Genomic DNA, 72089 nt, shown 5'->3' on the forward strand with positions numbered 1-72089 from the left:
CCAACATGGCAAAACCTGGTCTCTACTAAAAATACAAAAATTAGCCAGGCGTGGTGGTGGCGCACCTGTAATCCCAGCTACTCGGGAGGCTGAGGCAAGAGAATGGCTTAAACCCGGGAGGGGGTTTCAGTGAGCTGAGATCATGCCACTGCACTCCAGCCTGGGTGACAGAGTGAGACCCTGGCTCACTGCAATAATCATGGAAGTGCGGATATCTCTTTGATACACTGATTTCCTTTCTTTTGGGTGTATACCTGTGAATAGGATTGCTGGATCATATGGTAGCTCTATTTTTAGTTTTTTTGAGGGACCTCCAAACTGTTCTTCATAGTGATTGTACTAATTTTCATTCCCACCAACAGTGTATGAGGGTTCCTTTTTCTCCACATCCTTGCCAGCAATTGTTATTGCCTGTCTTTTGGATAAAAGCCATTTTACCTGGGATGAGATAATATTTTATTGTAGTTTTGATTTGTATTTCTCTGATGATCAATGATGTTGAGCACCTTTTCATGTGTCTGTTTACCATTTGTATGCCTTCTTTTGAGAAATGTCTATTCAAATCTTTTGCCCATTTTAAAATCAGATTATTTGTTTTTTTCCTGTAGAGTTGTTTGAACTGCATATATTGTGGTTACACTTGTCAGATGGGTAGTTCACAAATATTTTCTCCAGTTCTGTGGGTTGTCTTTTTACTTCGTTGTTTGCTATGCAGAAGCTTTTTAACTTGGTGTGATCCCATTTGTCCATATTTACTTTGATTGCTTGTGTTTGTGGGGTATTACTCAAGAAATCTTTGCCCAGACCTATTTTTATTTATCTATTTATTTTTAGAGACAGGGTCTCACTTTGTTGCCCAGGCTGGAGTATAGTGGTGCAATCATGGCTCACTGAAGCGTTAAACTCCTGGGCTCGAGTGATCTTCCCACCTTAGCCTCCCAAATAGCTGGGACCACAGGTACACACCACTGTGGCTGGCTAATTTTTTTTTTAAAGTTTTTTTTTAGAGATCTATCTTACTGTGTTACCTAGGCTGGGTCTTGAACTCTGTGCCTCAAGCAATCCTTCTGCCTTGGCATCCCACAGTGCTAGGATTACAGGGCTGGGCCACCATGTCTGGCCTCCAATTTATTATGGTAGTAAAAAGAAGGCTGTTTTAGATATGTGGAGTGCATTTCCATCCCACTAGAAGTATATGAGTTTTGTGCCTGACCCAGACTTCTCAGGTAACAGTGAGCAGCACCAGCCATCATAGGCAGCCAGGCAAGGCCTGAGCTAAAGTCTTATCCCAGCTCGATCTTAGCATCAAGTTACTTTCTTTCTTCTGAATCAAAACATTCATATTCCCACATATTTTCTCTGTGAGCATTTTCGATGAATATTTATTGGCCTGGGTTATATTGCCTTCTTCCCCAGTATATATTTACTGGGGCTAGCACTTTTAAATTTTCAGAAACTACCACAAGTATTGACATTTATTTTATAGGCTCCAAGAAAATATTATCTATGCTGTTTGGAAAGACATTATTTGGTGTCTGGTTAGTTAAGAAATGGAGACATTGAAATCTGATCTTAATTTGGGCTCCTAAAACTCCTTTTTGAGAGTATAATTTTTATTTGTGTATAAGAATATTTTAAAAATAAAAGTATATTTAGGCTTTACATAGTACATTATAAACATGAATTTATTCTTTCTTATATTTTGAGTAGAGTCAGTAAAACCCTTAAAAGGGTAAATAAAGCACAAATAAATTATTCAGTGGTCAAACCAGGAATTAAACCTTCGTCTCCAGATTCCCCAACCAGGGCACTCTAGCAGGCAGTGGTGGACTGGCTGACATCCAGGGAGGTCTGATGGAAAGAGCACAGACTTTGGAGTCATGGGTTCAAATCTCTGCCCTACCCCTTACCAGCCGCATACATTTGGACAAGTTACTTGATGTCTCTGAGCCTTATTCACCTCACTGGTCAAACATACACCCATCAAGGGTTTTTTTGTGAGCACTCAATGAGTTAACTATAGGTGTCTGGCACAGAACACACATACAATGTCTGTGCCCTTTTTCTCTTGCCTCTGGTTAATAATCCTATGCATGCTTCTCTCACAGAGGATGAATGTTTCTCGTTTTGGATCACTCAGGAAAAACCCTGCTCTGAAGATAAGGAAAAATGTCCACTGATTTTTTTGCAAATTATCTTGGACTCTATTAATAATACATTGTTTGGTATTATTTATGAAATAACTTTGTATAACATGTATTTGAGCAGTATTTTCCACTAAACACTAATGCACTTAAAGAAAACACTTTTTACCTATTACAATCCCCCATTTCTATCCTTGATAACAAAAGTTACAATATAGATTCTTTTTTTTCTTCCTTCCTCCTACTCTTCACTTCTGGGGCACAGGAAAGAATTTACTTGGTTTTCTCTTTGGTTCATTGTTAAATTTGGGATGAAGTGTTTCTACACTGATAAATAGAATATTAAAAGTTTCCCCAACCATACAGGATGATGCTCAGGAGCCACACTTTTAGCCACACTAAAAAGTAGAGTAGGGTGTAAAGAAAATCTAGACAGGAGGTCCCTTCTGGTGGATCTGAATGAATCTGTATGTGCCCTGTCACTTCAGACATATCTAATCAGGAAAACTATCAAAATAAAACAATTACAATTAAAATTTATTTAATAATAATATCTACCATTTATTAAGTATTTATTAAGTACAGGAAATGTGATAAGCATTTTATATGCTTTAACTTATTTAAAGGCAAGGCTACTATTATTCTCAAGTTACAGGTGAGGAAAATAAGATTTATTCAAGCTTGCACAGCTTGTAGTAAGTGGCACAGCTAGGCTCTGAATCACCAAGCATATCATCTGTCTTCCAGTAATAATAACTATCATTCTTGGAGACCTGATGATGTGTCAGGCATCATGCTAATTTCTATTCATACATTATCATAACATTCCCATGATGTAGGCATTAGTATCTTCATTTTAGAGTTAAAAAAACTGAGGCATTCTAATTATATTAATGACTTATTAACTTTTGCTTCAATCATGTGTCTGCACATTGATAAATGACATTCGTAATTTGAAGTATTGTTAAATCTTTAAAAGTATTTAAAACAAAAATAGTTAAATGAAAGTAATTGATATACCTGCTTAAAAACAAAGTAGAACAAGGAGCTTGTAATAAAAAGTCATAGTCCCTAGCTCCACTGATCTCTACTCCACATTCATTCTCCAGAAGCAATCAGTTTTGACAATTTTCCTGTGTTCTTTGGGATATCTATCCATAAATCTAGAAGATGTATTTACAGAATTAGTTCTTAATTTATCCAATTTAGACATTTTCTGTTGATAATTTAGCTCACTCATAGTCTTACCTCATCCATCCTTATTCTCCTCTAGATAGAGTTGTATCTCTATATTCAATTTCAAAAACAAATTGAAACCTTCATTTCTTTTTTATTCCTTTTTTGGGCTGGAGGATATCTTCTTGTAACTTCTTAAGAAAAAGTGACTCTTTTCCTTGATATATTTTTGGATGTCAAAGTAAGGCTTTTATTTTCTCTTTTCTGATTGATTATTTGACTAGGTATAAAATTCTAGGTTGAAAATATTTTTTTCTCTAAAATTGGAAGGCTTTGAGGTAATACAAGCAAGATAGGAATAGGAGTTTTCAGCCCTCATGCTCCCCATAGAAACACTGATTTTGACAATCACCCATGGATGAGAGTACTCAGGAGTCCAGTAGAAAAGTCCAGTGGAGAAATCCCAGTGCCTATTGGAACAAACAAAAAATCCAAGAATAGATGTATTGAAGAGGCTAAGAAAAGCAGTTTTGAACACTTTATCCACATCATCTATCCAATGTGGCACACCTTGGTGCCAAGAGAAACTCCTTCAGCCTGCAATTTCTCCAACAAGGGAATGTAAGAAAATAGTGAGAACTGGCTTCCCCAACCATGCAGGATGATGCTCAGGAGCCACACTTCTGTCTTGTTCCACTCAGATCACTGGGAATATCAGCACAGCTGAATAATCAGGGGATAGCTAGGAGCAGAGGAAAAAGGTGGGGGCTCACAGCAAGTGGGGAGTGGAATTCAACAAAGGGCCATGGTTTCTACTAACTGCCTCATGAACTTCACTAAGAGGACTGCCCACAAACCTCATAGGACACATCACCTGCAGCTCCCCTAACTGGCCAACATGCATCCCCAGCGCTCCAAGGCCCTGACTCCTGTAGCTGGCATCTCATGCATGCCCTTACAGATGGTGCATGTGAGTCTCCACAAATTATGCACAAACACATGCAGACAGCCAGATCAACTCTGCAGGATTGGCAGAAGGTGTAAAGGTGTTTGATCTTAAACACTTCAGGGAACTGCCCCAGGGAAAATAAATGGGAGGCTCACTGCACCTGGGCTGCCTTTGTGGGACCAAAAGAAGTCATACAATTCTAAGACCCACCCCCACCCCACCAACCAAATAGGGGCAAGAGAAGTGAAGCAGGTACATCCATGAAAAAGGTCTGAGTGACCCCAGAATTCCTAGCTGGGCTGACTGGTGCAGGTCCTTCTATCCTGAAGTCAGCCAGCAAAGACTGAAGGATGTCACTGCTTCTTCAAATGTAAAGAGAGCAATGTAAGACTTCAAGAAACACAAAAACAAAAAATCAAGGAAGCACGACATCACCAAACAGCACAGTAATTTTTCAGTAACAAACCCCAAATAAATGGAGATCTAGGCATTACCTGATGAATAATTCAAAATACTTGTTTTAAGGAAGCTCAGCAAACTACAAAATAACACAGAAAACTCAGTAAATTCAGGAAAACAATACATGAACAAAGCTAGAAGATGAGCAAAGAGAAATGTAAAAAAAAAAAAAAAAAAAAAAAAAAATTAAATTCTGGAGCTGAACAATACAATGAGTGAAGTGAAAAGAGCAGTAGAGAGCTTCAACAGCAGACTTGATCAAACAGAAGAAAGAATTTGTGAACTTCAAGATAGGCCATTTGAAATTATCCAGTCAGAAGGGGGGAAAAAAAGAAATGAAAAAGAGCAAAGAAATTCTGCAAATTTATGGGACACCATCAAGTGAACCAATATATACAATTAGGAAGTCCCAGAAAAAAGAAGCAGGAAAGAGGCATAAAGAAATGAAGGCTAAAACTTTCCAAATTTTAGGAGCGATATGAACACCCAGGTTCATGAAGCTCCGATGTCCCCAGTAGAATCAACACAAAGAAGATTACACCAAGACACATTATAATAAAGTTGTCAAAAGTTAAAGACAAAAAGAGAATCTTGAAAGCAGAAAGAGAAAAAACAACTTGTAACATATGAGGAAACCTCCCTCCATAAGGCTATAAGCAAATTTATTGGCAGAAACCTTGCAGGCCAAGTAAGAGTGGGATGATATATTCAAAGTGCTGAAAGAAAAAAATTGCCAACCAAGAACACTATACCTGGCACAGCTGTCCTTCAGAAATAAAGGAGAGATATTTTCCCAGACAAACAGACACTGAGGGAATTCATCACTACTAGACCTGCCTTATGAGGAATGATAAAGGAAGTTCTTTAAGTTGAAATGAAAGAATGCTAATTAGTAATATAAAAATATATTAAAGCATAAAACTCACTGGTAAAGGTAGGCATATAGTAAACTTCAGAATACTAAAATACTATAATGGTGGTGTGTAAATAACTTTCAATTCTAGAACAAAAATTGACAAAAGTATTAAAAATAACTACAGCTAAAATAATTTGTTAATGGATACACAATATAAGAAGGTGTAAATTGTGACATCAATAACATAAAATGCATGTATGTAGAAGTAAAAGTGTATAGTTTTCTGTGCAATTGAAATTGTTATTAACTTAGAGTAGACCATTATAATTATATGGTGTCTTAAGCAAGCCTTATGGTAACCATAAAGAAAAAACCTCTAGTAGAGACACAAAAGATAGCAAGAAAGGAATCAAAGGATACTACCACAAAAATAAAGAAACAAACCATAAAGCAAGACCGCAAGAGAGGAAAAAAGGAACAATGAAACAGTCATAAAACAATGACCAAAATGGTAATAGCCTTACCTATCAATAATTATTTGAAATGTAGATGAATTATTCTCTAATAAAAGAGCTGGAGTGGCTGAATGGATAAAAAACAAGATTGAACAATATACTATCTACAAGAGATACATTTTAGCTTTAAGGATACAGATAGGATTAAAATGAAGGGATGGAAAAGACATTCCATGCAAATGATAACCAAAAGAAAGCATGAATGACCATACTTACATCAGACAAAATAGACTTTAAATCAAAAACTGACACAAGGCCAGGTGCCGTGGCTCACGCTTGTAATCCCACCACTTTGGGAGGCCGAGGCGGGCGGATCATGAGGTCAGGAGATCGAGACCACGGTGAAACCCCATCTCTACTAAAAATACAAAAAAAATTAGCCGGGCGTGGTGGTGGGTGCCTGTAGTCCCAGCTACTCGGAGAGGCTGAGGCAGGAGAATGGCGTGAACCCCGGGAGGCGGAGCTTGCAGTGAGCCGAGATTGCGCCACTGCACTCCAGCCTGGGCAACAGAGCGAGACTCCGTCTCAAAAAAAAAAAAAAAAAAAAACCAAAAAAAAAACTGACACAAGATGCAAAGGAGGTAATTATATAATGGCAAAGGGATAAATTCATTAAGAGGTTGTAGCAATTATAAAATATATACACCTAACATTGGAGCACATAAACATATAAAGCACATGTTAACAGATTTGAAGGGAGAAACAGAGAGTAATAGTAGGGAACTTCAGTACCCCCATTTCAACAGTTAATAGATAATCTAGACAGAAAATCAATGAGAAAACAGTGGACTTAAATCATACTATAGACCAAATGGCCCTAACAGACATATACTGAACATTCCATCCAACAGCAGCAAAATACTCATTCTTGTTAAGAGCACACACAGTTTTCTCCAGGACAGATCATATGTTTGGACCACAAAACAAGTCTAAATACATTTGAGAAGACTGGAATTATATCAAGCATATTTTCTAATCACAATGATATAAAACTAGACATCAATAACAAAAGGAAAATTAGAAAATTCATGAATATGTGTCCATTAAACAACACATTCCTGAACAACCAATGGATCAATGAAGAAATCAAAAGGGAAATCAAAAAATACCTTGAGTTAAAAATGGAATATACCAAAACATATGAGATACAGCAAAAGCAGTTCTAAGAGGGAAGTTTATCATGACAAAAGTCTACATTAAAAATGAAGAAAGATCTTAAATAAACCACCTAACTTTACACCTCAAGGAACTAGAAAAAGAAGAACAAACTAAGTCCAAAGTTAGCAGAAAGGGCTGGGCATGGTGGTTCATGTCTGTAATCCCAGCACTTTGGGAGGCCGAGGCAGGCAGATCACTTGAGGCCAGGAGTTCAAGACCAGCCTGGCCAACATGATGAAACCCCATCTCTGCTAAAAACACAAAAATTAGCCAGGTATGGTGGCACATATAATCCCAGCTACCCAGGAGGCTGAAGCAGGAGAATCGCTTCAACCTGGGAGGTGGTTTCAGTGAGCTGAGATCGTGCCACTGCACTCCAGCCTGGGTTGACAGAGTGAGACTCCGTCTTTAAAAAAAAAAAAAAAAAAAAAAAAGGTTAGCAGAAAGAAGGAAATAATAATGATTAGAGAAGAAAAACATGAAATATAGACTAGAAAAACAATAGAAAACATCAATGAAACAGAGTTGGTTTTTTGAAAAGATAAACAAAATTGACAAATCTTTATTTAGGCCAACCAAATAAAAGAGAGAAGATTCAAATAAATAAAACAATGAAACAGGAGACATTATAACTGATAACACAGAAATAGAAAAGAGCATGAGACTACTATAAACAATTATATCCCAATTAATAGGATAACCTAGAAGAAGTAAGTAAAATCAAAATCCTAGAAATATGTATCAGGGGACCTGCCCCGAAAATCACGTAGGTTCTTTTCTAATTTCCCTAAGCATCGGCTGGCTTGAGAAATAAAGGGACAGAGTACAAAAGAGAGAAATTTTAAAGCTGGCTGTCCGGGGGTGACATCACACATTGGTAGGATCCGTGATGCCCCACAAGCCACAAAAACCAGCAAGTTTTTATTAGGGATTTTCAAAAGGGGAGGGAGTGTGTGAATAGGTGTGAGTGACAGACATCAAGTACTTAACAGGGTAATAGAATATCACAAGGCAAGTGGAGGCAGGGCGAGATCACAGGACCACAGGACTGAGGTGAAATTAAAATTGCTAATGAAGTTTTGGGCACCATTGTCATTGATAACATCTTATCAGGAGACAGGGTTTTGAGATCAACCGGTCTGACCGAAATTTATCAGGCGAGAATTTCCTCTTCCTAATAAGCCTGGGAGCCCTATGGGAGACTGCATATCTGAGAGACTGAGAGAGAGTCTATCTCACCTCTGCAATCTCTACCGTAAGAGACAGGTACGCCCCGGGGGGGCCAGTTCAGAGACCTACCCCTAGGTGCGCATTCTCTTTCTCAGGGACCTTCCATGCTGAGAAAAAGAATTCAGTGATACTTCTCCCATTTGCTTTTGAAAGAAGAGAAATATGCCTCTGTTCCGCCCGGCTCACCGGCGGTCAGAGTTTAAGGTTATCTCTCTTATTCCCTGAACAATTGCTGTTATCCTGTTCTTTTTTCAAGGTGCTCAGATTTCATATTGCACAAACACACATGCTGTACAATTTGTGCAGTTAATGCAATTATCACATAGTCCTGAGGCGACATACATCCTCCTCGGCTGACAGGATTAAGAGATTAAAAACAGGCATAGGAAATCACAAGGGTATTGATTGGGGAAGTGATAAGTGTCCATGAAATCTTTACAATTTATGTTTAGAGATTGCAGTAAAGATAGGCATAAGAAATTACAAAAGTATTAATTTGGGGAACTAATAAATGTCCATAAAATCTTCACAATCCACGTTCTTCTGTCATGGCTTCAGCCGGTCCCTCCATTTGGGGTCGCTGACTTCATGCAACACATGTGATCTACTAAGACTGAACTATGAAGAAATGGAAAATCTGAACAGACTAATAATGAGTAAAGAGATGGAATCAGTAGTCAAAAAACTCCCAAGAAAGAAAAGCCCAAGATTAGATGGTTACCCTGGTAAATTCTACCAAATATTTAAAAAGGGAATTAATACCAATCCTTCTCAAACCTTTCCAAAAAACTGAAAAGGAGAGAACACTTCCAAACTGATTTTACAAGGCCAGAATTATCCTGATAACGAAACCAGATAAGGAAACACAAGAAAAAATTTCAGGTCAATGTCCCTGATGAACTTAGATGCAGAAGTCCTCAACGAAATACTAGCAAGCTGAATTCAACGCACATTAAGAGGATCATACATCATGATCAAGTGGGATTTATCTCTGGGATGCAAGGATGATTCAACATACTCAAATCAATAAATGCAATACACCACATCAACGGAATAATGAAAACAAATCACATAATCATTTCTCTAGAAAAAATATTTGACAAGATTCAACATACTTTCATGATGAAAACTCTTAACAAATTAGGTATAGAAGGAATTTACCTCAACATAATAAAGGCCATATAAGACAAACCTGCAGCTAACGTCATACTCAACTGTGAAAAGCTGAAAGCTTTTCCTCTAAGATCAGGAACAAGACAAGGGTGCCCACTCACATCACTTTTATTTAACACAGTGCTGGAAGTCCTAGTCAGAGCAATTAGGCAAGAAAATAAATAAAAGTCATCCAAATTGGAAAGGAAGAAGTGAAATTGTTTTTGTTTGCAGATAACGTAATCTGTCCTAGTTTGTTTTCTATTGCTTATAACAGAATACCTGCAACTGAGTAATTTATAAAGAAAAGTAATTTATTTCTTATAGTTATGGAGGCTGAGAAGTCCAAGGCTGAGGGGCTGCATCTAGTGAGGGTCTTCTTGCTAGTGGGGAGTCTTAAGTGTTGAGGTGGCTCAGGGTATCACATGGTGAGGAGCTGAGTGGGCTAGCTCAGGTCTCTCTTCCTCTTCTTATAAACCCACCAGTCCCACTCCCGTGATAATTCATTAATCCACAAATGGATTAATCCATTCATGAGGGCAGTGCCTCAATGAATACATTTATTCCAACCTCACAGCTCCAAAGTCTTAACTCAGTGCAGCATCAAATCTAAAGTCCCAAGTCCAGAGTCTCACCTGTGAGCCTGTGAAATCAAAACAGCTTATCTACTTCTAAGATACAGTAATGGTGCAGACATAAAACAGACATTCCCATTCTAAAAGGGAGAAATAGGCAAAAGAAAGGAGTAAGAGACTCCAGGCAAGTCTGAAACCTAGCAGGGCAGACATTACATTTTAAAGCTGGAAAATAATCTCTTTTGACTCCATATGCCACCTCCTGGACACACCGGGGTGGGGGTTGGGCCCCCAAGGCCTCAGGCAGCCACCTCCACCCCCTGCATGGCTTTGCTGATCTCTTCAATAAATGGTGCTGGAAAATGCACCATTTATTGAAGAGATCAGCAGAAGAATGAATTTAGACCCTTATCTCACACAGTATACAAAAATCAACTCAAAATGGATTAAAGACTTGAACATAAGACCTGAAATGGTAAACCTACTAGAAGAAAACAGAGAAAAGGCCCCATGACATTGCTTTGGGCAATGATTTTTTCTTTTTTCTTTTTTTTTTTTTGCTATGAACCCAAACGCACAGGCAATAAAAGTAAAAATAAACAAGTGGAATTGAGGCGGAATTGGTAGTCAAGGAAGTGACCAAGTTCTTGGGATGTGGCAATTGTGGTGACCCTGCAGGCAACACATAAGCCTCAGCGTCAGCATTCACATTGTAACTGAGTTCATTCGGGCAAAGCTATCTTCAGTAGGGACTTCCCCTCTAGAGAGCATGTGCATTTTGATTTTACCTGTCCTCAAACTTTCCCTTTGCTCATTATAATAGTAAAAAACACACCCCTGGGTGGAGATTTAAGATGCTAGTAAGACATGTGATGTATGAACAAGTATGTACAGCTACTGCACATGTGCACCCAGAGGACCACCCAGAACATGCTTACTAGTAACCCTCTTTCCACCTCCTTATAAATAATCATGTAAGACCCCCACAAAGGGAGTCTCCCTAGAGCCAGTCTTTGCTATGTCATTCTTACAAGCAGTCCACCCTGAAATTCTCTCTCTCTCAGGGTGTACTGCCTATTCTGCACCTAACTTTCAAAATATTCTTTTTCCTTTGCAATACAATTACTCTGTGCTGCGTCTCCTTTGCTGTATGTCTCTTGTTTAAAAACATTTAAACTAAGAAGACAAGAATCGAGATATCACATCAGCCATCAACTTAATTGCATCAAACTAAAAAGCTTCTATATAGGGAAGAAAAGTATCAATAGAGTGAAGAGACAACCTATGGATTTGGATATTCATCTGATAAGGGGTTAGTATTCAAAGTACATAAGAAACTCAAGCAACTCAATAGCAAAATCCAAATGACCCAATTGAAAAATGGGTAAAGGACCTAAATAGATGTTTCTCAGAAGACACACAAATAGCCAACAGGTATATGAATGGGTGCTCAACATCATTAATCATCAGAGAAATGTACATCAAAACTGAATGAAATATCACTTCACACCTGTTAGAATGACTACTACAAAAAAGACAAAAGATTGGCGAGGATGTAGATAACAGGAGAACCCTTGTATACTCTTGGTGGGAATGTAAATTGTTACAGCTATTATGGAAAGGAATATGGAAGTTCCTTAAAAATTTAGAAATAAAACTACCATGTGATCTAGTAATCCCACTTCTGGATATATATCCAAAGGAAATGAAATCAGTTTCTTGATGAGGTGTCTGCATTCTGATGTTCGTTGCAACATTGTTCAATAGAGCCAAGATATGGAAACAACGTAAGTGGCCGTTGATGGATGAATGGATAAAGAAAACATTATATATATAATAGATTACATAATTATATATAGATTATATATTTATATATTTTATATATAACATAATTATATATTAATCAACATAATATATTTTATATATATTTATAGAAATTATTAATTTATATAAGTATAAATTTATATAACTAATTATAAGTATATTAATATACTTATTACTTACATAATATAAATATATTATGATTATATATAATTATATAAATATATAATTATTATGTATTTTATAAATATATAAATACATATAATCTACTATATATAATGTTTTCTTCATTCATCAAGAGACAGGCTGTTTCTATATGTTGGCGATATTGACCAATGCTTCAATGAATATGATAATGCAGATATTTCATCAAGAAACTGATTTCATTTCCATAAAAATATAACATAATATATTTAATTATATATAATTATAATATATTTAGATACTTATATAATTATATAAATGTAATTCAATATTTATATATATTTAACATATATTTATATAATTATATATTATATATAATTTTTGTATATGTAAAATATTATTCAGTCTTAAAAAGAAGACAATCTTGCCATTTGTGACAACATGAATAAATCTGAAGGACGTTGTTAAGTGATATAAGCCAGATACAGAATGACAAATACTGCATGATCTCATATATGGAGTCTAAAAAATTTGAACTCATAAAAGCAGAGCATAGAATGATGGTTACTAGGGGCTTAGGGTGGAGAAAGTGGGACACATTGTTTAAAGGGCACATCGTTTCAGTTATTCAGAATAAATACATTCTGGAGACTAATGTACAGCGTGGTATTATAGCTAATAATATTGTATTGTATACTTGAAATTTGCTAAGAGAATAGATCTTAGCATTTAAACAGTAAACGTTCTCACCACAAAAAATCAAAATGGTGACTACGTGTGGTGATGGATATGTTAATCAGCTTCACTGTGGTCATTTCACAATGTATACGAATATTAAACATCATGTTTTACACCTTAAATGTATACAATTCTTATTTGTCAATTATACCTTAATAAAGCTGGTTAAAAGAATCTATATGTACTGACTTTTAGATAATTTACATTTGCTACCTTATCATCACATTGGTTTTCTTTACTAATATTTTTAATCATTTAACTCCTAAGGTTGACAAATCGAATGATTGTTAAACTAAATTAACCCCGAATAAGTTTAATAAGTTTTTATTTAAGGAGAACAACAAAAAAGAAATTTGAAGGCTTTGTTGTATTGTTTTCTAGTATCCAGTGTTGCTGATGAGAAATCTGATGCTGATTTGATTCCCATTCCTTTATAGATGAACTGCTTTTTCCTCTTTAAATATTTTTTATCTTTATTGCTTTAAGACTTTATGTGCATACATCTAGTTGGCAGTCTTTAAATTTATCCTACTCAGAACATGCTAGTCCTTTCATTCTGAAGACTCGCATCTTTCTTGACTTATAGGTGGTTCTCTTCAATTAGTTATTTAATGGTTATCTCCCATTTGTATTCTCTGTTTTTGTCCCTGAAGCTTGTATTAGTTTGTATTAGAATATATTGGCTTGATCGTCTTCATATTTCCTATTTTCGTATGAGTGTGTGTGTGTGTCCACATGCATATTTGTATACCTTTTGAGAGTTTTCTTCAACTTCACCTCCCAACTCTTCCATTAAACTTTTTACAATGACAATTATATTTTTAGCTTTGGATTCTACTGCTTCCCTGATTATACTTTTTTTTCCTGTTTTTTTTTTCGTTAAACCAGCATCTTGTTTTTGTTTTAAAGACAATCTTCTCAAATCTACAATCTGTCAACATTTTAAAAAGGATCTTTTCCTCTTCCCCTCCTCTTCCTCCTTCTGCTCCTCCCTCCTCTTTCTCTTCTTTTTTTCTCTTTCTCACTCTCTAGCTCTCCGTCTTAATATTTCACTTTCATGTTGCAGGTTTTCTCACACATGTGGACAGACGGGTTGTTTAGGAGCTTCTTTTATATTAGTATGGCTTCTTGACAGGCATGCTTTGCTTTGGTTTGAGTCCCTAGAGAGCTAAGCCAACACAGGAGAGGAGGGTAGATGCTAGATTTGGGAAGACTTCTTTCTGGAGCACTAATACTTGTCTCAGTCACCTTACTTTTCTGACATTATGTTCAATTTCCTTGAACAAGAACCTTCTGAGTTTTTCCTAGATTAAATGCCTGCTCTATAGGCAGTTTTTTTGTGAAGGGGTAGGAGAAGAGCGAGATGTACTTGTTCTATATCTAGATCTTTGGTTATAGCCCACTTTCACTGACACTTCTCACTTTCATCTCCCTGACACCTGCCATCTTTGATTTCAGAGTCTCATTGGAATTCCTCTAGATAGATGGATCCCATCCCTGGAGAAGTGTACATTGTAAGCTTTTTTCTCATTTACCCATTACCAGACTTTCATGTATTTTTCATCTTCCACAAATTTGCTGAACTCTCTTGAGTACTCATGATCCCAGAAGCGTTCTTTAGTTATTGTGAGTTTACATCATTTGAATGCTTTTCTCCCCCTATCATTTTAATAGAGCCCAGGAGGGAGAGGAAATAAATATTCTCAGCCTATCAGATTGAACTGGAAACTCCTTCACTCCCTTTGGGAATTTATTAATTCACCAATACTTATTGAAGTATTGGCAGAAAAGATACAAAATTGAATCAGACATAGAATTTCAAAATCTAGAGGGAGACATGTTTAACAAATAATTATGTTGCAATGTTAGAAGTGATGTAATAAAAGCTCATATAAGACACTAAATATCACAGAAGAAAGAACAATTTATTCTATTGGCAGTGGAAAGGGAGTTAGAAAATAACCAACTGTCTCCAGTAACATTCAAGAAGTTTCTACATCTCTCAGGCCATATCTGTCTGAAGATAAAGTAGTGTTATATTAACAGGAACAACCCCCCTTCCGCCACCAATATCTCCAGAGACAATCTAGGATACAGACAAGGGTGCAGGTAGTTTTGGGGAGACCATTCCAGGAAGCAGCGAGAGAGTAGGGAGGATGAGACAGGGAAGGGAGAAAATCCAATAAAGTTGCATTATTTAGCTGGTTGTTGCAGTGAAAAAACGGGGCTCCGTCCCACTGGGGATATTTTGAAGAATGTTGGAAAAGGCATCTCAGAATTATTCTTCCAATGACAGAAAGCTGGGGCACTTATCTATGGACTCTTGTACTCTGTTGGTTGATGGTAGCCTCTGGGGGTATTAATTCTCTTTCTTTTCCAGGGTGTGGCTATATGCCATCTCAGTGGCCTTCCCTGGTTTTGGAAACAGTCCCTGAGCAGAAAAGCTGGAGAGTCTTTGGTAGCAGCTTGAGTCTGGGAATCTGGCACTGCACTGAGAAGTAGAACTGCCCACCATAGCAGAGCTGAAATCAGGTGGGCTGATGGGAGTGGGAAGAAGGGGATCAAAAATAATTTGCCGCAACACCTCAATCTTCACCTCAGTGATTTCTGATAATGTGCAGGGGGACCTTGTGCGTGATTGCAAACATGTGGCTGGAGCTGTGTGCAGCAATGTCAGGTGCTAAAGCCTCTGGGTGCCCCCACACCCTGCAAAGCTTTTCACCACTGTTGTCCCATTGGACTAGGGTGGCTCCTTGGTCTGATGCCCGCATCTCTGCCACTCCTACTGATGCATATCACAGCCACATTGTGCCAACATCAAACCACTGACGTGGGGAGAATCCCCTTCTCTTAACCTTTGATCCCACAAGCATTAAGGCATTGAGAGTCTGGGAAACTTCTGTAAAGTTCCAAATGTCACCTGGAAGAGGAACACCTTGATCCATTGTGACTTCTCACTGCATTATCTTAGATCAGTTGATATGTTTTGTGCCAGAGAGCAGAGAATTGAGAACATGAAAGGAAACAGGTAGATTTTATTGTGGGAATCAGGGGTCTAGACCTATCTGGAATAAATTGGGTGTTTTTTTTTCCTTTTGAGGTCTAGGCAGGAAAGCAAAACAGTCAGGAGAAGGGAACGAGCGTGCTAAGGGGCCACTACATGTCAGATATTTTATAACATGCATCTCAAGTAATCTTCATTACACTTACTTCACGTTACTATGAAGTCAATGTTATTATTTCCAAAGAAATCAAAGCAACAAAAATTTAGAGTGAATAAATAATTTTTCCAAGGTCACAGAATTAGTAAGAGGCAGAGGTGGGAGTTGAACTCAGATCTACCTAGTTCTGAAGTCTGATCAATCATATAGCAGCTGAATGGGGGCAAGAAGGGAGAAAAATCATGAGTTAAATTAATTAAACTGAGTGAGAGCATTTGAAGCGTAGGTTGAACCACAGATTTTGATTTCATTTTGCATTCTAAACTGTCTAAACGGCCCCCCACCCTGCGCTAATTAATTCCACAGGTATAAGCAACCATTCATGTGAAAAAAGCCAGGGGATTTAGCTGGCCACAAGTTCAGTGAGCCATCAGGCAGCTGGTGCTGCTAAGAAGGGAAGGCCTCCTTAGTTTGCATTAATAGAATTATGGAGAGATCATAGGAGGTAATAGACCTGCTGTGCTTTGTCCTGTTTAGAATTTTTCTTGGGGAATGTGAAACCTCCATCCGCTGCTGGTGCAAGTGTGAGCTGGTGCAGCCATTCTGGTGAGCAATCTCGCATTTCTTAGTGAAATGGGAAATAATGCACATTCCATCTGACCCACGATCTCTTTCCTAGCCATTGGCCCCAGAGACACTCCAGAATGCAGCTATAACGTACCACATAGGAGAGTACTTTTTGGTATATCATTTGTGGTGGCAGAGGTTGGAAGGAACTTGTTCATCACCAAGAGGACAGATAAGTAAACGATGGTGGATATCTAGTATGGAGTTCCATATAGCAGTCACAATTCAATGAACTATTAGATTGGTGCAAAAGTCATTGCAGTTTTTGCCATTACTTTTGAGGCAAAAACAATTTAATGGCAAAAACTGCAATTACTTTTGCACCAACCTAATAAGTGTACCCACAAGTTAACACAGATTGATCTTAACATAGTGAAAACAGCAAGAAATTGAATGCAAGCAGTTATATGCAAATCACTTATGTAAAATACAAACACAGAAAAACATTGTTTATCTTTCTGTATTACATACAGTTGGGAGGACATATATTGTAAACATTAAAATGGGCAGAAAACAAAAGTGGGAATTTGAAGAATGTGAAGGGAGAGAAGAAGCATGCTACCTTGTACAGATAGTGTGCCAACTTCTATACCTCCAAGCATGACCTGTGAACTGGAAAAGCTTACAAATTCTTTTTAAACAGCAGAAAAAAAAATTTGTGCAGATGGGTGTGGTGTCTCATGTCTGTGATTCCAGCACTTTGGGAGGCTAAGGTGGGTGGATTGCTTGAGTCCAGGAGTTCAAGGCCAGCTTGGGCTACATGGTGAAATCTTGTCTCTACAAAAAGTACAAAAAATTAGTCAGGTATGGTGGTGTGCACCTGTAGTCCCAGCTACTCAGGGGACCTGAGTCTAGGATGTCCAGGCTGCAGTAGCAGCCTGGTGACAGAGTGAGACCCTGTCTCAAAAAAAAATTGTGCTTTTTAAATAAACCTAAATAAAATCATAACTTAGTGTGTTGGTCTTCTTGCCAATTTATCTTTTAAAATTGCATATTCATCGCACATTTTTATTAAGCACCTGCTATATCTAGCTAGATCTATATCTAGATCTAGGGCTCTAGGCACTGGGAATACAGCTGTGAATTACATGATAAATACCTAGAAGAATTGCTGGGTCAGAGGGTAAGGACTTCAAATAATTTTAATATATATTGTCAAATTGTCCTCCAAAAATTCTGTAACTAATTGGTATGTTTTGGTTAGTTGTTTCTTGAGTCTCTTTTAGAGCAGTTTTAGGCTCATAGCACAATTAAATGGGAGGTACAGAGATGTCCCATATGTTCCTTGCCCTTGAACATGCATAGCCTCCCTCATAATCAACATGCCCATCAGAGTGGTGCATTTTTTACAATAGGTTAACCTACACTGGCACATCATAACCATCCAAAGTTCGTAGTTTACATTAGGATTCATCCTTGATGCTGTGCATTCTGTGGGTTTGGACAAATGTGTAATGACATGTACCTGCCCTTACAGTATCATGCAGAGTATTTTCACTGCCCTAAAAATCCTCTGTGCTCTGCCTACTTCTCTCTTCTCTGTCCCCACACTCTATCAATGACTGTCTCCATAGTTTTGTCTTTTCCAGAATGTCTTGTAGTTGATATCACATGGGCTTCCTTCACTTAGGACTGTAATTGGCATTTAAAGCTCCTCCATGACTTTTTATGGCTGGATAGCTCATTTCTTTTTAACACTGAATACTATCTCATTGTCTAGATGTACCAAAGTTTATGTATTCACTCATCTACTGAAGGACATCTTGGCTGCTTCTGAGTTTTGGCAATTACGAATAAAGCTGCTGGAAATATCTGGGTTTGGGAGAATTGCTGGGTCAGAGTAAAAGCACATTTAAAATTTTAATAAATATTGTCAAATTGTTCTCCAAAATCTGTATCAATTGGTATTTTTTATTAAGTGGGATATTTTCGATGTGGTGTTAACAGGGTTAATGTGGTGTTAATAATCACTTCCCAATGATTTGTTTTTCTGAATGTGGATAAAAGGATTGGAAGAAAGGGAGACTGGAAAAATACTAAGGAAAGATGGGGTTAGACTCATGCATTTTGCATGAGCTGAGACAGCTCTGAGCTGGATGGATGGGAGCTCAGTGTAAATTCTGATTTGTATCAGAGGCACATGCTCTCTAGGCCTGCTTATCCCAGTCTAGCTTGCTCTGACCTGGGCATTTTTCCCCTCTGGGGGAAAATTGGGGTCACTTGGCAGTGGGCTCTGCTATCAAGCACCTGTCCACAGCAGGGAGAGAGGAAAACCCATCTCACGATGATGACTTACCCATTGTTCCTCTTTAGCAGGGATGCAGCAGCTGTGCCTAGGGTGCAGCATCCCTGCTAGGCTTCCAATGAGCTTCCCATCCAACTGCCACAGCCCTAGACGGCAGGCTCTGGGGCTCCACCCAGGACCCTTGGCGGAAACAGGATGTAATGTTTCCAAGTGGGTCGAGCAGTGACTGCTTATCTGCAGTGGTCAGTAAGGCAGACAGAAACATTCTCAGTGACCTTCCTTCCTTGGCATGTTTGAAAATCATGACCCTACTCCCCTTTATGGCAGAGTGAACTGAGGAGTTTTAACTAAGTGGGGGATAAACATGAAATGTTGGTATTTTTTCCAATTATTGATTTCTATGATGTTCAGTTGAATGCTTGTTTCCCGCCTTTTGGCACCTTTGGCAGATTCCCTAACTTTCTGCTCTTTTTCAGTTATAAACATTTCAGTCCATTTTGGTTTATAGCATCAATCTCAGACGCAATGTAAGTCTAATCTCTTCCATCTTCCTGATGGTTTGACTTGAGGCCTGGGGGATCTAAGGTGGGAGGCTTTTCACTCTTCCTCCAATCTAGCGCCTTGGAATCAAGAGGGTGGTGACGGGCAGGAGTTGGGTGTGGGTGGGGATGGGAGGATGGAGGAGAAATAGTCTGCCCTGAGATATACACCTCCTCCCTCTCCTGGGTCTACCAGTGGTTTTTTTTGGTGGAGTGTGGGTGTGCTATTTTCGTTTTGGTTGGGACAAAGCTTAGGGTGGAACTGATCTGCACATTTCAGAATATTTAATATTGCCCCCCTCCTCCCCCAACACAAATTCTCGTAGTACCCTCAGTCTTTTGTTTTTTTTTTGAGATGGAGTCTTGTTCTGCTGCCTAGACTGGCATGCAGTGACACAATCTCAGCTCACTGCAACCTCCGCCTCCCGGGTTCAAGCAATTCTCCTGTCTCAGCCTCCCAAGCAGCTGGGACTACAGGCACCCACCACCACACCTGGCTAATTTTTGTATTTTTAGTAGAGACTGGGTTTCATCATGTTGGCCAGGCTGGTCTCGAACTCCTGACCTCAGGTGATTTGCCTGCCTCGGCCTCCCAAAGTGTTGGGATTACAGATGTGAGCCACCGTGCCCAGCCTCCTCCAGTCTTTATGACAACCACCCTTTTGCCCGACTATCCCAAACACCTCTTAAGGGGGCTGTGCTGTTCTGATTGGGAACTACTAGAACCTTTCTGGGCTGCAGCCAGGAAAAAAGATGCAGGAGCAAGATCTCCTTAGATTTCTGGTCTGAGTCAGTTGTGGGAAGGAATCCCTGGTTGTCCTTGGGTTGGGTCTGCTGTTACCTGGATCTTTCTGCTGCTGTATGGGGGTCTCTGTACAGTTGATGTGGTGGGAATTCTAGAGATGTTGTTGGCCTACCTCTGTGTGTCTCTAATACTGAGGGCTTCCTTAGAGAGGGGAGCTGTGTTTTCCTTTGTTCCCACCAGTGATCCATGCCTCCAGCACTTTCTCTGGGGAAGGGGTATCCTCCATATAAATGGGGGATTCACCCCCGAGGCTGGATAAGAAGCCTTGCAGTTTCTGCTTGGGTTTCACGGAATACTCACTCTCAGCGTGCTTCTTCCTCAGCACGCTTCTTCTCAGAACCCAGATGCCATACTCTGAGGAGCCTTATTCACATTGTCTGGCGGCTGTGTGAGTGCACCATCTTGGACACCCCGCCCAGCCCAGTCAAACCCTGGAAAAGGTTTGGCCCAGCCATCATCTGACTTTAGCCACATGAGAGACTACAAGAACTGCCTCACTGATCTCACTCAACCCACAGAACCACGAGAGGGAAGAGCAAATGACAGCTTTAAGCCACAGAGTTGTGGGGTGGTTTGTTACCAACAACAGATAACAGGAAAAATTCCTCTGGGACAAGAAGCCAAACTCCTAGGCTAGAGTTGACCAGTAAGGCTTTGGAATTAGAGTCTCTAACTTACTCGTTTCTTGACCCTGTGAAAATTCCTCCACCTCAGTGTATCTCAGTGTCCTCATCTGTAAGACGGGGATAATAATAGTACATTCCTCATAGGATTTTTGTGAGAATTAAATATGATGATCTGTGGGCTTAGTATGGTGCCTGGCATTTACTAAGCACTGATTAAATGTCAACTATGATAATAATTATCGAAAGTAGTGGTTTTATGGAACCAAGCAAAATTTCCCTTAAAACACAATAATTTATTCATATTTTTCTTTATTTTTATTTTAGTCTCCTTTCCACCAATCCTAACCTTCCAGGACAAAACTGCCTTGTTCTATTCTGCTACAGGTTTCCACTTTAGGGCAGATTTTCTAAGTAGACTTGGTTATTTTTTTTTGGGCTAAGGGACTATGAACCTTCTATTCATCCATTTTTATCTCTTCTTCAAATGCCCTATCAGTTTTTCTTTTCCTTTAGTCTTCTCCAGGGAATTGCTTTTCTTTACTTGAAGGGTAGAGGGAACTGAGTGGGAAATTGATGTCTTAATAAAGATGACAAGAACAAGGGTCATGGGGATGAAAATGAAAACTGACACTTAAATTGTCCTCTTAATGTTTCTTAATGACTTGTTGTGGCTCAGAGCATTATACTGTTTCTCATAACAGGGAATCAGACCAAACTGGGGTTTGCTGAAATGCCAGAATGAATGAAGCTTTTCAGAATAGCAAACATTTTTCTATGGCTTTACGACTCCTGTGATTATGTTAATGCTGGACAGAGTGAACTAGGACATAGGGTATCCCAAGACCACTCTGAATCCTATCTCCTCCCCCCATACTCATATTTTAGATTCCAAACCTCAATAACAAAATTGCATTAAAACCTTAGCCCTCTGATCAGTGTACTGCACATCTAACCCCTTTCTCAATATTTGCTCTCTTCTTTTCAGCCGGGACATGTTTTAGAAGAGATGTTAAGGATGTATGTTTGGAAGTTTTATGCACACTAGGAACCAATATGTGTGGGTGAGGTGGAAAGGGAGAAATTTTGCTACATTTCATTTTGCTTTTTTTCTTTTCGGACTTGATACAAAAATACCTGGTTTAGGTCTTTGATTGGTACTAGAAAGAAATTTAAACCATAGAAATACCCCTTTTTAATTTTTAATTTTATTTTTTTGTGGGTACATGGTAGTTGTATATATTTATGGAGTACCCAAGAAGTTTTGACACAGGCAGGCAATGTGCAATCGTCACATCATGAAGAGTGGGATATCTATCCCTCATGCACTTATTCTTTGTGTTACAAACAATCCAATTAAACTCTTTTAATTATTTTAAAATGCAAAATTGAATTATTATTGACTATAATCACCCTGTTGTGCTATTGAATAGTAGGTCTTATTCATTCTTTCCATTTTTTTTTGTACCCACTACCCTTCCCAGCCTCTGGTAACCATCTTTCTAACTCTCTGTATCAATGAGCATAATTGTTACAATTTTTAGACACATCAGATAAATAATGAAGTAAATTTTAGTATCTGAGACATTAGGGGAAGACGATTTATTTTCTGAGTGACTTTACAGCAGAAGAATCCTATTTTCTTACAGGGGCCTGAGTTATTAAGAATCAAACCTGAAATTCACACCACATTGGTTGCTTGTAGGGTGGTTTTTTTTTGGGTTGCCTGAACCTGGAGTATGATTACACCTGCCCAGCCCAGATGAGCTTGGCATATAGTAGGCACACACAAATGCTTCATAATGGAATGAAAGAATGATATACATCTGCTAATTGCTCAAACCATTTGTGGCTTCTTCTGGCTATGAAGTGGACTTCTACTGAGAGTTTTGCCTGTCTGCATTTTTGAAAATTGTATCGACCTCTATGGTTTTGGCATCTCCTTTCCTTTCTACTTCGGGGAGACCAAGTCCACTCTTTTTATCTTGTGAGTTGCCTTTCTATCTGTGAGAAAGGGCCAGGTAAACTGAATTTCAGGGATTGTGGCCTGAAATGAAAGCCGAGTCCTGACTCTTAGTTGTGAAACATTATTTATGCTTGGTATTTTTTTTTTGTTTTTGAGACGGGATTTCTTTTTGTCACCGAGGCTGGAGTGTAGTGGGGGGATCATAGTTCACTGCAGCCTTAAACTCCCAGGCTTAAGCAATACTCTCACCTCAGCCTCCTGATCAGCTAGGACTACAAGCACATGCCACCATGCCTAGCTAATTAAAACAAAATTTTTTGTAGAGTTGGGACCTCACTGTGTTGCCCAGATTGGACTTGAACTCCTGGGCTCAAGCGATCCTCCTGCCTCAGCCTCCAAAATTGCTGGGATTATAGGCATAAACCACCCGCGCCTGGCCTCTGCTTGGTATTAATGTGATTCAGTTGCGTCTTTGTCAAGGGGGATCAATATTTTTGAATTCTTGGTGATCTGTGATGGTAGAAAATTAGGAATTTGAATACAATTTTTGCAGGTAGAGATTCAGAGTAGTAGATTCTTGGATTACTAACTAATTTAATAAAAGACATGTTTATATTGCTGTAATTAAGCCTTATTGATTAGTGTAAAAAATTATTTCACTCTGAGGATGGCTACTTACTGGCTCTACAAGAAAAGACCTCATTCATGGTCTTAGTACACTTCTCATCAAATTGATTTTCTCAGAGAAACAAGCATCGTTTGAGTGACAATTTTACCCCAGCGCTTAAAGACTGAACATAATGAGATTTTCCTTTGCTTTTTTTTTTTTTTTTTTTTTTTGAGACGGAGTCTTGCTCTGTCTCCCAGGCTGGAGTGCAGTGGCGCAATCTCGGCTCACTGCAAGCTCCGCCTCCCGGGTTCCCGCCATTCTCCTGCCTCAGCCTCTCCGAGTAGCTGGGACTACAGGCACCCGCCACCACGCCCGGCTAATTTTGTTTGTATTTTTAGTAGAAACGGGGTTTCACCGTGGTCTCGATCTGCTGACCTCGTGATCCACCCACCTCGGCCTCCCAAAGTGCTGGGATTACAAGCGTGAGCCACCGCGCCCGGCCTTTCCTTTGCTTTTTCAAGTTTGAAAGGAAGGTTTCCCGCCTCAAGTCCAGAGACCAGCCAAATTTGGTCTACCCTTGTGAAGTCTGGAACTGTTAATCCGTGAAATGTATGGAATAAAAGCTTGGCTTTTCTATGACTGCCTTTCATATTTCTTTTTTTTTTTTTTTTTTTTTTTTTTGAGACGGAGTCTCGCTCTGTCGCCCAGGCTGGAGTGCAGTGGCGCGATCTCGGCTCACTGCAAGCTCCGCCTCCCGGGTTCACGCCATTCTCCTGCCTCAGCCTCTCGAGTAGCTGGGACTACAGGCGCCCGCCAACACGCCCGGCTAATTTTTTGTATTTTTAGTAGAGACAGGGTTTCACCGTGTTAGCCAGGATGGTCTCGATCTCCTTACCTTGTGATCCGCCCGCCTCGGCCTCCCAAAGTGCTGGGATTACAGGCTTGAGCCACCCCGCCCGGCCTGCCTTTCATATTTCTATACTCAGTGGCAAGGTGAAAGTCTGTAGTTTTGCCTTTGGAAGCTTCCACTGCTATCTCCTGCTCTATTTCCATCCCACTTTCAAGTTACTGTATAATATACTGGCTCGCTATTTTCTATGTATTTCAACAGTTTTTCTTTATCTTAAACCATTTCTCCCCCACAGCCCATCAATATTCCCCAATTCTTAACTCTATGAAGTTTTTTTTTTTTTTTTTCTTTTGCGACAGAGTTTCACTCTTGTTGCCCAGGCTGGAGTGCAATAGGCAATCTCGGCTAACCACAACCTCCAACCCCCGGGTTCAATGATTCTCTTGCCTCAGTCTCCTGAGTAGCTGGAATTACAGGCATGTGCCACCAGGCCTGGCTAATTTTATATATTTAGTAGAGATGGGGTTTCTCCATGTTGGTCAGACTGGTCTCGAACTCCTGACCTCAGGTGATCTGCCCGTCTCGGCCTCCCAAAGTGCTGGTATTACAGGCATGAGCCACTGTGCCTGGCCTAACTCCATGAAGTTTTAAGACATAAACAGGCAGGAGTAAAATTAGAGGATGAACAGAAGGAAAAAATAAATCCATTTCACATTTAAAATGTCAACCTGAAGCTCCAAAATGAAGAAAAATACCTAAAAGAAATGGAGGCTTTCAGGTAAAAAATACATCATTGTTATTATTATTTTTAATGATGATAAAAATAATTCATCAGTAACAAATGTCAAAATATGTACAGAAAAATCCAAGCATGTATTTCTTTCAGAGGAATAAATGTGGAAACTGATGATCAATAATAAAAAGTGCTTGTGAATCTAAGTCTAGTTGTTATCGGACGTACTGGGATGTGATCATCCTTGGTAAGTAGAGGATGCACACTTACTACAAAGGAGATTTCAAGTTGGACACAATAACAATTGAAATATTATCAGTTCCTATGAGATTAAGATTGTAATATAATGTGCAATAAACGTAGTTTCCAGGAATATCAACATTAAAATGAACTAGTGTTCATAAAGCAAGGAATCCTGATTGATGACATTTGCCAAGGACTTATTTTGTGTCGAGTACTGGGATGAATGCTCTGATTGCATAATTTCATCTAATTGTTTTAGTAACTCAGTGCCATGGGGGATAAGATTACTCTGTTTTATAGATGAGAAAACTGAGGCTTATAAGAGGTTACATAACTTGTCCAGGTAGAGTAAAGTAATGTTGACAAGCTAGATGGGCAGTACCTGTTAGGATTGTGATTTTCCATTTTAAAAACAAATATTTATTGAGTATTTTCTATGTGCCAGGGATTTTCTCATATGTTATTTGATGTAATCTTCAAAACAATCCTCTAGGGGTAAGGCATGGATATTCCTGCTTTACAGATAAGGAAACTGAGATTTAGTGAGGTCAGGTATCTTGCTCCAGACGATGTAGGTGGAAAGTGACAAAGCTATGATTTGAATCCAAATCTTCTGACTCTAAATCAGAAAGGAATCTCAGAATTGTTAAAGTGGTAACATACCTGGAAATCATGGTCTTCTTTGTAGATTGCAATTGGGAATACTAAGCTCTTTCTGGAACATGGGGAAAGAATGGTATATTTAATTCCAACATAGGACCAAGAGCAATGTTAGTAGCAAAAAATAAATCTCCATGTATGAAATTTAAAAATCAACCTGTGGCAATGATGCAGATACGCTGCTCAGATCTCCCTTCAAGAGAAGATGTGCATTATAGAAGGGAGTAAGTTGTCTGTTACCCACTAGGTGTTGCACCTTTGGAGTTCTGCCTTGGCATTCACACTCAGGCCTTTTCCCCAGACTGCTCCCAGTCAGTGACTGGCCATGACAAAGTGCTGCAGCTGGGCCACTTCTATCCAACGTGAAACTTTTCAGCAGGCCGTCTTTACTCTGAGGCTGCCCATTAGCCTGGCTAAGACTTCTGCACAGCTCAGTGCAGTCTGAGGCTCTTGCTTCTGTCTTTGTCCTTCCCTGTCTCCTTTCACAGGTGTCAGACCAGAAACGCGGGTTGAAGGCTCTCTATGTCAGCTCCTGCTCCCTTTCCCCATCTCTACAAAAAGTACAAAAAGTAGCCAGGTGTGGTGGTATGCGCCTGTAGTTCTAGCTACTCAGAAGGCTGAGGTGGGAGGATGGCTTGAGCCTGGGAGGTGGAGGTTGCAGTGAGCCAGGATCACGCAATCCCACTCCAGCCTGGGCAATAGAGCCAGACCTTGTCTCAAATACATACATACATACAAACAGGGACCAGTTGACTAGAATCAGGGCTTGTGTACCCTGAACTGTGCTGATAACACATTAACAGATCCTTCTCCAGTATTCCATTTGCTTCTTAAATTTTTATTTTTTTCTTTTTTGTAAAAATAATACGTAACACTACAAAAAATGAGAAAATATCAAAAAGTCAGCAGCAAAACAAAATAAGACAATAAAAAAATTACTTGGAATCCTGCTACTCCGAGATTATTCCTGCTATTTTCGTGTATATTTTTCCAGTGTTATTTACTAAGCATGCATAAAAATACTTTAAGTACAGCATACTGTCCCTGCTCTTTTATATTTTGCCTTTTTCACTCAGAAATATAACTTGAACATTTTTCCATTACATTAAATATTATTCTGTTACACAGCTTCTTAATTCTCTTTGGGTTATGACACATTGTATCAAAATTATGGTCTCTCTCCTTAGAAAAATGAATGTGCATACATAATGTTCCATAGGAATTTTAGGAGTTTCACTGCCTGAAAATTGTCCATATATTTCCTGTCTCTGCTTGTACCATTATGGACAGCTGCACAGTATTCCATCCAATATTTAAATTAATACTATCATCTATTTACTCAGATTCCTGTAGACATTTTTTCCCTATCATGAACAGTGTGATTGAGATCTTCTATGTTTATCATTATACAATTCCTTCAATTTCAATTGGTTGAAATTGCCAATAGTACAACTTCTTGGGTACAACCTAGCTCTAAGGATGAACCATAAACAGACAGTGCTTACACATCTAGAAGAGTGTAGACAGCTTTTTGAAGATTTTACCTTTGGGAATGTTACACTAAATTCAGTGATGCTAGTATTTGGAAAAGTTTTTGAAATAATTCCTTTGCAATGGTTTTTAGTGACACATGCTTTTAAAGATTCTCAAAGGTAGTACCTTTTCAACTTTGAAAGTGAACTTGACTTTTACAAATAGCCCCAAAGTCTTTGGAACAAAGTTACTTCAGTGACATGATTCAATAAACCAAATACTATCATTTTGGCTAGTTTTAAAAAGTCACAATAAGTGAAGAGATTTACTTTTTTGCTTTGTGACTAGCTCTGTGGCTGATATGAAAAGAGACATTGCAAAACGGAACAAAGAATGCATCAATAGAATAAGTGTGTACCTTCCCAAGGTGAATACTTGGCATTAGAAAATTCACTCGTACAGGCTAGGTGTGGTAACTTATGCCTGTAATCCCAGCACTTTGGGAGGCCTATGTGGCTGATTGCTTCAGCCTAGGAGTTCAAGACCAGTCTGGGCAACGCAGCAAGACCTCGTCTCTGCAACACGTAAAAAAATTAGTCAGATGTGATGGCACGTACCTGTGGTCCCAGCTGCTTGGGAGGCTGAGGCAAGAGGATTGCTTGAATGCAGGAGTTCAAGACTTCAGTGAGCTGTGATTGAGCCACTGCACTCTAGCCCTGGGTGACAGTCAGACCCTGTTTCTGAAAAAAGAAAAAAATAATGAGAAAAAAGAAAATTCACATATACAAACACAGATGTTTGTTTAAAAGAAAATCTTTATTATTACTGTAATAATAATCATTACTGTAATGCTTAGTTTTACATGTCACCTTGGCTGGGATATGGTTTTTTTTCCCTAAAATTATGCCATGTTTATATATATCACACCATATAAATAGTCCATATATCATTCCAATAATATGCATATTTTTGCCTTCAGCAACACTTAACACTTTCCCCATCAACATACTCTCACAGGAACTCTAACAAGAATGTCTTAGGAAAGATTTGGGCTATTTTTCTATAATCAAAACCAAGCCTTGGTCCTCATGATTCGCCATGGCCCTGAAGTGAGTGAGGAGGACATTTGGAAGCAACTTCCTGTCATAACAGCTAGCACCAAGTAGATATCTAGGACATATTTACTGGATGTTTGAATGATTGTCTTGTTCTTCAGAATCTGCAAATATTTTCAGAATGTTTTTATGTTTCTTTTAGTCCTACTGCAGTCAATTCCTCAGTTTCTGTGTATATGCAATTTTCATGGCTGGAAAATCCCTTGGTTTTATTGTTGCAAAACTGAATGCTTGGTCATTGTTATTTTGAAAGGTTTCTCAGGTCGGCTCCCTAGGGCAAGCTGCTGTGATAGTGAAAAACCCAGGCCCAGAGAGTTTAAAGGGTAACTTCAGGTTACACACTGACTGGAAAATAGGAAAGCTAGCTGTGGAAGCTGAACATTTTAAATCTTATACCATCTCACTGCTTGGTGCACAAATGGACTTTTATTATACCAACAAAGATTTCCAGAGAAAATCATGTCAAACTCTAACGTCATGAGTTAACAATGCAACTACTAGATTAAGAGCTCCTTGAAAGCAAGGGCCACATGTGTCAATCCTCGTATTCCCAGCAAATACACACACACACACACACGTGCAAACACACATTTGCACAAACATACATAGTGAAGAAACGCACATCTCAAAGAAATAATTTTTTGTCAGTTCTTTTAGAGTTCCAAAAATCCATCTATTCCTCTATAATTGAATTATATACACACAGTAAATACGTCTAAATATAGCTTACTGTGAACGCCCAAGTTTGCAAATATTTTATTATGTTAGAAGTCTGGCAAATCAGTAAACACAACAAAGATGTATGAGAATACACTTTGATTTTGATTGCAAGTGGGGCTTTTGGGAAAAGAAATATTTTTTCTAATTATTTCTGAACTAAAATGAGAAACTAACTGGATTTCTTAAAAATAATTATTGTTTGCATCTTTCTCTTTGGAGACCCTGACTTGTTTCTCTTTGTCTTTTGATATCGTCACACTGGTTTCCCTAGAGGACATTGACGTTGACAGAGAAAGGCCAAAGGAACCTTTGCGACTTCATCCAAATGTCATAACAAAAGTAAGGCTTAGCATGCTTCTGAAGGATTGACTTTCAAGCAGGAACTGGGTTGTTTTGGAAACTTAGTTAATGACATTGTTATTATTTCTCATGAGTGATTAGATTGATAGATCAATCCCACTTGCATTTAGCATAATCCCTGCAGGTGTGAGTGGGAAGCCCATCAGTGCAGAAGCTGCGTGGCTCTGAAGCTTGGCTGAAGCTATCTTCTCTGCAAGAAAAATGTCACATGATGCTGAAATTTCAATATTTGGCTATGAACCTCCCTCCACACCTTCCCCCCTGCCCCCCCCCCCCCCCACCGCCGACCCGCAATAATGTTTTCTCAACAAGAATGCCTAAAGATTTTGAACTATCTCTCATTCTGGGACCATTAATATATTTTGAAAAATTTAAAGGATAAATTCACAAAGAACAACTGACATTTGTAAAACTTTAGGCAAGACACAAATGTTACACGTATTAGAGTTACCTAACCAGTACCTTTCATTTGTGGCCTGTGCACAGTGGGAGTTCAATAAATATTTTCTGAATGTTGAATGGGTGAAGTGCATTTGGAAATAAGCAGAGAGCTATTGGGACATGTAAATCATGGCAGAAGTATGTTTTTACAGATATCATTGGGGCACAATCAAATCTTCTTGACCTTCTTATGCCTTTATTGATGTGTTTTGGCTAATACTAAGAAGATACTAGTTTGGATGGTGATGTCTGTAATTTAAAAACATGATTTTTGCCATCTCTTAACACTTTACAAAGGTTAAGAGGGTAGATAAACAACTTCCTACAGCTGCTGCTACATCTGGCACACGCCTGCCGCAGAAAGTGTGCACTGAAAAGATAAACACATCAGGTTGTATCTACTTGCACGCTTGTGCTTTTTGCATCTGAACTTGACCCGGAGCAATTAATATTAAAACCAGGCCTGACATTAATGAATAAAAATTCAAAAGAAGTTGTGCTGAATTGAAATTACCACCACTTCCGAGAGGATAGATTTCTCTGAAGGTTTTGAGGTTAACTTTGATTCTGTAATCCTGGCTCAATGTCTTATCTTTGTTGTTTCCTTCAGGGAACCATCTCATCTTGATTCCTGCACAGTTTCAAGTCTCTCATGAGTCCCTACTTGACTAATGCTGAACATTAATTGTTCTGTCTCAGTTGATTTATGTATATATGGATGTTTTCCAAATTTTACTTCACGTGGTGACCCCTTGAGGATGCTTCCAGCTCTGAGATTCTGTGACACACTGAATACATTTAAAATTAGCAGGTGATTCTTTTAAAAAGTCATCAGACAGAACTCTTTACTAGCCTTCAAGTGAAAAGATCTGTTGGTGGATTATCTTTTTTTTTTTTTTTTTTGAGACGGGGTCTTGCTCTTTCGCCCAGCCCGGAGTGCAGTGGCGCAATCTCGGCTCACTGCAAGCTCCGCCTCCTGGGTTCACGCCATTCTCCTGCCTCAGTCCCCCGAGTAGCTGGGACTACAGGCGCCCGTCACTGCACCCAGCTAATTTTTTGTATTTTTAGTAGAGACGGGGTTTCACCGTGTTAACCAGGATGGTCTCGATCTCCTGACCTCATGATCCGCCTCGGCCTCCCAAAGTGCTGGGATTACAGGCGTGAGCCACCGCGCCCGACCTATCTTTTATACTTCTTATAAATACTGCTGATGATTCAGAGCCTTTAAAAGAGGTGGATACTGGATCTCTTCACTGACAACTTGAAAAAAGTAACATGTAGGGGGAGGGTATGACTTTATCTTATTCACTCATTGTATTTGTGGTGATGCTAATAAGGCCCTCAACAAATACTTACTGAATCAAACAATGACATCTGAAGTACAAATTGATTCTTCTACACACTAAATTACAGCAATTTTCTAAAAAGACTGTCAAACATAGTATTGGTGATTGCCTTATTTGCTAAACAAGAACCCAGATACCATTACTCACGTTGCTTGGAAACTTTTATATATTTCTATCTCAAATATTTTCCATAGAACCAGGTTTTGTCTCTGCATATTAGCCTTAAGTCTGTGAGCTTTATAATCTTAATTGTCTCTTCTTTTTTTGTGTGTGCCACAAATAGCCATTGGTGTAAGCATATTAGCCTTATTTTTTTCTCTTTTTAATTATACTTTAAGTTCTGGGATACATGTGCAGAACGTGCAGGTTTGTTACATAGGTATACACGTGCCATGGTGGTTTGCTGCACCCATCAACTCGTCATCTACATTAGGTATTTCTCCTAATGCTATCCCTTGCTTCCCACACCCCGACAGGCCCTGGTGTGTGACGTTCCCCTCCCTGTGTCCATGTGTTCTCATTGTTCAACTCCCACTTATGAGTGAGAACATGCGGTGTTTGGTTTTCTGTTTTTGTGTTAGTTTGCTGAGAATGATGGTTTCCAGCTTCATCCATGTCCCTGCAAAGGACATGAACTCATCCTTTTTTATGGTGTATTAGCCTTATTATTATTATTTTAAATACATCTGAGATTTCTAGAAAAGTGTTTGAATATTCAGTTTCTCTTTGCAATGGCAGACACAGCCTCGGTGGTGGTCATTTCTGAACTGAACCTTGACCAACAAAGACATGTACCCAGGCATGATGTTCACATTCTGCTTTTACCAAATTGCTGGGTGAGCACTTTACAAGATCACAGAGTGTCCTCTATCTCCTTCTTAGCATTTAGAGAACCTTGGCAACCGAGATGGAGCCACAGGAGGGAAGCAGGCTGCTATTTAAGTGGAGGAAAGTCACTCCATGGCAGATAAGCAGGAGCAGTGATAAATCACAAACAGCCCTCAGCCTTAGGAATTCGTAGTGCAGCTCTATCACGAACCCCGTCAGCATCTGATGAACTTTTACTTTTCACAGCATCATCTGAGGGCAGTGATAGAGGGGAAAGAAACATCTGCACATGGTCTGCATTGGATACCTGTCAGTTGGTTTACAGATAATCTACAGACCACAGAGTATTTTGCTGATGTACTTAAGACCAGAAACAGAGCAGCAGGAAATGTTAAGTTCAGAAGGCTTCTAGGAATAGCAGTCACCAGCCTACAGTGTGATATTTCTGTTTTAAGAAAGGCTGAAATATTATTTCATAAGCACTCTAGGTTTTAGAACTGTAGGAAGCCCTATGCATGCATGCACGTTGTTGTTGTTTTTTAAATGTAGTAACATCACACCTGCTAATAAGATAAAGTACCAGTAGAACTCCAGGGATGAGCTGCCGAGTCCCTTCATTGGTGAGGGGAAGCATGGTTTGGGAGAAAAAGTGTTGATGAGCCAAGTCAGTTTCTAGTTATGCTCCATTGGTACCCATTTGTGTGCATGAGGACCTTCAGTTGTGATGGTGGCACAGAGCATCCCTGACAACCAGCATATCGTAGTTATTCAAGAAATATTTGTGAATAAATAAAAGGCTAGAAATACGCTTTATTGAGTCACATGCCTGGCTGGTCTGTTTTGGGTTAGCTTGCTATGATTGATCGATAAGTACCTCGAACAATTATAAAGTCATGATATAGTTGGATGTATAAGGTTTATGGAACTAGGTTCTACCTCACACATTACTGGTGGCTACTCTGTGTTAAATGCTATGCTTAGGACAATGAGGAATAAGAATGACACATGGGCCCTGTCTTCAAAAAGCTTTTTTTGTGTGTAGCTGGGGAGACAAGAGTAAAATACTTTCAACAATAGCTTATTGGCTGAAGTCTAAATGACACAGTGTTAAATTGTCTATCCTGGACGTGGGGGCTATTACTCTCATTATCTGGTTTGACTCAACTTCAGACAGTTCATAGCATTATGTAAAATCATAGAATGTTAGGGTAAAATGGGACTTCTAAGAGATTTTTGATGCCTTTCAGTCCAATTCCTTTTTTTGTTTTTGTTTTTGTTTTTGTTCTCATGAGAACACTGGGAGGTTAAATGACTTGGCCAAGATCACAAATCACAGAGTCAGTGGTAATGTTCACCATTTCCCCAGGATTTTGGTTCCAAAGCATGCTAGAGCCTCAGGCTCATGGCAGGAGTCTCCTTTATTTCTAAATGAGGACTATTTGTTTTGTGACAATAAATCTTCCATTATGTAAGTTCTAAGACAGATGCAACTTATACTGAATTCTACTCCTTAGCAACTATGTTAAACTTCCACTGTTGTGACTGTATTCTCTCTCTTTCTTTTATGTATGAATTTTTTTAAAAACAACCCTTAGGATCATGCCCATAATCTGTATTGTGTAAAAAGTACTGGAATTCATTCATGTCATCTGATATTTAACAGTTAACTTTTTCTTGAGCACAACCTCACAGGCCTCTGCTCTTTGCACGTACCACCTCACTCAGTCATCATAATTGTCCTGTGAGGCAGACACTGAGGCTTAGAGAGTTTAAGTAACTTGTCGAAGTTCTCAGAGATAGCATGTAGCAGAGTCATGCTGTGAACCCAAAAGTCAGGCACCAGAGTTTGCACTCTTAACTGCAGCTCCATACCACTTGTGTATTTCAAAAGCCAGACTCCTAGAAGTTGGCATCATGGGTGTCCACCATACCTCTGAGCCACTGAAACATTACAACATTCATCCAGAGTCTTGGCTGCATCCCCCAGCCAGGCTCTGCATCCATGCCTTCCCTCTTTAAACTTTCAAATCTTTTCAAGACGGGAGATATCCATGCTAGCCTGTCTCAGGGCATGATTGAGCCAACTGAGAATTTTAAACATGATGGTCATGGGCCAGGCCTGGTGGCTTGTACCTGTGATCCAGTGCATTGGGAGCAGGAGTTTGAGACCAACCTGGGCAACATAGGGAGACTCTCTCTACATTTTTATTTTTTTTAATTTAAAATTAGCCATGTGGTGGCGTGCATCTATAGTTCCACTTAGTTGGCAGGCTGAGGAGGAAACATTGCTTGAGCCCAGGAGTTTGAGGTTACGGTGAGCTATGATTGCACCACTGCACTCCAAGCAGGGTTACAGAGTGAGATCCTCTCTCTAAAAACAAAAACTGGAAATGGGAGTCATAACCCTTCAGTTCTCACATTTGCCCTATTTCTTTCTTCTTCTTTTTAAAGATTTAGTGAAAAATCTGGAATGATTGGATTGATTTGAGAATGTTACAAAAGTTACAGAATTTGCATACTCTATAGATAGAACTAGTGATTTGGTGAAAAGTTAATTTTAAATGTTTCTCCTTTTCCTCAGCTTATTTCATTTTATTTATTAAAATAAACTGACCATGGAGAAAAGGGAAGCAACTTTCAGGATTTCGGCGTAGCTCACCCACTTATTCTTCAACAGCGGCCGGCCTGAAGTGAGCCTTGTGCCTTGCAGAGCGCTAGAGTCGATGACATCCACCCACAGGGGGCTTCGGATTTGATTAGGCCCTTGGAATGCAGCTTAGAAAATGGCTGTTAAAAAGCTGAGGCAAAATAGGGAGTGGGCTTCTGACTCTCAGGGTGGGATGCTGGCCTCTCTGAGCAGGAAGTGTCTGATGTGCTGACAGTGAGGAAACAGGCCATGTTTTTGTTTATTTTCTCATAAAGTGCTGATGAACAAATGAGGGAGTTACATTAAGGGGCGCCGAAGGCCAGCTGTGAAAAGAGATTGGGGTTTATCAGCCTTTTAGCGTGGTTTCCTTTGGAAAGAATGCTTATGACATCGCCAGGCTTGCACGCTCACCCCCTCAGCCCATCCCCCTCACTTGCTCCCCTTGATAACTTTGAATGCCTCAAACTGAGGTCAGCCCTTTTTAGCAGATGGGGAGAAGATGGGGGTCATGGGTTCCTTAATAACAGAAGCCAATGGATGGGAGATAAAACCAATTTCCACACACGAAATAATGCACTTTTTGTTTTTTGTGCTTATGCCTGGTAGTTAAATTTCTGGGCTCCTTTAAAGAGGTCCCTAGGAAATTGGTGGGAGTGGGTTGGAGAGGGGTTCTGTTGGGAGGAACATTCTTGTCTCTGGATCTAAGACTTTACCTGACATGAGAACAGAGGAAAGTCAGAAATACGAGAAGGGCATTGTCTGCAGCCATGAATAAATCTGCCTCATGGAAGACAAAAATTCTTAAGCAATGTATCTTTAAAAAAGTATGAGGTTTGAATCTTTTGTGGAACAGGTACAGAATAAAGACATACATGATCAAATAATTTTTTAAAAATTAAATGGTCTAGAGCTTATTAATTAAAGAGCAGCCATTATCACAACTCCTTAGTGGCAGTTACAGCAGCTTCAAAGTTTATTCCATCTTCCTCTGGGGAAGAAATGAGGTCTGTTTCCCCTGAACTAGAGTCGACATCATAGAAATAAGGCAATGTCTGCTAAAATAACTCAGTAAAAATCAAGTTTGACCACTGCACTTCTGAGTCAAGGGATTTAAAATGTTTCACAGATGATAGCAATTTTAGCCAAGGTGACCTAGAGTGATTTCAAGGAATAAAAAATAGCACGGAATGAATTTGATCTAATACTTAGGGCTTTTTCAGGTTTTTTTTTATTTTTATATTTCTTACAATGCATGAATATACAATGAAAACAGTAATGGATTTTTGGAAGAGGCTGGCTTATATATTGGAAGGAGATGAAATATTTGATGTGAAACTCAATCTGCTCAGAAATAAAGACTAGCATAAACTTTGTTCTTTCTTGCTGCATATTTTAATAAGATGTGAGGATCAAGTATGTGACAGCTGAAGCAGTTACCATCAGAGATGATTGTGGTCTGGTGGTGTGGTACTCTACTTCAGTGTGGTACTTGCTAAGGGGGAAGAACAATGCAAGTCTGTGGAGCCTTTCGACAGTATGATAATTTCCTCTTGAAGGGGGTAAGCTGATGGAATTTCACCATAAGGTAGTGAGTGTATGCAGATTATTTGCAAATGTTCAAGTTACTACACTATTCTCAGCCTCAGTTTCCCCACATCAAGGTGGTGGTGATGACTGTGGACTCTAGAGCCAGGCTTCTGGAGTTGATCCCAGCTTTGTGAGTGATCATCAGCCACTCCTTGTACCAGATTACCCCTTCTCTGTGCCTTAGTTCCTCATCTGTAAAACTGAGCTATAAATACCTAATAAATGCTTGCTACTATTTCTTTCTTTTTTTCTTTTTTGAGACAGAGTCTCGCCCTGTTGCCCAGGCTGGGGCACAGTGGTGCGATCTCGGCTCACTGTAACCTCCGCCTCCCGGGTTCAAGCAATTCTCTGCCTCAGCCTCCCAAGTAGGTGGGATTACAGGCGCCCGCCACCATGCCCAGCTAATTTTTGTATTTTTAGTATAGATGGGGTTTCACCATCTTGGCCAGGGTGGTCTTGAACTCTTGACTTCATGATCCACCTGCCTCAGCCTCCCAAAGTGCTGGTATTACAGGAGTGAGCTACTATTTCTAATAAACATCACATTAAGCCAAAATGGATTTTTCTTTAGAATCTGCTTCGATTCTGTTTTCGTATCTATAAAATGCACAGGGTGATGAAACATTACTGAAGACTAAAAAGTTCAGCACTTCCTGGATGTAAGGTACAATGAAGCAAAAAGCTGAGTTTATTATTAAATGTCATGTGTTACTTTGAAGAACTCCCATAATATCAGTGGTCTAGACATCCTAGTGCTTTAACGTGACCGAAAAATAATAACATGCATGGCTTATAAAAATACTGTACAGGAAGGCCTCAGATCAAAGATACTGCTTAAATGTGAAGCATTATTATTTTTATTTTTGGTATTACTCAGACTTTCCTACGTAAGAAGAAAAAAATACATGGTTTTAGTGAAAAATGCTGCCATGTTGTTTTGCTATGAGCTAACTACAGAAATAAAGGAGTAGGATCAATTTTCTGAAAACTAAAATGACAATACTGTATTGTAAATATTATGAAAACTACAATACTGTATTGTAAATATTGTGAATTTGGAAAACATCAACTTCAGCATCTTTAATTTTTTTTCACATTAAATTGCCTAAAAAAACTAAAATGAAGGATACCACATATTCATACAATTTTGGAGATGAGAGTGTTGTGAGGAATCCTTTAGTCCACGTCCCTTGCTTCACAGCTAGGGAAACTGAGGCCCAGAGATTGACAGTGCTTTGCCCAGTTGGGTGATGGTAGAGCCCAGACTAGAACTCAGACAGGCCCCCTGATGCCCAATTATGGCTCTGAGTATTTCACTCTGCCTTTTGGGAAGCGAGCATTTGCAGCAACATTCCTGCCTCCCTAATTCCTTTCCCCAGTGCTGCTTTTATCTCCTGCTTTAAGTTGGAGTCAGTCCAGAGTCCTCAGTCAGAAGCTCCTCTGAGCCTCAGCCTCCTCATCTGTAAAACAGGATTACTGTAGACTCGTTTGCAGAGTTGCAAGGCCTAGAAGAAATATTTGGGAAGGACCTGGCAGAGGGTGGGCTCTCAATAAATTTGGTTGTGAAAAAATACTATAGTCTTTAAAATTTATTTTTTGGAAAAGAATTTATATCTTGGGATGGGCAAGAAATTGTTCAAAATTATGTTTTCTTGGATCTGGACTCACTATGAACATAGCAAGATTATCTATTTTTCAGAATTGAACATTTAATGCTTTTAGCTTACAGACTGGTCCTGCTAAGTGGTAGTGGAACAAAAGCCAATGATGAATAGATTCTAAAAGCACATTTGAATAAAATTAGTCCTTCCTTTTCTAGGGAGAGGAAGCCTTTCTGAGGATGGAAGAGTGATAATAATGGTAATGGTAATAACAGTAATAGCAATAATGGTAATAGCAGCTTCCCTTTACTGGGGGCTTAACTATGGGGCAGGCACTCACTAAGCTCTTTAGGGGTTTCTCTCTTACTTCTCACAGCTGCCTTATGAGGTAAGTCCTCGTTTTATCCATGAAAAGCAGAGGCTTAGAGAGATCTAGTAACTTGTACAAGGTAAATGACAGGCCTGGGACTCAGCCCAGATTTTCTGATTCCAAAACCCCCATTTTTTTTTAATGTTTACTGGTTTATGAGAAATAATACAGATGAGCAGCCAAATGAAGAGGTACATAGAGTGAGGTCTGGAAGTGTCTGGAGACAGGAACTTCTGTCGTCATGGAGCTGGGGTGTGTCAGCCTCCCAGCACATGGATGTGTACTTGTTTTGTTTAATTCAACTTTTATTTTAGATACAGGACGTACATGTGCAGGTTTGTTGCATAGGTATACTGCATCCAGGTAAGGAGCACAGTACCCAACAGGTAGTCTTTCAACCTGTGTCTCCTGCTCCTTCCCACTTCTGGTAGTCTGCAGTGTCTGTTGTTCCCATGTTTATATCCACATGTGTTCAGCGTTTAGCTCCTACTTATAAGTGAGAACAGGTGGTATTTGGTTTTCTGTTCCTGCATTAATTTGCTTAGAATTATGGCCCCCAGCTCCATTCATGTTGCTGTGAAGGGCATGATTTCATTGTTTTTTAGGGCTATGTAGTATTCCACAGTGTTGATGTATTACATTTTCTTTATCCAGTCCAACATTGACGGGCAGCTTGGTGATGAACATATGAGGGTATGTGTCTTTTTGGTATAATGATCTATTTTCCTTTGGGAATATACCCAGTAATGGGATTGCTGCAAAGCCCCAACTTTTAACCATTATGCAATTCAAGTTCCTTTACCAAATTATCAGTAGCCAAATTCGTGAAACAACTGCTCCATTTCTGCTTTGCTAGAGTAGGTACCATTTATTCTCATCATCTGGCAGTTTCCTGGGCTGGTTCCTCTCTCCTTGTGTGCCAGGTCATAGGTACTCATGGCTGTTGTATTAGTTTCCCAGGGCTGTAGTAACAAATCACCACAAACTGGGGGGCTTAAAACAACAGAAATGTGTTCGGGAGGCTGGAAGTCTGAAATCAAGGTACTGGCTGGGCCGTGCTCCCTCTGAAGGCCCTGGGCAAGAATCCTTTCTTGCCTCTTCCTAGCTTCTTTTGAGATCAGGCACGTTCAGTGTGGTCCAGTTGTAGACTCTTCCTAGCTTCTGATGGTTGCCATCAATCCTTGGAGTTCTTGGCTCACAGCTGCAGCACTCCAGTAGCCGCCTCCATCTCCACATGGCTCCTCCCTGTGTATGCGTCTGTGTCTGAATCTCCTCCTCCTTTTCCCCATAAAGATATCAGTCCCTGGATTTAGGGCCCACCCTAATCCAATAAGACCTCATCTTAACTACTTACATCTGCAAAGACTCTATTTCCAAATCAAGTCACATTGTGAGATTCCAAATGGATGTGAATTTTAGGGGACACTACTCAGCAGTTATCTCTGGGAAGGAATTTTACCTGGGTGAGAATACATCAGAAAGGACATATTTCAGCCTTTTCTAGGGCATTGTGGCTAGACATAGGCAAAACGTATTTCACTTTAAATCTCTATTATTTCTGTGATCAGGCATTGTCTGCTGCAAATTACAATGATACATAGTCTGGAATCCATTTCATGAACCTTTGGAAATTTTAATGGGTTGCAAGCAAAATCTCATTTTTCAGAAGAAATAATGCAGTGGCTCCTTATGCAGCAGCCCCAGAGAGCTCACGGCCACAAACCCTCCAAGGAGTTCACTCTAGAAGTGCTTCAAGGCTCATGTCTCCTTCCTTCAGAGCCCCAGACCTTGGAAAGTGGGGCCATTTGTCAGGAAGCCATTTATCTGTCTTCATTGCTGGTGGGAGTGAAGAGTGACAAAACAATGTTATCAGAGACTGTGTTCACAGTGGTGAGAGGCGTCAGGGAGACCCCAACTGGTCCTACATTTATTTACCAGAACTGCCAGTAAGATTTGTGCCCACGCAAACCTGTAGCAATATGCGTCATATTTACGTCGCAGTTCTAGTTGAATCAGGAAGAAAAATTGCACATTTTAAAGCTAGCTTTCTGAAGACACTTTCATGTTTAAAGCCAATTATTTATTTGCTGATGATGGCTTTGTCTCTGGGCTCCATTCCCAATGGCCTTTTTAGCATCCCTGAAAGATGCTAAGCTCATTCCTACCTCAGGGCCTCTGTATCTGTTGCTTCCTGTGCATTAAAATTTTCTTTCTCCAAATCTTCTGGAGACCAGCGACCAGCTCTGCCTTCTTGTCACTCTGCCTGCATAGAGGTCTTCCCTGACCTCCCCAGAATCTGTCTACATCACCATGTTTCATTTTCACTACGGCACAATCCTAACCTGACCTGTGATCATTATTATTTTGACTAATTGCTTATATATTTGTTTTTCTCACCCTCTATTCAGACTATAAGCTCCACAAGGCCTGAGGTCTTATTTCATCCATTGCCGTATCCCCAGCACCTAGAGCAGTGTCTGGAACATAGCAGGTGCTCAATTAGTATCTGTTGAATGAATGAATAAATGAACAATTGAGTGAATGAGTGAATTCTTGACCTTCCTTCAGTTCAGTCTTATTTCTTCAGGGGAGGCTTCCATGACCTCTCTGACTAGGGTAGATGCCTCCATTAAAGGCATCATACACTTTCCTTTTATGTTTTCACAGTTATAACTTCACATTTATTTGTATGGTTCTTTGATTAATGTCTATTATCTCAAAACCCGGAAAGCTCCACAGTGGCAAGAAAACTTACTAATGTATTCCTAACACTCAACACAGTATGTCAATAATTTGTAGAAAAAATGAATGAAGCCAGGTGTGCTGTTAACACCAAAGGTGTGTAGTTAACAGTTGGAAGCTAGCAGGTTCCAGCTGCAGAGCTGGGCTTCAGATGTAGAATTCCTGCTCCTGGGGTGGTAAAGGGTGAGGAGTTGGCAAAAGCAAGGTGAGATAGGAAACCAGATGCTGGGAACATGACTAATGCTGGATTCCAGAACTTGGTTACACAGAGGGGCTGCATTTTGGAAATAAGGTCAAGATCTAGTATTTGGCCCAACAGTAAGTCTGATTTGATGCCGAGGGCAGTCAAAGTCACTGCCCTTAAAAAATAGCTTCCTTTCCACCTGTGCACTTGGTCAAAGCCCCTATACGCAGCTGCGTCTATGATTCCACGGCTCACGGCTCAGGGACTTCCTCCAGGTTCTACCTCCCATTCTTTACTTTGAACCCTATTGTTTTGGTCTGGTTTCCCTGGTTCCTTCCTGTTTCCTTGAATCTGGATTTTCCCTCTTTACTTATTCCCTTTGGGTTGATAACTGGGTTGCCTTGCTCCATCTTGGGCTTTTAATAATATGCTCTGCAGCTCGTGGCCAATCCTCCCCTGCCTTTTCCCTATTCCTCACCCAGGCCCTGGAGATTCCAGTTGGGCTTGGGGTAACCTGTGTCCAGTGGCCCAGCCTCCTGCTTGTCTGGGAGGAGAGACTGGACACCGAGTCCCCTTGGATGGACCTCCTGGAGTCTCTTAAGTCTAAGATTACGATTAAATCCTGGATGGGACTGGAAATCTAGGAGAACATGCTATGAAGTTCCCCTCCTGTGCTCATGGCAGGCATCATTAACTGATCATAGCTCCTTTCCCATTGAATCCAGCTTCACAGTTCTCAACATATTGCTCCAAGTAATCAGTAGGAGTAGGCCTGTGATAAATCTGAGTCTGTGAGAGTGTGAGTGAGTGTGTGTGTGTATGTGTGTGTGCAGGGTTGGGAAAAAAATATCAAAAGGCTCAGTTGTGGAGCGATGTGGTTAGCAGAGAGTGGAACTAGGTTCAGAATGACAGAGATGTTCTACCACGAGTTTATTTGGCAAGCTTGGTTTCTTAGTCTTAAGTGTGAGCTTTGAAATATGAAAATACTTATGAAAAATAATTAATAAGGAAGAACTTACTTAAAATAAGCCTTGGGGATAAATGGGGGACATATGTTGCTAATTAGCTAGCTATTCCTGCAGATAGCCACTGTTTAATCGTTCGCCAGAGCAAAAACGAGGTGTTTATGAGCTGATCTATTAAAGTTTTAAGTGTGCTTCATTTAAACGGTGAAATCTTCAAAGTCTGAAGAGTTTATTGTTGGCTGGAGTTATATGGGGTAGAGAGTCTTTAAGGTGCAGCAGCGTCACTGGGAGTTGAGATGAGTCAGGGCTCTAGCCCTGGCCTGCTGGTACGTGGTACAAGACACTGGGTCTACCATGTGTGCTGTTTGGGCCCCGCTCACATCACTTGCCAAAGGAGCAGATTTCTAACATGGATAATTCTCTTTTTGCCTGTAATATGTATGAGACTAGAATTTATATGTCAAAACATACATGTAAATAAGCATATTTCTTACATGTAAGTAAGTATATTTTCTGCAATTAGGTTGACGTGAATCTAAAAGCAAATTTGCCTGGTGACACTCAAGTCACCTACTTATATTAAATATAGTGTGAAAATGCAACTTGATTTTTTGAATTAAGTTTTATACTTGAAGCCCTGACTCCGACTTGTTCATCTTGCTCCATGCCTCTGCTATAAGACCATAGCATATGTCCATAGTGGACATCTGTTATTTTGCAGTCTCAGCATCCAGTCCCTGCCTCATGATTTTCTTTGGGGAAAGTCTCTCCTCCACCCTCAGTTCATATTTAAGGGAGGCTATATGAACTCAGACTCACTGATTAGTGCATCACATTTCTCAGGTCATGGACAATGGTTCGGGGACAGGCACATGACCCCATTAGAACCATCTGAGCATTTTTGTTTTAAACAATTGGGAAGAAAGTATCTGTAGTTTTGCTGTCTGCTAAGGACATTGAATGTAAGTCTGGAGCTGTTGACAGTCGTCTTGACATTATCAGGAGATCCTGAAAATGGAGCAAACACAAAGACAAGTAGGGTGAAATTTTGTGAGATGCCAAGTTCTGAAGATTCCAAGTGATCTAGCCATGTGTGAAGTCAGTTACTCATGGAATTCAGTTTCATGAACTCTCAAATATTCTATTTTCTATTTTTTTGCAGAAGCTATTTTGAATTGGATGTTGTGATTTGCAACGGAAGGAGTCCAGAAACAAAGGCATGTATATTTCCCATTTTAAGTGACTGAACAAGAGAAGTAAATCTTCTGAATGGTAAGTCTCATGAGAGGAGGGATAGTGCCTGCTGTCACAGCACCTAGATCAGTGCCTGGCCCACAGTATGTGCTCAATAAATGTTTATTACAATAATTATACTAATGAAGCCCATTGACCAGCTGTTTTAAGGATATCCATTTTTCTTATATGGTAGTAAATGTTTGCTGTAGAAACTTTACAAAAAAAGATAAACAAGAAAAAAATAGCTATCACTTATTACCTTACCCTTCAGAGATAAGCATGGTTAACTTTAGTGAATGGTATAGTTTTCAATCACGTATCACATATATGTTTTAAAAATGAGATTGTATCTTATATATTCTTTTGATCACTAATATTTTACTTAATAATAAACCAATTTTGAAATCACTACATTATGTTTGCAGTGATTTCAAAATTGTTTCATTATATATCAGTTGTAAAATTAATACTTTTAAATGGCTACTTATTTCATAGTGGAGGAACCAAAAATTTTTCAAGAAATCTCCAATTACAGACTATTTGGGTTACCTCTAATTTTCAATAATATAAACAAAATCAGTGTTTACAAATATTAATGATTATTTCCTTAGAATAATTTTCTAGAAGTGGGATTATTGGGCCAAAGAGTATAAACAGTTTTAAGAATTTTGATACATATTGCCAGATGGCTTTGTTTTCCCACCAACTTGAATATTAAAAGTTTAAAAAATCTTTGCAACATTAATAGGTAAAAACTTTTACATTTTTATTTGTTTTTCTTTGTTGTTAATGAGAATGAAGATTTTAAAAAAGTAATATGAGTCATTGTTATTTCTTCTTTTATGAATTCCAGAGAAGTTTTTTGTTTTTTTTTTTTAGACAGAGTCTCCCTCTGTCACCCCAGCTGGAGTGTAGTGGAGTGATCCTGGCTCATGGCAACCTCTGCCTCTGGGTTCAAGCAATTCTCTTGCTTCAGCCTCCCAAGTAGCTGGGATTACAGGCACCCACCATCACGCCTGGCTAATTTTTGTATCTTTGGTAGAGACAGGGTTTCACTGTTGTCCAGGCTGGTCTCAAACTCATGACCTCAAGTGATCTGTCTGCCTTGGACTCCCAAAGTGCTGGGATTACAGGCATGAGCCGCTGCTCCTGGCCTCTAGAACAGTTTTTTATTTAATCATCTGTTTCTAAGTACATTTGATGTTTATATTTGTTTATATTTGAAGATGCTGCCCCAGCCCTGTGGCTTCCAGAGTAACTTTTTCTGATTGTGAGTAGGCAGTTGGCTCTTTCATTAATAGCTGTGTCAGCCTTTCAGAAAACCAAGCATTGCATACTTTGCCTTTTAGGTCCCTGAACTACAAAAACATTTTGTGTCTTACTATCATACCTACTTGAGATGCTAATACTGGCAGTTCTGCTTTATTCAATCACCTTTAAAGGTCTTTTTGCTTATTCTGGACCATCAATGTCAGTAGCAGCATCATTAGAAGTCTCTATTTCACTAGTTTAAAGCATCATCTCCTTTCAGCAGATTATGGCAAAAGTTTCCCAAATGGTCCTTCTTCCTTACTCTCCTCCCTGGGCTAATCTATTTCTTGGCCTTTCAACTGGAAAATAATCAACCAATCAAAAAAATCATAGCTTGGATCACATTGCCACCTGTAAACCTTCAAGGATGCCACACTGCTTACTGAATACAGTCTGAGCTTCTTGGTTACTGTGTTCAAGGCCTTTCATAATTTGTTCCCAGCTCACTCTTTCATTCCAATTTTGTATTACTCTCATAATTCATGAATCTTACCCATTAATCAAACTGAACTGCCTCTACGCCTTTGTTAATATTGCTCTCTTCCTCTTTGAATGCCCTTCATCCTCATCTCTGCTTGTCAAAACCCCTGAAGACACAGTCCATATGTCTTCCCCTCGATGAAGTCATCCCCACTCCCCCAACCAGGAAAGTCTCTCCTTCTTAGATGCATCAAACACGCATTGCATATAAATCTTAGAGAACTTATCTTCTCCCCATGTTGTCTCCTATGGTTATTTTTATAAATGACTTGTCTTCCTTAATGAGAAGGAGAACACTCATCTAAATATGTAACTGTACTTCTGAAAGGCTTGGGGAAAACTCAGTAAAAAATATTAACATTTAAAATACCTGTTTTTCTTTTCCTGATATTGTGGATCTTGTCTCTGACATTTCTTGTACTTATATATCAGCATCCATCTTAACTTTGTAACCATTGCTTCTATAGCCCTGATTGTCCCTGATTTTAATCCTGAAATTTACTTGGGGCTTTCTAAAATGCACTTCAAGATTCCACTTTGTTTTTCTTCTGTGTTTAGGAGGAAGAAAGGCAGGGCGTTGGTAAACACAGCCTGGAGAGCTTCCCCACACAGGCAGCCAGATATTTTGATCATTAGTTATGTTAAGGGTCTTCCTTTCTGCTGCCCCAGAGGATTGATTTTCCAGGCCTGTTTGGAGGAAGCAGAAGTGGCCACTCCCCACATAATCAGGGAGTCCTGGGGCTGTTTTATGGGTGTTTATTTATTGTGAATTTAATTATTTATACTCAAAATTCTACAATGTAGAACAGGAATTACACTTTCCCTTTTACATTCAGCTTAGGTTAACCGGACAGAGGGGCTAAGCTTCTAATCCGTGGCACTATACAGTTTAGAATACCTTGCAATCCCAATTGTAACAAGATCACGATTATACTTGGCATTGTCCTCTTGGAAATCTTCTCTTGTACCACGCCAATTTAAAAATTGCTAAAATTAATGCTATTAAAAGCATTACAATATGTTGACACAATAAGGAAGGTAAAGGCATTCTATTTCTCCAACCTTTCCCTCAACTTCCTTTTTTGGCTCACCAGGGTTCTTACCAGGAAGGTATGGTGCATCATTGAAAACAAGCTTCTCTTCCTTCATGGCTTTAACTATGTTTGGCTCTAGGGAGGGAAGGCCTAATGTAAACTGAGCTCCAAGCTCCTCAGCTTGCCAGGACTCACCAGAGGGAATAGCAGCCTCATTTCTGTAAATATTTAAGGGGCTCAAAGTGATGCCAGCCACGTGTCAGAAGAGGAGGCTCTTGACTCTTCCTCCATTGAATTGTGTCCGGAATTGGTGGGTTCTTGGTCTCACTGACTTCAAGAATGAAGCCGCGAACCCTCGTGGTGAGTGTTACAGTTCTTAAAGGTGGCGTCTCTGGAGTTTGTTCCTTCTGATGTTTGGATGTGTTCAGAGTTTCTTCCTCCTGGTGGGTTCATGGTCTTGCTGGCTTCAGGAGTGAAGCTGCAGGCCTTCACAGTGAGTATTACAGCTCATAATGGCAGTGTGGACCCAAAGAGTGAGCAGCAGCAAGATTTATTGCAAAGAGCGAAAGAACAAAGCCACCACAGTGTACAAGGTGACCCCAGCAGGTTGCCACTGCAGGCTTGGGCAGCCTGCTTTTATTCTCTTATCTGGCCCCACCCACATCCTGCTGATCGGTCCATTTTACAGAGAGCCGATTGGTCTGTTTTACAGAGAACTGATTGGTCCGTTTTGACAGGGTGCTGATTGGTGTGTTTACAGTCCCTGAGCTAGACACAAAAGTTCTCCACTCCCCACTAGATTAGCTAGATACAGAGTGCTGATTGGTGTATTTACAAACCCTGAGCTAGACACAGAGTGCTGATTGGTCCATTTACAAACCTTCAGCTAGATACAGAGTGCCGATTGGTGTATTCACAATCCCTTAGCTAGACATAAAGGTTCTCCAAGTCCCCACCAGATTAGCTAGATACAGAGTGCCGATTGGTGCATCCACAAACCCTGAGCTAGACACAGGGTGCTGATTGGTGTGTTTACCATCCCTTAGCTAGACATAAAGGTTCTCCAAGTCCCCACTAGACTCAGGAGCCCAGCTGGCTACATCCAGTGGATCCCACACCAGGCTGCAGGTGGAGCTGCCTGCCAGTCCTGCGCCTTGTGCCGGCACTCCTCAGCCCTTGGGTGATGGATGGGACCGGGTGCCATGGAGCAGGGGGCAGCACTCATCGGGGAGGCTCTGCTGTGCAGGAGCCCATGGCGGGGGGAGCAGCGGGGGCAGAGGGTGGCGGCTAAGGCCCCATGAGAAATCAAGCACAGCCCCCGTGGGCCAGCACTGCTGGGGGACCCAGCGCACTCTCCGCAGCTGCTGGCCCAGGTGCCAAGCCCCTCACTGCCAGGGGCCAGTGGGGCCAGCCCCACTACTCCAAGTGCAGGGCCCGCAGAGCCCACACCCACCCGGAACTCTCGCTGGCCAGCAAGTGTTGCGCACAGCCCCACGCCTCTCCCTCCACACCTCCCCGCAAGCTGAAGGAGCTGGCTCTGGCCTCCACCATCCCAGGAAGGGGCTTCCACAGTGCAGCACAGGCTGAAGGGCTCCTCAAGTGCAGCCAGAGTGGGTGCTGAGGCTGAGGAGGTGCCAAGAGTGAGCAAGGGCTGCGAGGGCTGCCAGCACGCTGTCACCTCTCAGAATGAACGTCTATTCCTGAATTAATTCCCTCTGAGAGAAAGTCAGAGGCCAGGTGAAAAACTTCTACCCACCAGGCAATTGAGAAAACATCCATATGGAATGAATAGGAAAAGCTGAGGCACATTTGGGCATGGACTCTGTCCCGGGTACCTTGCTATACAACTGAAAAATGAATTCCCAATATCCAGCTTCTCCCTGTGGAGAGAAGGGTTTGGACCTCACGTATAACATTCTAGCTCTAAGGTGCCCCATGGTTTGGCTCTTAATTCACCAGTTCTGGGAGCAGAGGTTATTAGGCATCCACAAGTCTCTCTAGATCACAGGAAAAAAGCAGCAGTTTTATATAGATGCACAAGCACCTCCATGGACTTTAGGCCCCTGGAGTAGAGAAGGGGCTTGAAAATACAGCTTACTGTTTCTCCCATGAAGGGTTTACGACACACTCTTCCAGTGGCTACTTGACGGCTGGGATTCTAACTAACTTGCACCAGGGAGTTAAAGGGGTAGACAACTGTTGGTTGTAATCTAGCAGCTTGAGAAGCAGATCAGTACTTGCCAAACCTCCTCCCTTGCTCACCTCAGTGATAACTCAAGGTCTATTAAGCCCTCCTGGAATGAGTTTGTTCACATATTAAGCACCTCAACTTTTACAGCTTCCACCCAAAAGACTGCATCTTAAATCTTCTAGCTCTGACAGCAAAGGAGAAAGGACATGTGTAACTCTTCCTAGATTACTAAACAAAGAGGTGGTTTTGAGGCAGTTTTAAATGGGCATGCAAATACTTTCAGGGGCTATACATTTTGGGAACGGTGTGAAGAAGGTGCTTAAAAAATGAAGCTCTCTGTGTTTCCCCAGAAGTAGTTTATGGCACACTTTTTTAATGGCTACATGACAGTCGGTTTCTAACTAACTTGCCCTGGGACTTAAAAGGGGCAGTCAAGAAATAACACTCTGGCAGCCTGGGCAGCAGCTCAGCACTTCCTGAGCCTTTTCCTGTGACTCACTTCAGCAATAACTCCAGGTCTACTAATTTCTCCTGGAAGGAGTTTGTCCATACATTGAGTATCCCAACATTTACAACGTTCACCCATCCAGTTTGGGATTGCATCCCAAACCTCCTAAATCTTGGAGCAGAAAGGACTAAGCATATGTGAGTCTTCTTAGATTACAGAAGAAAGAGGGAGTTATAACAGGTTCACAGGCATTTCTTGGGCTACATTTCATGGGAACAGTGAAGAAAAGGGGCTGGAATGTTTATCTCCTATTTTCTTTACAGAAGGAGTTTACTGCATATTCTTCTAGTGGCTACTTGATGATCTGGCCTCTAACTAACTTGTGTTAGGGAGCTAATTGGGCAGAAAAACAGTAGTGTTCAGGCAGTCTGAGCAGAAACTTAACACGTATCCTTTATTATCTAGCTCTGGGAATCAATGAGACTTTGCATTCCTGAAACTTTCTAGGCCACAGAAAACGAAGACATAGACATATAATGGGCTGATTTCCAGTAGCTGTGGGGGTTGGGGAATTCCCTTTCCTAGTCAAGGGAAGCTGTGACAGATGGCACTTGGAAAATTGGGTAATTCCCACCCTAACACTATGCTTTTACAACCATCTTAGCAAATGGTACACCAGGAGATTACATCCCACGTGTGGCTCAGAGGGTCCCATGCCCACGGAGTCTTGTTCACTGCTAGCACAGCAGTCTGAGATCAAACTGCAAGGTGGCAGCAAGGCTGGAGGAGGGGCGCCTGCCATTGCTGAGGCTTGAGTAGGCAAAGAAAGCAGCCTGGAAGCTTGAACTGGGTGGAGCTCACCGCAGCTCAAGGAGGGCTGCCTGCCTCTGTAGACTCCAACTCTGGGGGCAGAGTGTAGCTGAACAAAAGGCAGCAGAAACTTCTCCAGACTTAAATGTCACTGTCTGACAGCTTTGAAGAGAGTAGTGGTTCTCCCAGGGTGGAGTTTGAGATCTGAGAACAGACAGACTGCCTCCTCAAGTGGGTTGCTGACCCCTGAGTAGCCTAACTGGGAGGCACCTCCCAGTAGGGGCCTACTGACACCTCATACAGCTGGCTGCCCAGCTGGAACGAAGCTTCCAGAGGAAGGATCAGACAGCAACATTTGCCATTCTCAATATTTGCAGTTCTGCAGCTTCCGCTGGTGATATCCAGGCAAACAGGGTCTGGAGTGGACCTCCAACACACTCCAACAGACCTGCAGCTGAGGGTCCTGACTTTTAGAAGGAAAACTAACAGAAAGGACACCCACACCAATACCCCATCTATACATCACTATCATCAAAGACCAAAGGTAGATAAAACCACAAAGATGGGGAGAAACCAGAGCAGAAAAGCTGAAAATTCTAAAAATCAGAGCACTTCTACTCCTCCAAAGGAACACAGCTCCTTGCCAGCAATGGAACAAAGCTGGACAGAGGATGACTTTGCTGAGTTGAGAGAAGAAGGCTTCAGAAGATCAGTAATAACAAACTTCTCCGAGCTAAAGAAGGATGTTGGAACCCATCACAAAGAAGCTAAAAACCTTGAAGAAAGATTGGACGAATGGCTAACTGAGTAAACAGCATAGAGAAGACCTTAAATGACCTGATGGAGATGAAAACCATGGCTCGAGAACTATGTGATGCATGCACGAGCTTCAGAAGCCGATTCAATCAACTGGAAGGAAGGGTATCAGTGATTGAAGATCAAATGAATGAAATGAACTGAGAAAAGAAGTTTGGAGAAAAAAGAGTATAAAGAAATGAACAAAACCTCCAAGAAATATGGGACTATGTGAAAAGACCAAATCTATGTCTGATTGGTGTACCTGAAAGTGACAGGGAGTATGGAACCAAGTTAGAAAACATTCTTCAGGATATTATCCAGGAGAACTTCCCCAACCCAACAAGGCGAGCCAACATTCAAATTCAGGAAATACAGAGAAAGCCACAAAGATACTCCTCGAGAAGAGCAACTCCAAGACACATAATAGTCAGATTCACCGAAGTTGAAATGAAGGAAAAAATGTTAAGGCAGCCAGAGAGAAAGGTAGGGTTACCCACAAAGGGAAGCCCATCAGACTAACAGCAGATCTCTCAGCAGAAACACTACAAGGCAGAAGAGAGTGGGGGCCAATATTCAACCTTCGTTTTTTTTCTTTGCCTAAAATCCCTTTTATTTAATATTCTTTTTTTTATTATACTTTGTTTTAGGGTACATGTGCATAATGTGCAGGTTTGTTACATATGTATACATGAGCCATGTTGGTGTGCTGCACCCATTAACTCATCATTTACATTAGGTATATCTCTTAATGCTATCCCTCCCCCCTTCTCCCACCCCACAACACCCCCAGTATGTGATGTTCCCCTCTTCTCATTGTTCAATTCCTACCTATGAGTAAGAACATGCCATGTTTGGTTTTTTGTCCTTGTGATAGTTTGCTGAGAATGATGGTTTCCAGCTTCATCCCTGTCCCTACAAAGGACATGAACTCATCCTTTTTTATGGCTGCATAGTATTCCATGATGTATATGTGCCACATTTTCTTAATCCAGTCTATCATTGATGGACATTTGGGTTGGTTCCAAGTCTTTGCTATTGTGAATAGTGCCACAGTAAACATATGTGTGCATGTGTCTTTATAGCAGCATGATTTATAATCCCTTGAGTGTATACCCAGTAATGGGATGGCTGGGTCAAATGGTATTTCTAGTTCTAGATCCCTGAGGAATCACCACACTGACTTCCACAATGGTTGAACTAGTTTACAGTCCCACCAACAGTGTAAAAGTGTTCCTATTTCTCCACATCCTCTCCAGCACCTGTTGTTTTCTGACTTTTTAATGATCACCATTCTAACTGGTGTGAGATGGTATCTCATTGTGATTTTGATTTGCATTTCTCTGATGGCCAGTGATGATGAGCATTTTTTCATGTGTCTTTTGGCTGCATAAATCTCTTCTTTTGAGAGGTGTCTGTTCATATCCTTTGTCCACTTGTTGATGGGGTTGTTTGATTATTTCTTGTAAATTTGTTTAATTTCTTTGTAGATTCTGGATATTACCTCTTTGTCAGATGGATAGATTGTGAAAGTTTTCTCCCATTCTATAGGTTGCCTGTTCACTCTGATGGTAGTTTCTTTTGCTGTACAGAGGCTCTTTAGTTTAATTAGAATCCATTTGTCAATTTTGGCTTTTGTTGCCATTGCTTTTGGTGTTTTAGACATGAAGTCCTTGCCCATGCCTATGTCCTGAATGGTATTGCCTAGGTTTTCTTCTAGGGTTTTTATGGTTTTAGATCTAACATGTAAGTCTTTAATCCATCTTGAATTAATTTTTGTATAAGGCATAAGGAAGGGATCCAGTTTCAGCTTTCTACATATGGCTAGCCAGTTTTCCCAGCACCATTTATTAAATAGGGAATCTTTTCCCCATTGCTTGTTTCTGTCAGATTTGTCAAAGATCAGATGGTTGTAGATATGTGGCATTATTTCTGAGGGCTCTGTTCTGTTCCATTGGTCTATATCTGTTTTGGTACCAGTACCATGCTGTTTTGGTTACTGTGGCCTTGTAGTATAGTTTGAAGTCAGGTAGCATGATGCCTCCAGCTTTGTTCTTTTGGCTTAGGATTGACTTGGCGATGCGGGCTCTTTTTTGGTTCCATATGAACTTTATAGTAGATTTTTCCAATTCTGTGAAGAAAGTCATTGGTAGTTTGATGGGGATGACATTGAATCTATAAATTACCTTGGGCAGTATGGCCATTTTCACAATATTGATTCTTCCTACCCGTGAGCATGGAACGTTCTTCAATTTGTTTGTATCCTCTTTTATTTCATTGAGCAGTGGTTTGTAGTTCTCCTTGAAGAGGTCCTTCACATCCCTTGTAAGTTGGATTCCTAGGTATTTTATTGTCTTTGAAGCAATTGTGAATGGGAGTTCACTCATGATTTGGCTCTGTTTGTTTGTTATTGGTGTATAAGAATGCTTGTGATTTTTGCACATTGATTTTGTATCCTGAGACTTTGCTGAAGTTGCTTATCAGCTTAAGGATATTTTGGGCTGAGACAATGGGGTTTTCTAAACATACAATCATGTCTTCTGCAAACAGGGACAATTTGACTTCCTCTTTTCCTAATTGAATACCCTTTATTTCCTTCTCCTGCCTAATTGCCCTGGCCAGAACTTCCAATACTATGTTGAATAGGAGTGGTGAGAGAGGGCATCCCTGTCTTGTGCCAGTTTTCAAAAGGAGTGCTTCCAGTTTTTGTCCATTCAGTATGATATTGGCTGTGGGTCTGTCATTGATAGCTCTTATTATTTTGAGATACGTCCCATCAATACGTAATTTATTGAGAGTTTTTAGCATGAAGGGTTGTTGAATTTTGTCAAAGGCCTTTTCTACATCTATTGAGATAATCATGTGGTTTTTGTTATTGGCTCTATTTATATGCTGGATTACGTTTATTGATTTGTGTATGTTGAACCAGCTTTGCATCCCGGGGATGAAGCCGACCTGATTGTGGTGGATAAGCTTTTTGATGTGCTGCTAGATTCAGTTTGCCCTATTTTATCGAGGATTTTCACATCGATGTTCATCAGGGATATTGGTCTAAAATTCCCTTTTTTTGTTGTGTCTCTGCCAGCCTTTGGTATCAGGATGATGCTGGCCTCATAAAATGAGTTAGGGAGGATTCCCTCTTTTTCTATTGATTGGAATAGTTTCAGAAGGAATGGTACCAGCTCCTCCTTGTACCTCTGGAAGAATTCGGCTGTGAATCTGCCTGGTCCTGGACTTTTTTAGTTGGTAAGCTATTAATTATTGTCTCAATTTCAGAGCCTGTTATTGGTCTATTCAGAGATTCAACTTTTTCCTGGTTTAGTCTTGGGACGGTGTGTGTGTCTAGGAATTTATCCATTTCTTCTAGATTTTCTAGTTTATTTGCATAGAGGTGTTTATAGTATTCTCTGATGGTAGTTTGTGTTTCTGTGGGATTTTGGTGATATCCCCTTTATCATTTTTTATTGCGCCTGTTTGATTCTTCTCTCTTTTCTTCTGTATTAGTCTTGCTAGTGGTCTATCAATTTTGTTGATCTTTTCAAAAAACCCGTTCCTGGATTCATTGATTTTTTGAAGGGTTTTTTGTGTCTCTATTTCCTTCAGTTCTGCTCTAATCTTAGTTATTTCTTGCCTTCTGTTAGCTTTTGAATGTGATTACTCTTGCTTCTGTAGTTCTTTTAATTGTGATGTTAGGGTGTCAATTTTAGATCTTTCCTGCTTTCTCTTGTGGGCATTTAGTGCTATAAATTTCCCTCTACGCACTGCTTTGAATGTGTCCCAGAGATTCTGGTATGTTGTGTCTTTGTTCTCATTGGTTTCAAAGAATATCTTTATTTCTTCCTTGATTTTGTTATGTACCTAGTAATCATTCAGAAGCAGATTGTTCAGTTTCCATGTAGTTGAGTGGTTTTGAGTGAGTTTCTTAATCCTGAGTTCTAGTTTGAGTGCGCTGTAGTCTGAGAGACAGCTTGTTGTAATTTCTGTTCTTTTACATTTGCTGAGGAGTGCTTTACCTCCAACTATGTGGTCAATTTTGGAATAAGTGTGATGTAGTGCTGAGAAGAATGTATATTCTGTTGATTTGGGGTGGAGAGTTCTGTAGAAGTCTATTAGGTCCACTTGGTGCAGAGCTGAGTTCAATTCCTGGATATCCTTGTTAACTTTCTGTCTCATTGATCTGTCTAATGTTGACAGTGGCGTGGTAAAGTCTCCCATTATTATTGTGTGGAAGTCTAAGTCTCTTTGTAGGTGTCTAAGGGACTTGCTTTATGAATCTGGGTGCTCCTGTATTGGGTGCATATATATTTAGGATAGTTAGCTCTTCTTGTTGAATTGATCCCTTTACCATTATGTAATGGCCTTCTTTGTCTCTTCTGATCTTTGTTGGTTTAAAGTCTGTTTTATCAGAGAGAAGGATTGCAGTCCCTGCCTTTTTTTGTTTTCCATTTTCTTGGTATATCTTCCTCCATCCCTTTATTTTGAGCCTATGTGTGTCTCTGCACGTGAGATGGGTTTCCTGAATACAGCACACTGATGGGTCTTGGCTCTTTATCCAGTTTGCCAGTCTGTATCTTTTAATTGGAGCATTTAGCCCATTTACATTTAACGTTAATATTGTTATGTGTGAATTTGATCCTGTCATTATGATGTTAGCTGGTTATTTTGCTCATTAGTTGATGCAGTTTCTTCCTAGCCTTGGTAGTCTTTACAGTTTGGCATGTTTTTGCAGTGGCTGGTACCGGTTGTTCCTTTCCATGTTTAGTGCTTCCTTCAGGAGCTCTTTTAGGGCAGGCCTGGTGGTGACAAAATCTCTCAGCATTTGCTTGTCTGTAAAGTATTTTATTTCTCCTTCACTTATGAAGCTTAGTTTGGCTGGATATGAGATTCTGGGTTGAAAATTCTTTCCTTTAAGAATGTTGAATATTGGCCCCCACTCTCTTCTGGCTTGTAGAGTTTCTGCCGAGAGATCAGCTGTTAGTCTGATGGGCTTCCCTTTGTGGTAACCCGACCTTTCTCTCTGGCTGCCGTTAACATTTTTTCCTTCATTCCAACTTTGGTGAACTGACTATTATGTGTCTTGGAGTTGCTCTTCTCGAGGAGTATCTTTGTGGCATTCTCTGTTTTTCCTGAATTTGAATGTTGGCCTGCCTTGCTAATTTGGGGAAGTTGTCCTGGAAAATATCCTGCAGAGTGTTTTCCACCTTGGTTCCATTCTCCCCGTCACTTTCAGGTACACCAATCAGATGTAGATTTGGTCTTTTTACCTAGTCCCATATTTCTTGGAGGCTTTGTTTATTTCTTTTTATTCTTTTTTCTCTAAACTTCTCTTCTCACTTCATTTCATTCATTTGATCTTCCATCACTGATAGCCTGTCTTCCAGTTGATCAAATCGACTACTGAAGCTTGTGCATTTGTCACATATTTCTCGTGCCATGGTTTTCAGCTCCATCAGGTCCTTTAATGACTTCTCTGCATTGGTTATTCTAGTTAGCCATTCATCTAATCTTTTTTCAAGGTTTTTAACTTCTTTGCCTTGGGTTTGAACTTCCTCCTTTAGCTCGGAGAAGTTTGATCATCTGAAGCCTTCTTCTCTCAACTCGTCAAAGTCATTCTCCATCTAGCTTTGTTCTATTGCTGGTGAGGAGCTGCATTCCTTTGGAGGAGGAGAGGTGCTCTGATTTTTAGAATTTTCAGTTTTTCCACTCTGTTTTTTCCCCATCTTTGTAGTTTTATGTATGCTTGGTCTTTGATGATGGTGACATACAGATTGGGTTTCAGTGTGGATGTCCTTTCTGTTTGATAGTTTTCCTTCTAACAGTCAGGACCCTCAGCTGCAGGTCTGCTGGAGTTTGCCGGAAGTCCACTCCAGACCCTGTTTGCCTGGGTATCAGCAGCGGAGGCTGCAGAACAGTGAATATTGGTGAACAGCAAATGTTGCTGCCTGACCATTCCTCTGGAAGTTTTGTCTCAGAGGAGTACCCGGCTGTGTGAGGTGTCTGTCTGCCCCTACTTGGGGGTGCCTCCCAGTTAGAATCCCCGGGGGTCAGGGACCCACTTGAGGAGGCAGTGTGTCCATTCTCAGATCTCAATCTGCATGCTGGGAAAACCACTACTGTCTTCAAAGCTGTCAGACAGGGACATTTAAGTCTGCAGAGGTTTCTGCTACCTTTTGTTTGGCTATGCCCTGCCCCCAGAGGTGGAGTCTACAGAGGCAGGCAGGCCTCCTTGAGCTGCAGTGGGCTCCACCCAGTTTGAGTTTCCCAGCTGCTTTCTTTACCTACTCAAGCCTCAGCAATGGCAGGCGCCTCTTCCCCAGCCTTGCTGCCACCTTGCAGTTTGATCTCAGACTGCCATGCTAGCAATGAGTGAGGCTCCGTGGGTGTAGCACCCTCTAAGCCAGGTGTGGGACATAATCTGCTGGTGTGCTGTTTGCTAAGGTCATCGGAAAAGCACTGTATTAGGGTGGGAGTGACCCGATTTTCCAGGTGCCATCTGTCACCCATTTCCTTAGTTAGGAAAGGGAATTCCCTGACCCCTTGTGCTTCCCAGGTGAGACGATGCCTCACTCTGCTTCAGCTCATGCTCGGTGCACTGCACCCACTGTCCTGCACCCACTGTCTGACAATCCCCAGTGAGATGAAAGTGGTACCTCAGTTGGAAATGCAGAAATCACCCATCTTCTGCATTGCTCATGCTGGGAGCTATAGACTGGAGCTGTTCCTGTTCAGCCATCTTGGAACTTCCCCCCTCAACATTCTTAAAGAAAAGAATTTTCAACCCAGAATTTCATATCCTGCCAAACTAAGCTTCATAAGTGAAGGAGAAATAAAATACTTTACAGACAAGCAAATGCTGAGAGATTTTGTCATCACCAGGCCTGCCTCACGAGAGTTCCTGAAGGTAGCACTAAACATGGAAAGGAACAACTGGTAGCAGCCACTGCAAAAACATGCCAAATTGTAAAGACCATTGAGGCTAGGAAGAAACTGCATAAACTAATGAGCAAAATAACCAGCTAACATCATAATGACGGGATCAAATTCACACATAACAATATTAACCTGAAATGTAAATGGGCTAAATGCTCCAATTAAAAGACACAGACTGGCAAATTGGATAAAGAGCCAAGACCCATCAGTGTGCTGTGTTAAGGAAACCCATCTCATGTGCAGAGACACACATAGGCTCAAAATAAAGGGATGGAGGAAGATATACCAAGAAAATGGAAAACAAAAAAAAGCAGGGGTTGCAATACTAGTCTCTGATAAAACACTTTAAACCAGCAAAGATCCAAAGAGACAAAGAAGGCCATTACATAATGGTAAGGGGATCAATTCAACAAGAAGAGGTAACTATCCTAAATATATATGCACCCAATACAGGAGCACCCAGATTCATAAAGCAAGTCCTTAGAGACCTACAAAGAGACTTAGACTCCCACTCAATAATAATGGGAGACTTTAACACCCCAATGTCAACATTAGACAGATCCACTAGATAGACAGTTAATAAGCATATCCAAGAATCGAACTCAGCTCTGCACCAAGCAGACCTAATGGATTTCTACAGTACTCTCCACCCCAAATCAACAGAATATACATTCTTCTCAGCACCACATCACACTTATTCTAAAATTGACCACATAGTTGGTGGTAAAGCACTCCTCAGCAAATGTAAAAGAACAGAAATTATAACAAACCATCTCTGAGACCGCAGTGCAATCAAATTAGAACTCAGGATTGAGAAACGCACTCAAAACTGCTCAACTACATGGAAACTGAACAACCTGCTCCTGAATGACTACTGGATACATAACGAAATGAAGGCATAAATAAAGATGCTCTTTGAAACCAACGAGAACAAAGACACAACATATCAGAATCCCTGGGACACATTCAAAGCAGTGTGTAGAGGGAAATTTATAGCACTAAATGCCCACAAGAGAAAGCAGGAAAGATCTAAAATTGACACCCTAACATCACAATTAAAGGAACTAGAGAAGCAAGGGCAAACACATTCAAAAGCTAACAGAAGGCAAGAAATAACTAAGATTGGAGCAGAACTGAAGGAGATAGAGACACAAAAAACCCTTCAAAAAAATCAATGAATGCAGGACTGGGTTTTTTGAAAAGATCAACAGAATTGGTAGACTACTAGAAGATTAATAAAGAAGAAAAAAAGAAGAATCAAATAGATGCAATAAGAAATGATAAAGGGGATATCACCACTGATCCCACAGAGATACAAACTACCATCAGAGAATACTATAAACACCTCTATGCAAATAAACTAGAAAATCTGGAAGAAATGGATAAATTTCTGGACACATACACCTTCCCAAGACTAAACCAGGAAGAAGTTGAATCCCTGAATAGGCCAATAACCGGCTCTGAAATTGGGGCAATAATTAAGAGCCTACCAACCAAAAAAAGTCCAGCACCAGATGGAGTCACAGCCGAATTCTTCCAGAGGTACAAAGAGGAGCTGGTACCACTCCTTCTGAAACTATTCCAATCAATAGAAAAAGAGGGACTCCTCCCTAACTCATTTTATGAGGCCAGCATCATCCTGATGCCAACGGCTGGCAGAGACACAACAAAAAAAGAGAATTTTAGATCAATATCCCTGATGAGCATCGTTGTGAAAATCCTTAATAAAATACTAGCAAACCAAATTCAGCACCACATCAAAAGCCACCATGATCAAGTTGGCTTCATCCCTGGGATGCAAGCCTGGCTCAACATACGGAAATCACTAAATGTAATCCATCCTATAAACAGAACCAAAGACAAAAACCACATGATCATGTCAATAGATGCAGAAAAGTCCTTTGACAAAATTCAGCAGCCTTTCATGCTAAAAACTCTTAATAAATTAGGTATTGATGGGAGGTATCTCAAAATAATAAGAGCTATTTATGACAAAACCACAGCCACTATTATATTGAATGGGCAAAAACTGAAAGCACTCCCTTTGAAAACTGGCACAAGACAGGGATCCCTCTCTCCCCACTCCTATTCAACATAGTTTTGGAAGTTCTGGCCAGGGAACTCAGGCAGGAGAAAGAAATAAAGGGTATTGAATTAGGAAAAGAGGAAGTCAAATTGTCTCTGTTTGTAGATGACACGACTGTATATTTAGAAAACCCCATTGGCTCAGCCCGAAATCTCCTTAAGCTGATAAGCAACTTCAGCAAAGTCTCAGGATACAAAATCAATGTGCAAAAATCACAAGCATTCCTATAAACCAATAACAGACAGAGAGCCAAATCATGAGTGAACTCCCATTCACAATTGCTTCAAAGACAATAATATACCTAGGAATCCAAGTTACAAGGGATGTGAAGGACCTCTTCAAGGAGAACTACAAACCACTGCTCAATGAAATAAAAGAGGATACAAACAAATTGAAGAATGTTCCATGCTCACGGGTAGGAAGAATCAATATTGTGAAAATGGCCATACTGCCCAAGGTAATTTATAGATTCAATGCCATCCCCATCAAGCTACCAATGACTTTCTTCACAGAATTGGAAAAAACTACTTTAAAGTTCATATGGAACCAAAAAAGAGCCCGCATTGCCAAGTCAATCCTAAGCCAAAAGAACAAAGCTGAAGGCATCATGCCACCTGACTTCAAACTATACTACAAGGCCACAGTAACCAAAACAGCATGGTACTGGTACCAAAACAGAGATATAGACCAATGGAACAGAACAGAACCCTCAGAAATAATACCACATATCTACAACCATCTGATCTTTGACAAATCTGACAAAAACAAACAATGGGGAAAGATTCCCTATTTAATAAATGGTGCTGGGAAAACTGGCTAGCCATATGTAGAAAGCTAAAACTGGATCCCTTCCTTATGCCTTATACAAAAATTAATTCAAGATGGATTAAAGACTTAAATGTCAGACCTAGAACCATAAAAACCCTAGAAGAAAACCTAGGCAATACCATTCAGGACATAGGCATGGGCAAGAACTTCATGTCTAAAACACCAAAAGTAATGACAACAAAAGCCAAAATTGACAAATGGGATCTAATTAAACTAAGGAGCTTCTGCACAGCAAAAGAAACTACTATCAGAGTGAACAGGCAACCTATAGAATGGGAGAAAACTTTCACAATCTACCCATCTGACAAAGGGCTAATATCCAGAATCTACAAAGAACTTAAACAAATTTACAAGAAAAAATCAAACAACCCCATCAAAAAGTGGGCAAAGGATATGAACAGACACCTCTCAAAAGAAGACATTTATGCAGCCAAGAGACACATGAAAAAAATGCTCATCATCACTGGCCATCAGAGAAGTGCAAATCAAAATCACAATGAGATACCATCTCACACCAGTTAGAATGGTGAACGTTAAAAAGTCAGGAAACAACAGGTGTGGGAGAAGATGTGGAGAAGTGGGAACACTTTTACACTGTTGGTGGGACTGTAAACTAGGTCAACCATTGTGAAAGACAGTGTGGCAATTCCTCAAGGATCTAGAACTAGAAATATCATTTGACCCAGCCATCCTATTACTGGGTATATACCCAAAGGATTATAAATCATGCTGCCAGAAAGACACATGTGCACGTATGTTTATTGTGGCACTATTCACAATAGCAAAGACTTGGAACCAAGCCAAGTGTCCATCAATGATAGACTGGATTAAGAAAATGAACTTTTAGGATTCACTAGAGGGAGAAGTGTGTGTAGTGATGACTCTAGCAGGGCCCAGAGAACTCTGATCCCATCCAGGTCTGGTGCCCTGGATGCTCTGGTTTTCGGGGTCCTGAGTGGGGCTGGATGAGGCTAAGCTGTGAAAGCCACAGGAAGGTAGCTCTGGCTGTGATTCCTCAGCTTTGCCTTTCTTACAAGAGGGACCAGACCCTTAGGGCCACCAGGCTCTTCTTCTGGCTTGGTGGGCCTGCCCCAGTGGCACTTCCGCTTCACAATGCTGTCTCAGACTGCATGTGCTGAGACTTGTCATTTGAACACCTGGGTGTCTGTGAGCCAGATGACAACATGTGATGTGATTTAGTGGTGCCTACATGCTCATGTGAGGCAGATCAATCTCGTCCTCAGGAATGATTACAGGAACTGGGAAGACAGTAGAGAAACTTCACCTTTGGGATAAGAAGAAGTTTCTAGGCTCCCAGGTCTTGAGGCTCCTTTCTTATAGTTTGATGGACCAGGTTGAGCAGTCACAGGACCCTGGGCAGTGGCTGAAGTATTTCTGATTAGAGGAAAGGGTTAGGGTTGTCAAGGAAGCTGTTCTGAATGAGTACACTGTGGGATGGGACCTACTGACATTTGCACTCGGCTGTCGAACTTTCAGGCTGGGTCACCCAGAGTCAGTGATACCCCTTTATTGGGCCCCAAGATTCTCTCCAGTAAAATGGCTTCTTTAACATGGAAATTGTTAAGGAGCAATTTCCTCTCAGGGTTCTTGGAATGTTACAACAAAGATGATGTGTTGAGGATGGGCCCAGCGTGTGCTCAGCTTGGTCATCATTCATAGTAAGGATTCCTCATGACCTGAGATGGAGGCAGCATGAGACCTCACCCTGTTCCTATCAGATCGGCCAGGGAGCCAAGTGCCCTCCTGGCCAATCAAGTGACTCCTGGGTAAAGTCCAGAGGATTAAACTTCCTTTACAGGGCCCAGCCAGTAGCTATCAGTTGACCAGCTTTCCTCAGATCACTCCCTGGGCTTCTATGTGGACACAACAGAAGACAGAGAGTACCACTCTATCACCAGGGTAGGGTGCAGTGGTGCAATCATGGCCCTCTGCAGCCTCCAACTCCTGGGCTCAAGCCATTGTCCTATCTCAGCCTCTGAAGTAGCTTGGGCTGCAGGAAGATGTTTTCTGGCCTTTTGAGTCTACTGGTGCTCCTGCAGGAATGCTGCAGTTCTTAACAGCACATGGGGAGCCCTCATCTGGTATTTGGCTTAATTCCTGATGCCTGGATTTCTGGAGAGAGGTGTGATCAATGTGGCCAAGAATATCCTTTTCCACCCATGTTGGAGAGATCGCTGTGTAGATCTGGTCCCTACAATTTAGAAGAAGCTTTCCACCTTGATGCTCAAATGACCATGCGTAACCACTACCTGCCCTGCATCCTTTTCACCAGCTGAGATTCCCAGCAAGCAGCAGGCTCCCATCCTGGACTCCAAGGAGACAACTCTTTCCTGCGTCTTCACCTGCAAAGCTGTTGCCCTCTCTCCCAGATCATGATCACAAGACTCCAAATTACCAAGTGCAGTCCAACGAGGTGAGACTGTAAGGAACATGTCCTGCGGACATTACCTTCACTGTTCTCAAGGGAAGAAAAGTGTCCTCCCCTTCCAATTGGTGGATTTTCTGGGCATGGAGGGAGGAAAACAAAAACAAAACCAACCAAACAGAAAATAACTATTACCTGAATTATTATGAAACTTCAGAGAAAACTACTTATTTGAAGCCAATAAAATATGATTTATGTTGTTGAATTTGCATTGCCAAAAAAAAAAGAAAACGTGGCACATATACACCATGGAATACTATGCAGCCATAAAAAAGGATGAGTTCATGTCCTTTGTAGGGACACAGATGAAGCTGGAAACCATCATTCTGAGCAAACTATTAGAAGGACAGAAAACCAAAGACTTCACGTGCTCACTCATAGGTGGGAACTGAACAATGAGAATACTTGGACACAGGGTGGGGAACACCAGACACCGAGGCCTGTCGTGGGGTCAGGGGAGGCGGGAGGGATAGCATTAGGACATATACCTAATGTAAATGATGAGTTAATGGGTGCAGCACACCAACATGGCACATGTATACATATGTAACAAACCTGCACATTGTGCACATGTACCCTAGAACTTAAAGTATAATAAAAAAAAATTAAGATAACAGTCCCATTTACAATAGCATAAAAATAAAATAAAATACTTGAGTAAATTTAAACAAGGAGGTGACAAATCTTTATAGTGAAAATTACAAAGCATTGATGAAAGAAATTGAAGATGACACAAATAAATGAAGCCATCTTCATGGCTTAAAAAATTAATATTCTTAAAATATCCATACTATCCAAAGTAATCTGCAGATTAGATACCTTCTCTCCCAAAATTCCAATGTCATTATTTATAGAAATAGAAAAAACTATCTTAAAATTTGTATGGAACCATAAAAGACCTCAAATATCCAAAGCATCCTTGAGCAAAAAGAACAAACCTGGAGACATCACACTACTGGATTTTAAAATATGTTAGAAAGCCATAGTAATCAAAACAGCATGGTACTGGCATAACAGCAGACACATCAACAAATGGAATAGGATAGAGTTCACAGAAATCAACCCTCACACCTATGGTCAATTGATTTATGACACAGATGCTAAGAACGCACAATGGGGAAAGGACGGTCTCTCCAGTAAATGGTGTGGGGAAAATTGGATATTCACGTGCAAAAGAATAAAAATGGACCCTTGTTTCATCCCTTATACAAGAATCAACTCAAAATTGATCGAATACTTAAATGTAAGACCTGAAACTGTAAAAGTACTAGAGGAAAGCATAAGAGAAAAGCTCCATGACATTGGTATGGGCAGAGATTTCTTGGATATGACTCCCAAAACATAGAAAATCGAAGCAAAAAATAGGCAAATGGGATTGCATCAAACTAAAAAGCCTCTGCACAGCAAAACAAGCAATTAACATAGTGAAGAGACAACCCACAGATTTGGAGAAAATATTTTCAATCGCATGTTGTATAAGGGGCTAATATTCAAAATATATAAGCAATTCAAACTAATTAATAGCAAGGAAAAAAAACCCTATTGAAAAATGGGCAAAAGGCCAGGCAAGATGGTTCATGTCTGTAATCCCAGCACTTTGGGAGGCTGAGGTGGGAGGATTGCTTGAGGCCAGGGGTTTGAGACCAGCTGGTCAACATAATGAGACCCTGTCACTACCAAAAAATACAAAAATTAGCCAGAAGTGGTGGCACATGCCTGTAGTCCCAGCTACTTGGGAGGCTGTGGCGGGAGGATGGCTTTAGCCTAGCAGTTTGAGGCTACAGTGAGCTATGATTACACCACTGCACTCCAGCCTGGGTGACAGAGCAAGACCCCATATCAAAAAAAAAAAAAGAAAGAAAAGAAAAACAAAAAGAAAAGAGCAAAGGACCTGAATAGACATTTCTCAAAAGGAAGCATACAAACATACAAATGGGCATCAAATATATGAAAAAATGCTCAATATCTCCAGTCACTGGAAAAATGCAAATTAAAACCACAATGAGATATCACCTCATACATGTTAGATTGGCTATTATAAAAAGGATGAATGCTAACAAATGTTGGCAAGGAAGTGGAGAAAGGGAACCTTTATGCACTGTTGGTGGTATTGTAAAGCAGTATAGTTATTTTGTAAAACAGTGTGGAGCTTCTTCAAGAAACTAAAAATAGAACTATCATTTGACCTAGCAATTCCACTTCTGAATATATTTCCAAAGGAATTGAAATTAGTATTTGGAAGAAATGTCTGTACTCCTGTGTTCATTGCAGCATTATTCACAGTAGCCAGGATATGGAAACAACCAAAGTACCCATCAACAGATGAATAGATTTTAAAATGTGGTTCATATACAATGAGGAATAGTATCCAGCCTTTAAAATGTAGGAAATTCTGCCATTAGCAACAACACGGGTGGACGTTATGCTGAGTTAAATAAGCCTGGCACAGAGAAACAAATACTGCATGATTTCACTTATATGTGGAATCCAAGAAAGTTGAACTTACAGAAGTAGAGATTAGAATAGTGGTTACCAGAGGCTGGGGGTGGGGGTGACAGGTGGCATGGACAGGGAAATGAGAGATGTTGGTCAAAGGGTACCAAGTTTCAGTTAGACAGGAGGCATAGGTTTTAGTGATCTATTACACAGCACGATGACTATAGTTAACAATATGTATTGTGTATTTCAAAATAGCTAAAAGAATGGATTTTAAATATTCTCACCACAAAGAAATGATAAATATTTGAGGTTGATGGCTATGTTATTTAGCCTGATTTGATCAATCCTTAATGTATGCATGTATCAAAACGTCATATTTTACCCCAGAAACAGATACAATTATTGCTGGTAAATTAAAAATAAAATTAAACTTTAAAAAAAGAGGAAAAAATATTTGAGGGGCCCAGTCATAAGGATGAGCCATTATCTTTACCAGGAGAAGCTTTTCCCTTAAAATGTCTTTTGTCACCTAAGCTCATCTATTTGCTCTCTTGGCTCTGAAGGGGCTGAGATAAGTTTTCCAATTCTTAAACTTCTAAGTGTTTCACTCCATTTAAGAAGCTGCTGATGGTTCATTGCCTACTTTATGCCATTCATTCATTCATCCATTATTTATTGATCTCCCATTCAGTGCAAGATCCTGGGCTCACTACTGTGAAGAAAACAAATATAAATAGTACATTTCTGATCCTGACTTTCAAGAAGCTTCTGGGCCAGTAGCAAAAACATACATTGAAACAACCAAGCATTATAGAAATACATAGAAAATAGGTATTTATTAGCAATATATAGTGCATGGGAACCCAGAAAGGGAATAATCAATTCTACCTGGAGAATCTCTGAGATGGTTTCATAATGAGGTAAAACTTAATTTGGGTCTTAGAAGATGAGTTGTATTTTGATAGTTGAAGAACGGGGAGAAGGGACATCTAGATTTAAGAAACAGAATGAACATAATACTGAGGCTTGAAAATGCATGGCATCTTCTGCTATGGTCAGTTGAGGTTGGAACATGGGGCATATACATAGATTTAAAGTGCTGAGATAGGAAAGGTAGGCTCGTGTTGGACTTTGGAAGGCGTTTAATTCCAAGGGCATTGAAACATAATTCTCCACACAAGGGAGAGCCATTGAAGTTTTCTGAGGAGGGCAGTCTCTTGAATGAGTTATGTTTTACAAACATCATTCTGGCTGCACTGTAAAGAATGGGTGAAGTTGTGGGCAGAGAAACCCAGTAAGAAGCTTATCCAAACAAGAGATAAGGAAAAGGAGACTCAAGACTATTTTATCAAATCCAGAGCCACTTATAATTTTTTTTCTGCTAAATTTGGGGAGAGTCCAATTGCAGGGTAAGCCCTTCTCTACTCTTTAAGACATGTGGCCATGCAGATGCACTGTCTATATAGATAGGAGCAAGCATAAGAAACATGCATGTTATAGAAGAGAAAAATAAAAACAATTCTAACAACCTAATCAACTTGATTCTTTCTTTTTTTTATTTGTATAACTTTAAGGGGCACAAGTGCAGTTTGGGTACATGGATATATTGCTTAGTGGTTGAGTCTGGGCTTTTAGTGTAACATCACCTGAATAATGCACATAATACCCATTAAATAATTTTTCATCCCTCACCCTACTCTCACCCGCCTCCCCTTTCCTTTAATTTAGAAAAGGATGATTTCCAGAAATACTTAAAGAATGAGGGCAACAATTTAATTTTTAAAAAGCAGACATAAGAGGGGCATTTCTAAACTCTGTTAGACTGTTAGTATCAACGAGGCATTTATGGCACAGCTAGAGTTTGCGAGGCCTATCTGGAAGAAAAAAGACCTCACAAGCCCCAGTTAAGTTTGAAGAACCAGACATAGTCTCATAAGAAAAGAACCAAGGATACCACGCCCTACACATGATAAGGGGTTTTGATAAGAAAATGCTCCAGGAGAATTGTTTTCCTCAATCCTTTTTTTTTTCCTTTTAAATAAGAAGAATTATGTTAGCTTTATTAACCCTGATGGCTTCAAAAACTCAAGGCAGGAAGCCAAAGGCAGGAGAGGAGGTTGAATATTTTCAGAGGACTGGTTTGGAAGTTCACAGTGGCCATATCCAAGGATTTAAGTCTTTGTTGTCATATAAAATTGAATATGAACATTCTTTAGTAATGTGTATCTTATTCAATTAAATTCAACTATTTTTTGTGGTGTATCTATTATGTGCAAGCCACTGTTCAAGAGTAAAAAGATGAACAAGAAATTATCTTGGCTTTTTCCTATAAATGGGAGAGCAGAGGTATTTACTTCCACATCTGTATTTGATTAGAAACCTTCTCATTGTCCTACTGCTGATGAAATAAAAGTCATGGAGGGAGGATGTGAAGTGAAATAATGGTAGTGAGTTATTTTATTTGCATTATTATTTTTCTATTTTGCTGTCAGAGACTTGGCTGAACTTTTGTTCTGATCACTCTGTAAAGTTTATTTTTCTCATCTGAAATATGGGGGTAATAACTACAAATGTGAATGTGCCCCGCCCAGGGCCCCTGGGACTCAATAAATTAGGTTTATTTTCTCTCTTAGTGGATCAGATTCTTTAGCATCACAACTTTCTCAAATGAGTTTATTATTTCTTTTGATGTCCCATGGCACTATTCTTTTTTTTTTTTTTTTTTAAGGCAGAGTCTCGCTCTGTTGCCCAGGCTGGAGTGCAGTGGTGCAATCTCGGCTCACTACAAGCTCCGCCTCCCGGGTTCATGCCACTCTCCTGCCTCAGCCTCCCGAGTAGCTGGGACTACAGGCGTCTGCCACCACTCCCAGCTAGTTTTTGTATTTTTTTTTAGTAGAGACGGGGTTTCACCTTGTTAGCCAGGATGGTCTCAATCTCCTAACCTCGTGATCCGCCTGCCTTGGCCTCCCAAAGTGCTGGGCTTACAGGTGTGAGCCACCGTGCCCGGCCTTTTTTTCTGTTTTCTTTGGTCTTTTTTCTCTTCCCCGTTGATGATTTCTCTTCCCTTTTTACCTTCCACAGCTGACTTCTGGTTTATCCTTTCCTCTGCTTCCTGATACTAAATGTCTGTCTGTTTTGATTCAAATAGGGAACTGACGTTTCCATTTTAACACCATTGTGTTTATCATATAAATTCTTAGTTTCCCAATTCTAAATGACAGGTGAATGCAATGTTTCATATTAATTTCAAGAAACGTGGTGGTATCTTTTATTTTATTTAGGCTTGTCATCTCCCATTCTTCCTGGAGAGGTGACCTAGTGAAAAAGGTCCATCCCTGTGTCTGCTGGAGATGAGAATTGCCCTAGTCAACTTTATAAATGGATTAATCTGTGTTTGATTATTGTTATGGGATAATTGGCCAGGCTAGCTTTTGCCACGGTACCTCCCTGTCCATTTCTTCCACTGTGCTCACACCCAGTACTCACAGGTGGCCAGATTTCAGATCCGCTATTCTGAGCAAAACTGAGCTCTGGAATAAATGTTGGAAGACAATTCCAATGAAGTTGTTTCATTTCTGCCCTTCAAGAGCACATGTTCTCTGGTTTGGAGAGGTGAACTGATCTCAGTGGGATTTACGGTGAATCACTGGGAACCTCTCATCTATTTGTCTTGATTTACATGGAAAATAATAGCATTCATTTTTTCATTCATACCATGTATCTACTTTGAGCTTCTTTGTGCCAGGATCTGTGCTAGGTACTCTATGTTGAACACTGCCTGGTAGCACAGCACAGCTTTACAGATGAGGAAACAGGTTCAGAGAGGGTGATGATGTTCCCATGAGCAGTTTTCTCAGATTCAAGCCCAGCTTCTTATGATTTTTATTCCTTCTCCCATTTTTGAACACCTACTGTGTGCTAGCCTCTGTGGTAGGCATGTTAATTTACTGACAGTAGAAATAAAGATTATTAACCCATTTTACAGATGAGGACCCTGGAATACGGGCTTGAGCTTAAGTACTGAAAAGAATAGTTTTGAGAAGGAGTAGAAGGTAAGATTAGGAAGGCAGAACGAAGATCAGCTTATGGAAAGACTTGAATACTAAGCGAAGGAGTATAGACTGTATCTGAGAGGTCATTGTAAACCCCATAGGTTTTTGTTTTTATTTTCCAGGAGAAATCATACTCCTCAGACAAAAGCAGCTTAGGTTATTATACAAATAAGTGAATATGTGAAAATGTTTTCAGTTTTTCACATAAGGAAAACTTCTTAAAGGCATCACTATATTTAAATAATAATAAAACAGAAAAAAATATTTTGGTGAGATTTATCAGTCAAATAAATGAGAAGCTGGCTATATGGATTTGTGATAATTAAAGTCACAGCAAAAACTACAATGCTAGTTTTTGACTCAAATTATGACTCAATATAAAAGGAAAATATATCAGCTCCAAAGAATGGCCCCCCCTTAGGGAGGATTCACTAGAACCAAGTTCAAGAATATCTACGAAGTCATAGCTGTAAATGACGGAAAAGTCTTATATAATTGGGATTTTACTTTAATCTCAAGTCATTTTCACTGATTTGGACACTGTGAGTTCCACATTCCCAGAAGTTTACTTTTGATTATCTATGAAAAAAAGACTACCAAATAATTTAATAGTCTAAAAAAGATGTTGTGAAGATATTTAAAGTGCTTGGGAGCACAAATCATAATTGAGTGCCTCCATGTGTTTCAGAAAAACACCTTATATATAATTTATATACTCTCTACAGATGACTCTTTTTTTTTTTTTCCGAGACAGAGTCTTGCTCTGTTGCCCAGGCTGGAGTGCAGTGGCATGATCTCAGCTCACTGCAACCTCTACCTACCAGGTTCATTCTCGTGCCTCAGCCTCCAAGTAGCTGGGATTACAGGCGTGCACAACCATGCCCGGCTAATATTTAGTAAAGACGGGGTCTTGCCATGTTGGTCAGTCTGGTCTCGAACTCCTGGCCTCAAGTGATCCACCTGCCTCGGCCTCCCAAAATGCTGGGATTATAGGTGTGAGTCTCCATGTCTGGCCTACAGATGATTTTTATTATCTGCTAAAACTTTCCTAAGGACATCTACGAAGCCTCATTTTATTAATTTGGTTTTAGTATACATTTTAAGGTAAATTTACATATATGAAATCTTTCAAAATATTCTCAGTAACAAAGTAGTAGATTTTTATATATGTGTATATAAACTTCAAATATATATGTATATTTTAGTATATTATACCAAGTAAATTAGATACATTTTAAAGATGATAAAAGGTTATAAGAGCAAAGCACATTCATATGAATAAATTGGCAGTCATTACTTGATTTTTAGACTTGCCACCTGCTTCATTTATTTGCAATTAGTATCTGCTGATTAGAACTAGAAACTCCCTTTTGCTAATATAGTTCAGAATATTTTGAAAGATAAGGAGGGACAGCATTAGGAGATATACCTAATGCTAAATGACGAGTTAATGGGTGCAGGAAATCAACATGGCACATGGATACATATGTAACAAACCTGCACATTGTGCACATGTACCCTAAAACCTAAAGTATAATAAAAAAAAAGAAGAAAAAAAATAAAATAAAAAAAAGAAAGATAAAACATCAGAATCTTATTTCATTAAAGTCATTGAGCATAATTATATACTACATATGAGAATAGTTATATTAAATTTGATATAAGAACTAGGGGATTATGTGACCCATGCTGAAAATACCATAAAGAAAACAGCATAGAATATACAGCTGACTTCAATATTCACTTTTTTTCCTCTGTAAAACTTTATGTCTGTATATTTAGGGTGGAAAGGGAATCTGATGCTATTATCCTACATAAATCAAAGCTCTCCATTATGCATTACCTTCCATTTTCTTTGTAGTTCAGCTAGAAGTAGTTTTTCTTTTTTGCCCATACTTTCTAGATATTTATGTAAATTCTCAATTCCCATGGATGCTTACAGCCTTTTCCTTTTGAAGGTGTTCTCAGACTTGCTCTGGTATTCTCAAGAGTAAAGAGGATGTGTTTTACATACTTTGTATCTCTTCAAGTGCCTGGTACAGTGTTCTGTACACAATAATTTTTTTTTTTTTTTTTTTTTTTTTTTTTTGTGGTGGAGTCTCCCTCTGTCGCCCAGGCTAGAGTGCAGTGACGTGATCTTGGCTCACTGCAACCTCCGCCTCCTGGGTTCAAGCGATTCTCCTGCCTCAGCCTCCCGAGTAGCTGGCATTATAGATGTGGGCCACCATGCCTGGCTAATTTTTGTATTTTTTTTAGTAGAGATGAGGTTTCACCAGGCTGATACCCAACTCCTGACCTCAGGTGATCTGCCCGCCTCGGCCTCCAAGAGTGCTGGGATTACAGGCATGAGCCACCGGGCCCGGCCACACTAAAAACTTAATGGAAGTTTTTAAATGATGGTGGTGTTACGATTGATGGTGATGGTGACGGTGGTGATGAATGATAGCGATGGTGCTACACTGGGCCACGTAGCAGTTTCAGATTACTAAAAACATAATGGCATCCATTGCACTATGAAGCCAGGCCGTGGACTATTTAAAAATGGTTATAGCTTAAATGTAGCTTGTATCTTTTTAAGCAAATAGGGTAAGAGGGTAGAGACTCTGGAGCCGGAGTGCCTAAGTTAAAAATTTTTGCTATTCCAC

General features: G+C 40.1%; 1 protein-coding gene and 1 long non-coding RNA gene across 2 annotated transcripts; one reads left to right on the forward strand and one right to left on the reverse strand.

The window, feature by feature from the left end:
* Positions 1-24673: 24673 nt before the first annotated feature.
* On the reverse strand, positions 24674-36906 carry LOC115836632. The gene is made up of 2 exons (XR_004031635.1): positions 36818-36906; positions 24674-24759 (listed from the first exon to the last, which is right to left on the reverse strand). It is a non-coding gene; the product is annotated as an uncharacterized LOC115836632 (long non-coding RNA).
* Positions 36907-68141: 31235 nt separating this feature from the next.
* LOC115836660 (protein GVQW1-like) lies at positions 68142-70427 on the forward strand (the record flags this gene model as incomplete). Its single annotated transcript, XM_030818481.1, has 2 exons — positions 68142-68237; positions 70365-70427. Coding segments are annotated over 2 exons (159 nt in total), but the record flags the coding sequence as incomplete, so codon positions are not given.
* Positions 70428-72089: the final 1662 nt, after the last annotated feature.

This window comes from Nomascus leucogenys, chromosome 9, assembly GCF_006542625.1.
Source record: "Nomascus leucogenys isolate Asia chromosome 9, Asia_NLE_v1, whole genome shotgun sequence".
NCBI classification, from domain to species: domain Eukaryota; kingdom Metazoa; phylum Chordata; class Mammalia; order Primates; family Hylobatidae; genus Nomascus; species Nomascus leucogenys.